Source organism: Lonchura striata, chromosome 1 (assembly GCF_046129695.1).
Source record: "Lonchura striata isolate bLonStr1 chromosome 1, bLonStr1.mat, whole genome shotgun sequence".
Classification (NCBI taxonomy): domain Eukaryota; kingdom Metazoa; phylum Chordata; class Aves; order Passeriformes; family Estrildidae; genus Lonchura; species Lonchura striata.
Window position 1 is genome coordinate 114,426,063 of NC_134603.1, and position 71,414 is coordinate 114,497,476.

At 42.3% G+C, this 71,414-nt stretch overlaps 3 protein-coding genes across 6 annotated transcripts in view; 2 read left to right on the forward strand and 1 right to left on the reverse strand.

Moving 5' to 3' along the window:
• Positions 1-14,676: 14,676 nt before the first annotated feature.
• METTL6 (methyltransferase 6, tRNA N3-cytidine) lies at positions 14,677-24,597 on the reverse strand. 4 transcript variants are annotated; one of them, XM_021543366.3, is made up of 6 exons: positions 24,208-24,298; positions 21,802-22,185; positions 20,967-21,101; positions 19,588-19,758; positions 17,768-17,909; positions 14,677-15,143 (listed from the first exon to the last, which is right to left on the reverse strand). In XM_021543366.3, the coding sequence occupies exons 2-6, from the start codon at positions 22,081-22,083 to the stop codon at positions 14,995-14,997; spliced, it is 879 nt and encodes a 292-aa protein (XP_021399041.1). In that variant the 5' UTR covers positions 22,084-22,185; positions 24,208-24,298; the 3' UTR covers positions 14,677-14,994. The 4 variants fall into 4 exon arrangements, with proteins under 4 accessions (XP_021399041.1, XP_077643045.1, XP_021399040.2 ...); XM_077786919.1 differs by lacking the exons at positions 14,677-15,143; positions 24,208-24,298 and adding an exon at positions 24,519-24,597 and having other exon boundaries at positions 16,839-17,909; XM_021543365.3 differs by lacking the exon at positions 14,677-15,143 and having other exon boundaries at positions 16,839-17,909.
• On the forward strand, positions 24,318-50,590 carry EAF1 (ELL associated factor 1). The gene is made up of 6 exons (XM_021548794.2): positions 24,318-24,425; positions 27,768-27,862; positions 31,185-31,321; positions 33,844-34,010; positions 46,851-47,081; positions 49,010-50,590. Exons 1-6 carry the CDS (start codon positions 24,323-24,325, stop codon positions 49,054-49,056), a joined length of 780 nt encoding a protein of 259 aa, XP_021404469.1. The 5' UTR covers positions 24,318-24,322; the 3' UTR covers positions 49,057-50,590.
• Positions 50,591-60,997: 10,407 nt separating this feature from the next.
• Positions 60,998-71,414, forward strand: part of MTURN (maturin, neural progenitor differentiation regulator homolog) — a 15,492-nt gene continuing 5,075 nt past the window's right edge. Inside the window, exons 1-2 of the mRNA XM_021548798.3 lie at positions 60,998-61,212; positions 66,942-67,064. Coding sequence (XP_021404473.1) covers positions 61,051-61,212; positions 66,942-67,064 — 285 coding nt within the window. The 5' untranslated portion in view covers positions 60,998-61,050. The remainder of the gene's footprint in view (positions 61,213-66,941; positions 67,065-71,414) is intronic.

Below are 71,414 nucleotides of genomic sequence, written 5' to 3' on the forward strand. Positions count from 1 at the left end.
GGCAAGTCAACTTACTTAAAGTAGGAGGATAATAAAGAAGGACATTGTGGAAAATGGGGAAAAGGGCTAGATAGGAGATGCCTTGTTGATGGGCTTGATGTCCTGGTTCAGAAATCACCCTGAGCCAAGCAGGCACAGAGGTCTGCCTTGTGCAGTCTGCTGGCTGCAACATGTACCCTGTGCAATGTGGGACTCTGCAGAGGAATATCCCAAAAAGGGCAGCACTGCTCCCTTCCCAAGTATGCACAGCCAGTGCTACTCAGGATCTACACACTGCACAGGCCTGATCATCCAGAGACTGCATCACTTAGTAGAATATCTGTCTCACCACTGCCTCTGAGAGAAGGAGACCCATGCACTGACCCAGGCTGCCAAAGCACTGCTGTGTAGAAACATTTGCTTCCCTTACCAGTTACTGTTATCTACATTTTCCGGTGAAAATGCTCAGGAGCCAAGAAATCCCAAGTGGCATCTTATGGCTAGCAGGATGAGTATACTCCATAATACAAGGGAATACCCATGGAGACCTTTCTGGCTTTCTCCCTGCCTGCAAAACTATTCTCCTTTTTAATAAAATCAAGGACTTCAAGAGAGAGAAAGGGAAATGGTGCACAAACAAGCCCATCCCAACATTCAGTCATTTGGGGGCCATGCTGCAGGTCCAAGTCCCACAGTTTATCTGAGAAAGCGGTATCCCAGCAATGCAGAAGGTTTAAATGCACATATGCACTCTTTTCAGGCTTTCAGAACTTTCCTGGTGCATCAAGCTTAAAAAAAAATGTTTGAATTCTTCAATCTAAATGCTTATTAAATTTCTTTGGGTTCATATATGAAGTGGATAATTCTGGATTTCTACCTTCTCTCAGAACGATAAGCAAATGAGTATCTATGCTGTTAACTGCCCTATTGATTTTATGATTCACAGTGTAATCAATTTGCCTGTCTCTCCCCAGTCTTCTGCCTCAGGGCAAGGAGAGCTGTACTAATGGTATGGGACAGTGGGGCTGTCTATGTTTCCTGCTGTTACAAATACTGCTGATCTGTGAACACACACTCTCATTTTTTTTCTTTTTTTTGGCCTCCTTCCTCTCTAATGGCACATTCACCTTAGGAGGTCAGCAAGTAGTTAAGTCCCAGATTCCCATAACAATTAGTCTGCATGTCTGCACCCAGCAAACTAATTGAGCCCACTCACAGCTTACCAAGATTGTCAATTTGCATCCCTTACCACCATCACTAAGGCTTTATCTTTTTCTCTTCGGTCATATCAGCACTGTTATGTTGATATTCCTACATTTGTGGATCATATCAGCTTGTGACTCACTGGCTAGCTCTTTGCTAACACAAATATGTGGTTTAGGAGAGATTTGCTTCAGTTGAACCAGTGTCCACTTTTTCTTTCTGCCTGAAGCTCACTATCCTCCAGCCCAACCTATACTCTTCGCATTCCACTAGCAAGTAATGCAACCCGTGGGTGTTTTTTCATCCTTCTTTCAAATGCTGCATTGTCTTGGCTAACAACGTTTGCCAAAGTCTCTAAATCAGCACATTTTGAGTTCTGGCATGTCTTTCTGCACTTCTTCTAATTTTTAGATTTCCTTTTCTAGTACCTCCACAGAACTGGACAGTTGCTCAACCTTCTTAAATTTTTTAAACCAGCCTGGGGGTTTCCCTCTACCTTGAAAATTATAATTGATCAATATAATTGGTCAGTTTTCTGTTGTCTAGTTAATAATGTTCTCTGACCCCACTCAGTGCATGGCAATTCATCATGGACCATGTTAACTCCCTTGATGGAAAAAGCTGGTGTCTCGGTTTGCATTTTCAGTTTCTACCAACATACTAAAAACAGAACAAGAGAATGCACTCTTCACCTCTTCTCTTTACTTGGTCACAATTCAAAAGTCTGAGACATATCAACTGATTCAGAATGGGAGGAAAGAAAAAGTCTTATGACTGTCTTCATCTTTTGCTGGTACCCACTGTCTGCATAAAAGGCTTTTTCAGTTGGCCTCTGCTTTTGCAGAGCCACGTCAGCTGTGGTGCCATTTTTAGCTGTGACATTTTCCCCACTCCGAATATTTTCTTAGTCCATTATACCCCATGTACCATCTGCCGTGCAATAGTCGCACAGTGCCAAGAAGCCTGGTCACAGTCTGCTTTATTCAGTGGACGAGCCCTAATTGCTTAGCCTGGCACAATATGAGCTGGCTCCACACAGCACAGCACCCCATTGCAACTGCTCGTGCCACGGCTTCTCCGGGGTACAACAATCCAGCCCAGCCCTGCAGACAGCTGTGACCACCGATTTGTTCCGACACGGAGCGGCCGTGCTTCCATCCACCTGCTGTGAGGACAGGAGGGAGCAGCTGTGCTGCAGGCCTCCAGATGCCCTTTGTTCCCAGTGTCACGCTGAGAACATGGCACACAGGGACACTGTGAGCCTGGGAGCTGAGGAGGGCACTGCACATCCCAGATGCAAATTGTCCGAGTGATTCTGCTGTCCTGCCTGGTGCTAAAGAGTGCTGGAGGGGTGGGGAACAGGAAGGCTGGGGTTGTAGTGGTTTCTCTAGCTTTGTATTGGATGCAGCCTCAGTATGTGAGCCAGGATCATCTAACCTGTTGATCAAAGGGCAGATGCCAGATTTAGTATCTCCCTTGCAGGCTGTACAGTTGCTGGCTCTGAAAACCTTGGTGCCAGCATTGTAGAGGGCAAACATCCAGTCTCATCCTTCTCCCCTGTGAGCTGGCCACAGCTCCTCAAATCCACAGGCAGTGACACAGACCAACCTGCCAAGAGAAACACCACAGGGTAACACTCAAAACCCTTGCTCCACCTCTGTTTCAGTGTGTAGTGAAAAAATATGCCAAGGCTGAACACAATCCTGTTGTAACTAGGGAAAGATCACAGTCCCACAGCAGTGACACCCCATCAGCCTGTGTTAACCATGGAGGGAAGACTTCTTGTCCTGCCCAAATACACCAGTACACTCTGAGCTGCTGCTCTCTCTGGGTCTGCTGCTCTCTCAACCTGTATTCAGACAAAGGAATGTTTGATAAGACAATGACACATTTTCTTTTCAATCACTGGGTATTTAGAGAAGAAGAGGTAGGCCAGGTGATATTTCTATATGGTAGAAATCAGGACAAGTTTGGTAGAAAGGGAAGGAAGAAGAATATAATGTACCAGGAGCCCAGTACCACAGTATTAATACTCACTTGTTAACCCCTACTGTAGTTCCCAATCAAAGTAACCTTTCCTTGAAATGTCTCAAGGCCCAGATCTGTGGTATGGTGTGGTCCCTCCATCAAAGTCAGTAGAAACTCAGTTTACTGCACAACGAATAATTTTGTAAGATCAGGACCTTGATAACAAGTAAGATGGCCCTAAGCAAAAGAGCCCACCAGATGCATTTGTAGATAGGCATAGTGCCTGTTCTCTCTCAGTCCTGGAGAGGGGCCAGGAAAGAACTGTGCCTGGAGAGGCTGCCTGTGGGAAGCAGGTCCTTTGTGGCACTTCTCCTGGGCTGAACATACCTGCTAGTGCCACTCACCGATGCTTTGGGAAGGAGGAAAAAGCAGCTCTCAGTCTGTTTCTGCCTATCATCCAGCTACTGGTAAGGAGCCATTTGGATACAGCCTCTGCACTTCACTTGCTGATAGGTTTCATTCATAGAAGCCTTTCCATGAAGTCATTTATTTTGGGGTTTGCAGATCCCACTCACTTGTACAAAAGGCAAGGAGAAGCCAGCTCTAAATAAAGAGAAGGGAAGACATAAGAAAGGCAAGGAGAGGAGCTATGTTCTTACAAATCAGTTTCTGCACTGCCAGCTAATTAGCATTTACACTACTTCAAATATTTAATATCCAAAAGAATTACTGTTCTTGAAATGAAGAATTGAAAAAGAATTACTGTTCATAAAATGCAGTTGAGGCAATTTTACATGTAGCTTATTAGCAGTAATGGATTATATTGAACACACCATGCTTAAAGTGAGATATAAAGCCAGCAATATGTAAATGTAATTTTATTCTATTCTTCTTTCCCTTGAAATGTGAAGGGCTTGCCAGAGACAAAATGGGGATTACTAAAGTAGGAGAAACTGTAAAATGGCAAACTAAACTGCAGCTGACTTCACACAGTAATTAATGAGAGACATACTCCCTCTCTGGTCTTGTGCATCCTATGCGTCTCTGCTTGAATGGCTGCTCAACTGGAGAGTAGCTCATCTGTAAAACAAAAGAAGTGGGAAAAATGGGAGCAGTTAATATAAACAGAGATTTGTCTAATATTTTTGTGGAATTAAAGAAATATCTTATTAAGGCACAGCATTTTGAAATTTGTGTAAAGCACTGCAGTTTCTAAGGATCAATACAGTGAGACACAAATGAAAAAGAAACAAACAGCAAGTTGTCAATACAACAAAATTTTTGCTTCATGGCTAGAGACAATTAGAATCTCAGCTGCCATTAACAATAATAGTATTTCACCATACCCTCCCTCGCATTGTGCTAAGAACATTCCCACTAAATAACAAGTATCTCTGAGATGTAACTATATTTTCTTTGGAAAAAAAAAAGTTTCCCTTTCTTTGATATCCAAGTGCTATTTAAATACACAAAAAAGAGGACTTGACTGAATGTAAGAAAACACTCCTAGTTGTCTGGTCTAGTTAATCATTTCCAGCTCTTCTACCCCCTGTTAAAGATTTAGAGAATTCAGCGCTGGGACTTAAAAGAAGGTAGCACTGGTTAGTGGCTAGTGCCACCTTGTGAACAAAATTCCAAACACCCTTCTTTCACCATTTTATCAAACTACTTATGCAGCAAAGAGTAAAAAAAAAAAAAAAAAAAAAAAATCCAACTTTTACACAAGTAAGTAACTTCATGATAAGAAGTTTATCCCATATTTAGGGATAAAACATGAGACTAAAACTCCAACCAGCCCAGACAAGAGCTTGACAAAATAGAGACAATCTGGAAAGAAGATAAATATTTTACAGATAGGTGATGGTAAAAGAAGCTTTTCACTTCATTTCACTTCATTTCAAACAACACAAACACAGGGATAACCAGCCCTCCAACTTCCTTACGGGAAGAGTGGGATTTGCAGTGTCCTGACCAGGAACAGATAGGAAAGACAGGAGAGATCAGGTGAAGAGCAGCACTGACACTTTTGTAACATACTAACACAAGGTGTGCGCCTGGCACTATTCTATTGTAATTGAAACTGTGCCACTAAAACCAAAACTGTGTTAATTAAGGCACTTTAGCACATTTTTCTCTTCCTCGCCCACCTCTCCTACACCACCACTCCGTCCCATGGACTTTGACTACCTACTTCATCAGGTTTTTTTAATCAGGTGTGTCTATATCAGTGGTTCCTCTTTTCCCAACATCAAGGGCCAGCAAGGAGGGGGATGCATTAGATCTCCCATCCTGAAGTGCAAGCCCCTTTGCCACCCTAGACGTAAAATCAGTTCTCAAGGAAGTCACATGAATTTTCCCCTCAGCTTTGACAGAAGGAGATGTTTACCATACCCATTCCTAATTTGGGAAAGTACTTCCAGTTTTCTCCTTTTACCTAATCCTTTGCTTTTCAAGGTTGCATCATGGTTAACTCTTCAATCTCCTACACTTTAAAAACTTGATGTTTATAGCAGTAGGAAAATATGAATTAGAACTCATACCAAATGTACCTCCTGGTTTCTTATGAACCATTTCTTGTGGGCAGATTTCAACTTACCAGGTGTCTGTTGGAAAGACAACACAGCAGATAGGAAGCAGTGTAGAAGGTACATGGAGTGTGTGGAAGGTAACTTCTGGACACTGGGAGCCAGCTAGGGAAGGCACTGGACCTGTTTGTGAGCAGAGAAGGATGGATGGGTGATATGATGATTGGAGTCCATCTTAGGTACAGTGATTACAAAAAAAATTGATAGTTTTCTATTCTCAGAGAGGGATGGGGATCAGCAGAATGACTAACTTGGATTTCCAGAGGGCAGACTGTGGCCTGTTTAGAAGACTGTTGATACAGTCCCTTGGGAAGCAGTCCTGAAGGGCAAAGGAGTCCAGGAAGACTGGACATGCTTCAATAAGGAAATTGTAAAATTGCAGGTGCAGACTATCACCTCATGCCTTAAGAAAAGCTGGAGTGATAGAAGAGAAACCTGGCTGAGCAGAGAGCTTTGGCTGGATCGCAAGGGGGAAAAAGAGGAGAGTTTATGAGCTTTGGAAGAAGGGGCAAGCTTCTCAGGCAGACTACAAGGATATCTTGAAGTTATACAGGGAGAAAATCAGAAGGGTCAAAGCCCAAGGAGAATTTATTTTGGACACTATTCTAAAAGACAATCAAAATGTTCCTATAAACACATTAGCAACAAAAGGAGAGCTAAAGAGAATCTCCATTCTTTACTGGATGCAGGAGGAAATGTAGTGACAAAAGATAAGGAAAAGGCTGACATACTTAATGCTGCCTTCGCTTCAGTCTTTAAGTTGGTCTCCAGGTACCCACTGAAGTGGAAGACAGAGGCAGGGAGCAGAATGAAGATCCCATAATGCATGGGCAAAGTGTCTGTGACCCACTACACCTGTGGAGCCAACAGGACTAGGCACGTGATCATACCCCTGTACTTGGCACTGATGAGGCCACATCTTAAAACCTGTGCTCAGTTTTGGGCCCCTGAGAAAGACACTGAAGTGCTGGAGCATGTCCAAAGAAGGGCAGCAAAGCTGGTGGAGGGTCTGGAGCACAAGTTTTATGAGGAGCACCTGGAGGAGCTGGGGGTATGTAGCCTGGAGAAAAGGAGGTTCAGGGGACACCTTATTACTCTCTACCATTACCTGAAAGGTTAGAGGTTGTAGGCAAGTGGGGACCAATCCCTTCTCCCAAGTAAAAAGTGATAGTACAAGAGGAATTGGCCTCAAGTTGCACCAGGGGATGTTTGGATATGAGGAAAAAATGTCTTCACCAGAAGGGTTGTCAGGCACTAGAGCATGCTGCTCAGGAGAGCAGTGGATTCACCATGCCTAGCAGTATTTTGGAGACTTCTAGAAATGACACTTAAGTATGTGGTTTAGTGGTAGGCTTGGCAGAGCTGGGTTAACAGTTGGACTGAATGATCTTAAGAGATTTTTTTCAACCTAAGCAATTTTATGATTCTTCAACTTTTCACTCCAATATGTTTCCTTTTTCTCTACAAGGCAGAAAGTGAGAGTAAAGGCTTGAAGTCACCCAGGGAACCAACAGCAGTGCTGAGAATGGTACTCGTCATTCAAATTGTAGTGAGAAGTCATTCAGGAAACAGGTTTTCCATCATCAGAACCAGTATCTCTCATTAATATAGGATCTGCTCTGCATCAAGATGGCTTGCTAGTTAGATACTGAACCAAGATATAGGAGATAATTTTTTCAGTTCCATTTTCACACTAACTTAAATTTTAAGTAGGGAAAATATCAATCTCTGTGTCTTACCACAAAGGGAATGTCCTTTCTTCCTCTTCTTACCCATCTTGCATAACTGAATGGTTACAATCTTTAGGACAGGGATTGTCTCTTACTCTTGGAGTCCGCAGCACCTAGAAAAATGCTGTCCCAATCAAGGGTTCCCAAACATCACCCCAACAAGCATGTAGTGAACGTTTTTAAAGGTGTTTGTTCAATAGAATCCTTGTTGGAAGATGGCAAGTGTTAAACTTGGCATTTGGGCTCCATTCGCCCTGGTTTCTTAGACTCTCCTGTTGTATTTTGCAATCTACAATTCCAGTAATTTATATTTTTTTCCACATCCGGTAATATTTAAGATAGGCACCATAAAAATCAATAGCAAGATAAAATTAGCTAAAGTAAGGACATGTGATATGAAAGGCTCCAGGAATTGGCAAATCAAGCCACAAAGGAAAATTTCTCATACTTTGCTTATATTTATGCCTCATACTTCACTCATATTTATGAATGTAATCGGCAGTAACATATTCACAGCTCTCTACAAGGCTACATGAAACAGAAACCATATCATCACAGTAACAGAGAGTTACACTACTGCTACCTATGCTGCAAAACCATTTGAGTGCCACAGGAGCAAAGTCTGGCATTGCACATCTTCAGCTTTGTTTGGTATTTAAATATGAATAATGCTACTGTTGTAGCTACAGTTTTAGTTGCATGCTGTTTGAACATGCCAGGCATATTCAAGCTCCTCTTTTGAAATTTTTGAAAAATGCTTTTTTTAATTAATTTTTATTTTTAAAGACAAGGATATTCATTTTTGGGGGGTTTTTTACAGTACAACATAATGCTGTCTGACACTGAATTTCCTGCCAAACAATAGGCTGACCTGGCACATGAACAAACTATGTTGCTGCTAGCATTAACAAAACAGTCTTGCTCTTTCATCAGTTCATTCACAGGTAACCTTTTTTTAAATTAATATTTCCTAAGATCTAACTGCAAAATGATTTTATTTCACTGATCTACTATTGGTGATTGAATCAGGAAAAGATCTCCCATAAAGAAGTCTGTGAAAATGAAGTACAAACTGTGCATTATGGAATTGAGGTTAAAGCTCTCAGTTAGTTGCTAAGTGTACCCTCTCTTCAGAGGGCTTTTGAGAACACCACTGCCCTACTTTAGGAGGTGATTGTGGTTAATACTGTAGAGTCTGTTTGTGGTATTTTCTCTTTCTTTAAGGTTTATGGGTTTCAGAGCTTGGAAAGTAGCTTGGAAAGGAACCCTTAAGCCTAGGGGCAGGTTAGTATTTTGTATAGAGGAAAATCTGTAAGAGGAAGATTTTTCACTATTTCTAAAATACATTCTTGGCTCTGTATTAGCTTGATTGCTTCAGTTTACTTAGAGGTGAGTTCTTGTCTCTCCTGAGTTTCATTTCTAATAGGCTTTTCCTTGGCCATTATTTCCCAGCCAAGTACAGGTCAAGACTACACAGATGATTGCTGATCCTTAATTTATTAGCTGCTTCCAAAAGCAAAACCAAAACCTCAAACTGTTACTTGAAGCTGATCCAAAGCCAGCAAAAGTCCTTAGTGGTATACACTGTACAGAGCAAAGAGGGAATCCTGCTGTATCAGGTAGCATGTCCAAACATCTGCATGTTCAACTTTCAGTGACTCAGATTCATCTGGTGAAGAGGTCACAAATGTGATGTTCCCTTAGGCCAGGTCCGAAAGGACTCAACCAAGCACTCTCAAATTCTAAATGTGAAATATGTGATTAGAGACTTCACCCAGATCATTACAGCCAAGTTTATGAAATTTTACAGAATTTCAGAACTATCTTTCTGAAGACAATGGTTTTGAGGCTTCTTCAAACAAGTTTCATGTTCCTGTGAAATTCAGTTTGCAAATAAAACAAACAGAACAGAACATTTCCTAGCTTTGTAATGAAAACAAGCCTCCTTTCCTCTCTCCTTATCTTCTTCCATCCTGCTTTTGAACACTTTGGTTTTAGCAAAATAGCAATAGGTCTGTTACATTTTAATGAAAAAAGCTTTTATTAGATGATAATTCCAATTAAGTGTCTTATTTCACACAGAAGTTTGAAGGCAAAGTTGGGGAAAAAAATCCCAGAAATGCTTATGAATATCCTTAAATTTCAGATGGACAACAATTCAACAATTCCGTATGTTTGAAGATATCATTATCCCATTGAACAGCAGCTTCTCTAGCATACCAAGTTTACAAAAGCAATCCAAGGGTCCAGAGAAATGGGCTGTGGAAAAATACTGAGTGGAACCTACAGTAAGCAGGCTTATCTACTTGTAATTTCCCTACTTTCTGACTTTTTCCTGTAGCTACCCTCATTTATTTCCATTTTAACTTCTTTGGATGCATCAGAAACCAGAGCTGCAGTTGATTGGTGCCATCTAACTTAAGACAGCACAGCACCTCAAAGTGGGAACTGTGAAAAAGCACTGAAGTGACAGTGAAGTATGCAGCTTCTTACAAGTCAAAGGAGGAAAACAGCTGGATTTGTATTCTCAGTCACACAGCTGCCTTTCTAAATATTTGGCATCATATATTTTTCAAGCATGCAAATTAAGCCTGTGTCCTTGGCAAAGACTTTCAAAAGCAATCTAATTTTCCAAGGATGAAACCTAAAATTTGCTGGGAAAGAGGGTAAATGGTGACAAACAGAATCATTTAAGTAGAAATACACAAAATCACTATTAATTTGGAAGAATCACCTAGTCTTTTCCTTGTGCCCTTGTCTTCCTTGATTTCACAGCACCCTGCTGCAAACACAATGAACAGTGCACATCAGCCTAGGAAGTGGGAATGAAAAAGGTTCCCTAATGGAACATCCTACCTGGCTAATAGCTTCTATCTTTGCAAACAATGCCTCTGTGTGCCTCCCCACAGTGCTGGCACACCATCTGCCTTTGCTCTAATAAATGAATTCACATTACAAACACAGAGCACAAACATTCTCATAACCTGAGCCTACTGCCCCCAAGGGTCAGATGTTTTTGCAGTGTGTATAACTAGCAAATGTTTGCTCCCAAATGTTTGAAATGGCTCACAATCTTTCCTAATAACAATTATAACCAGTGAAAAAAATAATCACAGCTATATTACAGTATGGTAAAACTCCTTTAAAAATACTTATCTATTTTCACTAATTGTATCTCAGCAATATCTTTCCAATATAAAATTCTGCTTCCCACAGAGTCTTGCTTGTATTACTAATATCACTCATAATCAGATGCCACCTTGCTGCCTCCCTGGAACATCAGTCTCATTTTGGAACCTGCAGGCTTCCATTCCAAAATTTCACTTTTTGGACGAAGAGATTATATGTCATCCCTGATCTGTGAAATTCAGTATTTTTTTTTCCCTAGAAATTAAAACAAAATCTTACCATTTTTCCCTCACACACTAATGCTCAACATTGATATCCTCTCCAAATATATATATATTTCAACTAACTCTTCTATAAATCACTTCCTAATTCATAATTTGTCTCTCTCAGTATATTCAGATGTATGAACTGTTCAACAGGCCAAAAAAAATTATAACAGGTGAGTATATAAAAAATGACCTTTTTTGATTTCATATACCAGTTTTCTCCTAGAAGACCAAGGCTATATGTTTTAGAGTTGACTGCTGCTGCTTACAGCTGCTGGAGTTTCAGGTCTGACTTTTATAGCACTTGGTTTCATAGAAGTGATGCACAATCAACCATGGCTCTACTATTACATTAATTACTTAAATATTCTGCCTTTGGAACCCAAGGAGTTTTCAGGAAAGATGCACAAGAAATAGCTTTTTAGCTACCAAATTAATCACATAAAACCTGCTGTTATACTATCACCTTAAAGTTCAAATGCTTTTATCTCAGTAGTGCGTATTTCCAAGGAAAGAAAGCTCACCCATCCATAGAGTATAGACACAATACCTGTGTGGATTTCTGTCTTGTCATAGTTTGTTGTCAGACATCAGACTACATCAACCAAATTTGACAGAAACTGTCCTTTGACAGAAAGGACACATAATGTTAGATAACTCAAAGACTTCACACTTCTGTAAATTTGATGAAAATAGATGACAGTCAGACCTTACCCATGTCCTCATTGCTCATTAACATCATTCCTTAATACACGCAGTTCAATTCCAGGAGGAGACATCAGAGAATCCCACACTGAAAAGTGGGATTTTAGGATTCCCTGACTTCAGGAAAAACCTTAATCCAAGTTCATACTTTATTAAACATCAGAGAATATAAGCTCAGGGCACCAAATCATTTAAAAAATTGGGTTTTCTCAGTCCCATTGCTCCAACAATTATTTCCTTCCATCCTAAATATTGCTCAGAACAGGGTGTTGGCATAAAGGAACTTACTACTTATGACTGCCAAGTGGAGCAGCTAGTTCATCTTAAGGGGAACAAAAAGCAGATCTACAGACAATGGAGTCATCTCAGCTACCTCCACTGACTGCAAAAAAATCAAAGAACAATCAGGACATTTATTACAATCACAGCATAGAGGCTTGCTTGTGCAAGGTGAGCATGACTCAGTGCATATATGCTTTTTTCAAGTCATTTTAACACCATTATCCCTGATTACTACATTTCCCAAGGACAGTTCTACACAGAATGGTTTGGGTTGGAAAGGACCTTCAAGATCATCTAATTCCAATCCCCCTGCCATGGTTGATCAGAGTCCCATCCAGCCCAGCCTTGAACACTGCCAGGGATGGAGCATCCCTAGCTTCTCTGGGCAATCTGCTCCAAGGCTTCACCACCCTCATGGTAAAGAATTTCTTCCATACATCTAACCTAAATTTTCCCCTCTCTCAGTCTGAACCAGTAACTCCTTGTCCCATCACTGCAGTTTGTTCAAGGATACAAGGTACAGGTATTGTTGGCATGTGCTGCTGGTGAACATACTTGAGCTGGGAAGGCTGAAGAGCTGGGGGAATGGATCCACTTTACTCAGCACTGCACCAACCACATGCACCCCATCAGTTACTATGTCTCACATGATGAGGCAAAGATTTCTTAAAGCTGACTCAACTTCCTCAAACTTTACCACAGTTACAAAAAATTGCCATGATTTAAAGTCCACAGAAGAAGAGTCATAGAAACTAAATTAGCATTTCTGACCATTCATGTCAAAATAACATCTGCTTTATGAGAACTATAGCAGAAGATCTTTCTGGCAGGGGCATTCATGCATGCTACTTTATTTTGCAGGTCTGACTGGAAATGAGACTGGATGAGATGTAATAAAAAAGTTAGAAAGACTGCTCTCCATTTAACATGCTGCTACAAAAAAAGTGTACACAGAAATACTGAAGCTATAGCCACACACAGAAACATGTATTATTGTTCTGGCAATAGTTCAGTGTAAAAAGGAACTAAGTGGCTGTCTGAATCTATTAGCTATATTTATTGGGCTGATTCAGGTCTTCTGATTAACATTTTTGATTCTTGCCTACATCACATTTCCTTTTGGGGAAAGAACAGTTCATTGCACTTGCCTTTCTATATGATGATAAGCACACAGCACCATGCAAGGCACCATGCAAGACATTCCTTCAGTCTGTGCTGTATTCTCCAAAAGCACCAAGCCTCCAGCCCTGAAAGGCACTTGGGAATTACAGGCTGCAAACACCACTAAATATCAACAGAGCTCAGATTACATGTGGTCATTGCAAAACTGCTATGCTAAAGATGAACATGTGCTGATGAAAGCCACCAAATAATGATATCTCAGATCAGGATAGTGCTGTCATCGTTATATCTCTTTTTAGCAATAATTTTTCATTTACTGTAAGTATTACTAGATATTTATTACTAGCATGGCAGAAAGAGCTAATGGGTTGCACAGCAGGGGCCAGCAATGCATAAATCTCTGGGATAATACTCTCCATAAAAAAAAGGAGATGACATGTAATAACCCTCCTCAAAGGGTCATTAGAAGAATTGTGAATGATTTAAGCATTTTTTTCTCTGAGGCCAAAGATTTGTGATCTGTTGCAAATTTATTTCTAACTATATCAACTGAATAAGACCTTTGGCAGCTCCAATATGTTAAAAAAAATTTTGACTGGTTAATTTTGTAGCTTTAAGCTTCAGGCTGGAAAATTATTATTTCTTTCATTTCATGCACAATACACCCAGTGTTAAGATCATGGGGAAAAAATCATTATTATATCCTATGTCATAAACAGAGGGAAAAAGTCACCTCTGGTCCAAATCAGATGTGTATAACTGGGTCATCTAACAGCACACAAGTCCAGTGGAATGACATCTTACATTAAGCAATCACATACTCATATATACAGCCAGAGATTAAATCCCTACTCGGAGCAGGGCCACCCTCAAAGTCACAGGATGCTCAAGGCCTTGGCTGATCTTATTCCAAGTATTCCCAAGAATGAAGGCTCCACAATTTCTCTGAGCACTGCCTCAGCATTTGATCTCCCCTTTAGTATTTCACTGGAATTTCCCCTGTTGCAAATTGTGTACATTACACATGATTAGCACAAGCCATTGCACAAGTCACCGGATACTGCTGGGCTTCCTCTGCTGCACTGCAGCTGCTCAAAATGCAGGTTAAAGACCTAGGCATGATTTTGAAACTACAACATCCAAGAACACAGAAAAGGTCCTGCAGTGCAAAGTGCCACAGGGCAAAGAGCTATAAGGAAAGGATGAAGCTCCTTCAAGCAGTTACATCTGCAGCAGCTTTTAGTGGCAGGAAGAGCAAAGACCAACATAACTTTCCTGGGAGTGATGGAAAAGACTTAAGACCTCTGCCCAGGCAAGAAGCAGCTGACTACACTTCATATCAAAGAAAGTACTCCTGACTTGCTGATTTCAGTTTCAAACAGGAAACCGACTTGCAAAACTTCAATTATTTCTGCACATTAAATGAAGAATATCTTAAATTAATTAGGGATAAATACAACCTGATCATGCTTCTTCAAGCATGAAATCAGATAAATTAGGAACTTACTCTGAATATAAACATTTGTTTACACATCTAAAGGCTGAGCATATTAAAAAGATACCACTATTAAAATATTAAGGCAGCTTACACTATACTGCTCACTGAGTCTGTTTCATTCCTGTATCTGAGAAAGTACACTCAGAAGTCATACAAGCACTGAAAGTAAATGAAATATTGTAAGTTTAACAAGCCTCAAAAATCACAAGTGACAGGAAACACAGGATATTTATTTAAAAATAGTTTTTAATAAAAATTGAAATTTATTTATATGCTTTACCTGATCCTCCATCAACGTTGCACAGGTTTTATTTTAGAAGCAGGAATACAGATGCTGAACAGGTTGCCTGCCTCACTAAACCATCTTAAAATTGAATTAGAAATAGCATTCTTATTTTGTATCCTACGATGGAAACCAACAAGAGGTACTGGATGCCAACATTTTTGGTTCACCAGAAAGATGAGCACACAGCTTATGTGCTAGCTTCCATTTCAAACAACCAATGCTGTTGCTAATCAGCAAGAACTTATGTCTCACTGAAAGGCTTTTGAAATTTGCTTTGAAGAAACACTCTTGGAACATGCAAGTCTTCTTTCCTATTCACAGTTTCTCGCTGCACATATTCATTGACCACTTGCTCATATCCCTCAGCCTTGAAAAGCTGAGATAAGAACTCTGAAAGAGAATTAAAAAAAAAAAGAAGATAAAATATTATGTTTAAGCTATTTTTAAAACACCAGACACCATTTATATAAGCATATGTTCTTATGTGTTACAGCATGAAAATCACACAGGCCTTTAGATTTCAAGCTGTTCTATGTGGACAGACTGCTGAATAAAAACCAATAAAGATCTCCTTTGGAAACAGCAGCCTAAGCAAAACAGCTTTTAAAACTGGGGCTTAAGCTAGTTACTCAGTTGAATTTCCAAAAATTGCCACATCTCTTATTTTTATTAAGATTTGTCATTCTCATTGTGATAGACACCAGTGCATTTTCCCTTTGTGCAGCTGACCTTCACTAGCTGAATACATCACTTACCACAAATATTTCAAAGGTAATCCAGCTGTGTAGATGCACCTCTGCTCAGCAAAGAGTAACACCTAATGTTACATGAAATTGCTCAACAGAAAAACTGGCAAAGAGGTACCAAGACTCCACTAAGTTGATCTGAAAGTATTTTCCTTAAACAAATTTTACTCAGAGCCTATCTCCCTTAAGGAAGGCAGAACCACCTCACAAGCAGAGTGATCTTTGCAGCATGAAGGTCTGCTCATGCTATTGACTTGTCATGTTAATTAAAAATCATCATTTTTCCTTTCTTGCACCTCAGTTCACCTACTCAGGCAGCAATTTCAGAGTAAATTTAAGCTGTTCTAAACTTGTGTTACTTGACGGAAAACAAAGACATTCCATTTTCACTGTTCAGGGGGATTAGCTCGATGAATCAGTGATCATGTGGGTACAGGAAGCACCACCAGAGATGGTGTGTTGAGGAAGATGAGACCACCCACTTTGGTGGCACTGCAGGATTATATCAACTCAAGCCCACCATGGCTGTAAACATTGTGTGTTCATGTAAAATGGGGGATCCTCACCAATGAAATACAAATAAACAGCACTCCATTGTGGACCTATTGAAATCTTATTGTAAGGAAGCTGCACATATTTCATAATACAAACCTACAACCATGTGTTCCTCCACAAATTTAGTATTATTTCAAACAGTAGAAGAATGGAATTTTTTTTCCCATGGAAGAAGTTCTGTGTTGCCATCTGAGGCCAGATATATTATAAATAAGTATAATTCAAATCACCCCATGCAACAATAATTTGGTGTACCAATGTAGTACTAAAGAAATAAAAAAATAGCAAGGGTTGCAGCCTCTGTGGAAATCATGGGAGTCATGTCTCCAGTAACAAAAGAATTCTCAAGTATTAAGCAATGTTTTTATGAAAATCTATGAAATGAACAAGATCATAATGATTAAAAATGGGAGTAGATGTGATCTGTGAGACAGCCACAGACCAGCCCAAGGAAAAACAATCGATGATGTGAGCAATATAAAATAAATTCTTTTTTCTCTTTCCTTCCTCTTCCTTATCCCTGCCTCAATTCTTCTCACAAGGGAAACATGCATACTAACAAGGAACTTCTCATTCAGAAACTATTCTAAAACACAATAAAAATGAGATTTAAAATTCCACAGATAGGTCAGTCTCTTATTTGCTCCCTTTAGCATCCCTTCCCTTTGTAAGAGCTAATTGTTTAAACAGAACTAAAATTCACTCAATAAATAACAGTTCTAGAAATGCTTCAATGAAGCTGTAGCACAGCCTGCATTATCTTAGATTTCATCATTGTCCCATGAAGAATGGGGGGAAGCTCAGACAAGATTAACAGTTTTTGTGTGTCAAAAGCAATTAGTTAATATGTTATGGCATAAAATATGAATAACATTTACTTGGCTACAAATCGGTCTATTCAGCAGCTGCATCTTGCTTTAGACTAAGAACAAAGAACCCCACAGAAATAAATTCACAGCTCTTGCTACACAATGCTCTACAAGTGATGGGGGAGTATAGCGAGTTTAGCATGAGGAATTGGGAGTTAGAAGGTATAGCCAAGCTATAATCCCAATTCATTGTGAGAGTTTAAGTAAATTCCTTCATGTCTCTGAGCTTCAAATTCCCCACCAGTGAACTGCAATAACTACCTTTCCTCCTAAACCATTATGAGCACTCAACAAAGACCTAATACTGTATCACATGGAAGTGATTTTTTCCATTGTCTTCACTAAAAAACAAACCCTAGAAGACAGAGTGACCACAGCTAGTCAGTGCTATCCCAGCAGGAATTGTGCACGAGCTTCTCAGTGCTGCAGTGGTGGTTCTGCTTCTAGAAACCAATAGACCTCATCCTGCTCACCAGAAATAGTCCTGCACAAAGAATGATGGCAAAAGAACTGCTTACTTGCTTCATGAATATGATCAATTCTCTTACTGAACATAGGTCTTTTCCCCTTAGGTAACAAATCTGAATGAAATACAGCAAATTCAGAAACAGCTGCTCTCGGAGAATTACAGCATATACAATAAGCTTATAAACAAGAAAGTACTCCACAAAGTTCTGCCAATCTGAATAACTGCTTCTTCCCAAAAAGGATGCTAAATGAAATAAACCACAATTTAACAGTTTGTCCACACGAAATAAAACTTCCATGGGCATGCTGGCAGTTTTCTGGAAAAAGTTTGAACAGAAGATGCACAGAAAAGAAAGCACTCTACAACATGCCTTACCTTCAGTAAAAAAATATGATCTTGTCCCATCTTGTCTGACATAAAAGTTTTCCCCAAGTTTGCTGCCTGATTTAAACCTGAGCATTGCATGATCATACAGGCCATAGTCTCGGAACAGGACACACTTGCCTGGTTTTAATACCTGTCACATAATACACACATGCTTTAAATAAGCTAACAAATTCAGTCATATATAGGTATATTTACTTGTGTACACATACAGACATAGCAGCACAGTAAATACAACAGTGAGATAGATATCTATATCTATAGATAGATGTAGCTAGATATAGATAAAATTAATTCCCCATGCAACAAAAAGGTTTTGTAAAAACTGGATTGACTCTTTAAAATGTTTCCCCATGAATAAAAGACTACAACTACTTTTAGAATACCTATTTGGGTGCTGATCAGCTAAATTAGCAACACTCTTCAAACACAGAGGAAAGAAGAAAATATACAGCTTAACAAAAATTCCCATCAGGACATTTTTTCTGTTGGCTAGTAACCTGTTTAGCACCTGATTTTGTTTAATGGTTAACAATAAACTTTAGAATATCATGACATTTCTTTTTTCACAGGAGAAAGAAAAAATGTTGCAATATGTTGTAAAATAAATAAGAAAACATTTTAGGAAAGTGCATAATGAATTTTTTAAATCTTGGTAAAGAAAACAAGCTATAAAGAGTTTAAAATTTATAAATACATGGTCATTGCCCATGCTGATTCTAGATATCTAGATATTTCTATGAGCTAAGAACCAATCCTGATATTGGAAAACAGCTGGAGATATAAAAAAACCCTCTAATATTCATTTTTCAAACTGCTGATAATAAGCCAAATAATATCAGAAAATACAAGAACTTTGGTACACACATATGCAAAAGTAAAAAAATATGTTGATTACTTTCCTCTGCAGTCAATATATGACAGAAAAATTCAGAACAATAACAATTCAGGCTGTTTAAACCACCCTTTGGATGGGCCTATCCCAGTCTATCAACTAACCAAGACAGCTTAGGGAGATGAGTCTCTCAAGATTGATGTTGACATCTGAAAACTCCACTTTTAAATCACCACAGGTCAAATATGTTTCATAATAACAGCAACATACTAACTGCAGGTCACTGGATCTCTGGAAGTTAATTTTGGCTCACTATGAGTCACACCTTATGAACACAGTCAGCCCTGCAATATATAAACATTATTCATAGCACACAACCCAAGTAATAGCTTTAAAATCATACAGTCATAGAGTGGCCTGGGATAGAAGGGGGCTGAAAGATCACCTGGTTCCAGCTGCCCTGCAATGGGCAGGGACAACTTCCACCAGACAAGGTTGCTCAAAGTCCCATTTCTCCTGGCCTTGAACACTTCCAAAAGTAGGGCATCCACAGCTTCTCTGAGCAATCTATACCAGCACCTCCCTAAAGAATTTCTTCCTACTATCTAATCTAAACCTACTGTCAGTTTGAATCCATTCCCCTTCCTTGTCACTACATGCTCGCTCTTGTAGAAATCTCTCTCCATCTTTCCTGTAAGCCCCTTTCAAGTGAAGGCCACATTTTAGATATCTTTTTGTTACACTGATGGCATGAATTAGGCCTCAATCCAAACAATCTCACAATACCAGCAGGAAAAAAAAGGTCATTGTAAAACATATTTTAGTCTTGTATTCTCAGTGCACTAACAAAATACACCCATGGAATATAATATGAAAAATGGCTATTGCGAGAGAGTAATTTTCTCAGGAATAAAATATACTTTTGAGCTAAAAAGAAGGGCAGTGCTTTAAAGGCTGTAAAATCAGCTGGTTTTACCTTATAAATGTTCCTCAGGACAAGATGCATTTTGTCAGGATGAATGGCAGAAAGCACAAATATAAGTGTGACAACATCCACAGAATCTGCTGGTATATTGTCTAGAAGATCATCTTTGGTAAGATCACACTGGAACACTTTACACCTTTCAGTACTATATAAGGCATTTTTCTAGGGAAATTAAAAGAGCAAACTTTCACTGAAAATGAACAGCATTTGTTGCTACAATAAAGAAGAAATCTTGTGAAATTAATCAGTAGAGACACACAAAACACAGTGGCAAGAGAATATTAACCTCCAACAGGCAGCTACTGCAATCAGAAATTCTTTGTTGCTGACTATAATAGTGAAACTACAACTAGTAAAATAGTCTGTTCCCATTAATTTGAGAAGGAATGTGCATTAAAACAATACAGAAAACATAATATTTCTGTTTTATTCCTTTTACTCCTTCTATTCTTAAAAGAAGACATAATTACTGTTGAAAGAAATTACATCCCACAGGGTGATGAAAGTAAAGCTCTTGAACTACAGGTAAACTCCAAACAGTTGGGGTTTGCACATAATCAATCTCTAGCTGGGCTGCTCTAGCCGACAGTTTTGCTGTGGAAAATAAAACCCGGTGTTGGCAAAAAATAAATTCAGCAAGAGCTGTGGAGGCAGATGCCATTAAGTCATCCAAAACCCAGGGTACACGCTCAGCCCAACCTCATCTTGGGGTGCAGCCACAGCATCCCAGGGAGCTGCTGTCCTCTTCTTTTTGCCACAGGTATTTCTTCCCATCTATCGCATGACAAATGCTGTCTGTGTCATGTAGTTCTTGGTCACAATGCTTTCAGTTAACAGATATATAGACATTTACCTGTGATTACAAACTTCATAAAGACTTTTAATGCCCAAAGTCCCCACCAGAAGTACTGCAAGGCTCGACTCTGGACTGCAGTACCCACAACTAAGTGTAAACACATCTACTCCTAAGCAGGTTACAAATTCCTTTAACAATAATTTTCCCAGCCTTGCTTTTAAGGTTCTCCTTGGACTCTGTCTATTAAGGGCAAGCTTCCACGACAACCAAAATTTTGCTTTTACTGCACAGTCAGCAGAGATATAGTAGGGCTACCAAAAAACACTATCTTCATAAATAATTAAAGTAATATACCATAATGCTCTAATATGACACTAAAAAGCCAAGTCTTGAACAATGATTTGCCTTCTTACACAGGATCTCCACAGAAACGAATCAGACTCAATTTTTTTGGCAAAGCATATTCTACCCTTCCTACAAAAAGGTAACCAAGAGAAGTCTGTTGTTACAGTCATTTGTAATTTTAGAAGCTTCTAAAAAACACTCTAAAAGAAGTTCCAAATATCACACCAACCTTCACATAGTCAACAGCTCTAGGAGAGAAATCACAGGCATATGCAAAAATATTCATATCTTCTTCTAAGAGTGGAAACAAGCAGTTTCCAACCCCGCAGCCTGCTTCCAGAATGGTCAGTTTTTGATCTGCAAACTGGAGATAAAGCAATAGAAGACAAAACATAACTTTTGTTTTCTCATCATATCAGCAGAAGCACTGTCCAACCACCATTTTAAAAGCTATAATCAATTTTAATTACAATTCTTAAAAAAAAAAAACAAAAAAAAAAACCAGACAGCCAGTGCATAATCTGACACCAAAACCCAGATATCCTGATTTCCACAAAATTAGAAATACTTTTAGAACATATTAATATTTCTTCAGTCATCTACCTCTTAAGTAATCAACAGACTTGTGCCATCTCTGTCTTGTCATTCATTCAGCTGTAAGGAACAACAGATGCATCTGGCTATTCCCCTTAACTGTGTCCAGCAATTAGCCTGCAATTCTGGATGCTTTTCTCTAAAGGAGTGTACTGAAGTGCACCAGCTTGCACACAGAGAGACAAGCTGTCTGCTTTAGGACTCAAAAACCAAATATTCCAGACTTCATTCTCAGCATCCAGGATGCTATGAACAGCATCCCCATCCAGTAAGGGCCAATTATAAACTGAAACTAAACTAATGCATATGATTCTGAGAAGTTATTTTTGATATTAAAATATACAGGGCACTGCAAACTTTATATGTGGCAGCTCTTACCCAAATGGCTTTCTTGTAAGTATTATTAACTCCCCTGGAAACAACTGATTGGAAACAATCAATCTTTTACAGCAGAACTGTATAGATCTCACCTCACGACATGCTTTTAACTCTTGAAACTCTCTAGTTGTCCAATGTCTGTCTTTGAAGAAGTTGGTGCTGTTTCTTTTGTAAAAGAGATCCCAGTTCTTCTGTGCCTCTTTCTCCAGTTTTAGTTGTTTGAACTCAGACACCAGAACCTGATCTTTTGCCAGTCTTTCAGCTTCTTCTGGGCTAAGGACTCGAGCACTATGGCCCTTTTTTTGGAAAGCACCATCTTCAGTAGATGTTGTTACTATATTTAAGCAATTCGCTGACGCCTTTTCTTGGAACATCCTAGATTCTTTCACACAAACATGAACACCAAGGACCCCAGGATGATTTTTTTTCTTCAGTATATGGTTCCATCACTTAACTTAAGTAAAACAAGTGAGGATCTAGAAGCAGAATTAAAGATGAGAGATAATTACAGTATGCACTTACTACAACTTTATTGATCTGTATAGTAAAAAAAGGCAACCCCAACAGGGAAGAAATGATGATGTCTGGCTCCAGATCAGAAGGCTGAAGGATATCTTTATTAAAACTATACTATATTACATTAATATCCAACTTAAAGAGAGACTATCCTAGTCTACATACATACTTCTTACTTACATACCAACTAACTAGCAAATTCGTGGCTGCCTGCTGAGCGTCCGAGACACAGCTGGATCGAATTGGTCATTGAACCCAAAAAACCTTCACCAGAATCCAATCAAGCAATCAATTCAGGTGAACAATCTCCATACCAAATTCCACATGGGGAAAACAAAGGAGCAGAGCTAAATATTGTTTTATCTTTTCTCTCTGTGCTTCTCCTGAGAGACAGAATTATGTCTCTCTGTCCAAAGAATGTGAATGCCACCAATCTGTCCTACTGATGGACTCGTATATCAAGATTTCTCTTGATTTTAGAAAATCTTCATCTAAACTAAGAACTGTATACAACATCACACTGATGTCAAAGTTAAAGAAGATACTTCAGTCTCCTAGTCTTCCCTCTACATTCCAGGGAGCTACCAAACAAGAAAAAGATGGTGCAACTCTATTTTCACTAAAAGAGACTTGAGAAGGAAAGCAAGGGCTTTGTTTCTCATTAACCTCATTAAGAACACTTCAGAAAAAAAAAAAAGGTAACTTAAGAAAAGATGACATTTAAGAGTCAATTAAAATTAATGAAACAAAGCATATTCATATTAGCATTTCTCCTTCCTGCTCTCAGCTCTGTGAGAAAACACTGGTGAAAACAACAGCATTTGTAACACCGTGTCACCTAAAGAAGAGAGAAAAACCAGCACTGTGGCCAAAATGCCCAGAGCTGGTCTGTGCCAGCATTCATCCCACTGTCTCCTCCTGAGGATTCACACTGGTTTTAATAATCACAGATGTTTTTATTTTCAGAAGTTAACAAAAAGAACTTCACATAGGCTGGGAAGGGAGTAAAATATTTTCTCTGATGTTAAACTGGTTATGACACCTGCCTTGTCATAAACAAGCAGATCCTGGATGATGGAACGTGGGAATTAAATCCTGCATGCCCCAGTAACTTCTAGGGAAGCCCAGGCAGCAAACACACTTGTATACATCAGTGCCCAGAGCCAGGCTATGGTGTCAATTTACCAAAAAAAAAAAGAGAAATCCACAACAATACACACCCTAAAACAAACAAATAAGCAAACAAGACCGGTACTTTAGTTGTGTATTTTACCTTATGATAAAATACATTCTATGATACATATAATGGATTGTATGCATATGTTATGTGTGATACATATGATGATATCATGATATATACATGTCATGAGACAAACACAAACATAAAATACGGAAGTGAGCAAATGAAGAAAAGAACAGTCAGAATTTCGTCCAGTGTCACAGACACACCCCCTTCTGCTCCATGAACAGCAGAAGCGGTCATGAAGAAGAGGCTCCTTTGAAAGGACGTCTCTTCAGGAAGAGCATATCCTCAAAACAAACAGACAAAAACTTAATCAGCAACATTTCTGCCGTCTTTCTACACCGGCCTCTAACGTAGGCACGCTCCGTTATTTCATCACAGACCGAGCGAGGGAAACAAACGCGCGCAGTCCTTTCAGTGACGCATCAGCGGCGCTGGGAAGGCAGCGCGATGATAAACTCAATCGCAGCAGCCCGTGCTTAGCTTAAAGAGCCTTTTAAAGGTGTTCAATCCAGAGCTAAGTGCACCAACATGTAACACCTCTGCATGACCCCCCGGTCCCCCAGACGGAACCGGCTACCCTCCAGCAGCTCGTACCCCGGCAGGGAAGGAAAGGAAAGCCCCTCCTGCCCTGCCCTGCCCTGCGAGGGCGGGGAGCGCCGGGCTCCCGCCTCCCCGGGGACCCTTCCCGGGCAGCAGCCCCAGCCCGGCCCCGGGCCCCCGCCGCGCCCCGCCGTACCCGCCGCCAGCCCCGGAGAGGGTTCCCGGAAGGGAAAGCCAAGAATTTCCGGGAGGACGCGGGGCGGCAGCGCACGGAGGAGAGGGAAGGGACGGGCCGGGCCGGGAGCGGGGCCATGAACGGCTCGGCGAACTCGTTGCTGGACAAGGAGGAGCACCCGCTGCAGCTGGGCGAGAGCTTCGAGCGGCGGCCCAAGGCCTCCTTCCACACCATCCGCTGTGAGCGCCTCCCCCGCGGCCGCCTCCTCCTCCCCGCTCGCGTCCCGTCCCCCGGCCGCGCTGCTGCGGCTGCCGCGCCCCGGCTCTGCTTGCCTGCTCCGCTCCGCCACCGCGGGGCTCCGTCCCCTCCAGCGCCCTGCGTGCCGCTCCCCCCCTGCCCCCTCACCGCCCGCCTCCCCCTTCCCTCCGATCCCCTCCAGCGCCCGCCTCCTCCCTTTGCCGCTCCCTCGGCCCGGCGTTCCTCTCCACGGGTGCTTTCCCCTCAGAGGGTCCAGCGGGGGGAGAAGGGGAAGCTGGATGCTGGCGGGGAGGGGGTTTGAGCGAGGCACGCCAAGGCGAAGGAGCAGCTTTAGAAAGTTTGTCATTAATCGCTAGGAAGCATGATGAGTTCCTACCGTAAGGCGGTGGCTTTGCCATCTTATTTTGATCTTTATGGCAATTAACTGCAGGACAGGTCCCACCGCAGGCCCGGCCCGGCAGGGCAGCCGGACCATCCAGAATTGGGTTTTTAACTGAGCGTTTTGCTGCAATGTGTAGCCCAGTAGACCTGTCCCTGGCTGTCCTGACTCCAGCCAGCTTTCCCTATCCCAGGAAAGCAAGCAGAAGGGACTCACACTTACAGTAATGCCTAAAAAGTGCAAGATAGATCCTGAGGTAGATTGTTTTGAAGAGGAACTCACTGTATTCCTGTAATTGAGTTCTGTGGGGTAAGAAATCTGAGCAAAACAAGTCCTGTTTTTATTACTAAAATGACTAGTAAACCATCAAAAGTAAATGTAAATAATATTAAACTTATAATTTAGTAGTTTTCTATGGAAGTGGGGGAATTTATACAGACAACAGTAGGATATTTTGGTTTATGATGCACAAATATAGGCCTGGTCTCCTTGTCCATATTCGTACACCACAAATAGTAGTTTCAGTGATACTGGTCACCCAAGTGCCTGATCCTGTGTGAATTAAACCCAAGCCAAATCCAGGTGGAAGTATACAGGATTTCTAGAATGGAAAGTGCTTTAATAACAGATTTCCTAAGGGATTGCTAAGCCAAAGCTCTTCAGACTACAACTGGAAGAATGCAGTTTTATTTCAAAAGATCTTTCTGAACGCTCTATTTTCCATCTGTGACTTTTAAATGAGATTTCTTCATTGTCCTGTTTTATTTTTTTCCCCTAACTGTTGTTCTGGAATGATTTATCTGGGATCCAAACATTATATTATTGCCATAATCCTCTTCACACAAACTACAATGAGAGGATTTTGTAGGCTACATTTGTTTCTACCTTCTTATTCGACCTTCGGCCTGGATTCATTCCTGTACTGAGAAACTGGATTATCCTTTAAAAACACACCTTGAAAACATTTGATTTTTGGGAAAAGAGCTGTGGGTATATTTGGAGGGAAATATGTGCTCTCGATCTACATGAGGGTTAGTCAGGCACGTGCTAACAAAATGAAAACAATTAGTTGAGTGTTTGTTTAAAATAACTCTGTATTGCTGTGCCTAAGAAAGAAGTCTGGTAGTGATATTCCTTTTAAGTTGGTGACTGTGCTGTTGAAACTCTTGATCCTGTTTTGGCAGACACTAGTTCTTGTACAGCTGGTTTATTTTATTTAGCAAGCTTGCACATAAAGTAGGTGGGAAACAATAGCTAGAAACAGATTGCTCAGATTAAATTGAAGTCTATGGTTTGATCAGGCAGTTAAGGCATGAGGATTAAGTCAAGTGTGTCTGATTCTGCTTGTTGTGCTGTCAAAGTAAAACTCAATTAAACATTAGCATCCTCTTAATGAGAATTTATTACAAGCCAGAGTTTGGAGTTTTTTCCCTGCAAATATGTTTTTCTTAGTGGAGTTATATTTTAAATTTGTTCTAAGGTATTAAGTTCATAACTAATGTGGTAATTAAAAGCCTTCATAGTGAATATAATTGCACCTCTTCAGATGCAGGGATGCTAGAGTTGGATGCAGGCTTCTTATAAAAACAAACACAAAGCAAACTAGCCTATATCTGTGTGATTTTATTTCAATTTGTTTAAATCCTCTCTCAAGATATTGGACGTTCTAATAGGGTTTTTTTTCTGGTTTTTTATGGCTCACCAGCACAACAGAATAATGAGGAGAAAATACTTTCAATTTAAAATTTCCTCAGTTCAAATGAATACATTAAACAGAAGTGCCTTGGTTGAGAGACAAAGCAGTGTACAACAGAGCAAAAATACTAAAATAAATGTTAGTTTAAATCCAGTACAATGCCTCCCCTTCCTGATGATTTCTATCCACAGTGGCTTTGGACCAGCATGAAGCTGCTGTAGTAAGATCAGCACCTCTTTTTTTCCTCATAAGTGAAAATTGAGATCTCCTCCACCCATGTGGAGCTTTTAACATTGTTGTGGAGGCAAGATGGATGTTAAGAGAGTGTGAAATATCAGTAAGACTAAATGAGTGAGTGTCTGTTGGGGTGGGCAGAGGTGGTAGAGCCATGACCTTCCCAGAGAAGTGTGTTTAAAAAGACGTCCTGGTGCACAGGCACAACTCACTCTTGCCGAGTGATTTCAGCTCTCGGGTGACTTCAGCCACAAGTGATGCAGAAGGAAGGGACAGAAATCTTTGTATGGGATTCCACAGAGGGTCTTTAGGCTCTTACTGCAAAGGGGTCCAGGCACAAAGAACTCCTTCAGGCAGGGAGAGCAGGGCTTTATACAGGGATAGCGAGGGATGGGGCAGAACATCAGAAGGAATGAGATGAGGACGCAGGGATGGAACAAAGGGGAAGGGCCAGTGGGATACACAGAATTATCTTGCATTCTGGGGTAAGCTTTTTCCTTGCTGTGACCAGAGGTTGTTGCTTAAGGGTTGTCCCTCCACAGGACTATAGTTAGTCACTTTCTCCTTAGCTGGTTTACCGGCCTCCACAAGTGTCATTAAATTAGTGTTTGTCCCAGAGGAGTCCTCAGGCTTGCAATTGGCAACAGCTAAGCAGAGCCCAGGGTTTTAGAAGTTGTTGCTCCCTTGAGTTTGGTGCAGTTTTGCACTTGCCTCTAAAACTGAGTGCCACTCAAAGTCTGGGTTTGGAGAAGTCTGCTTTTGGTGTTCAAACATAAAATCTAGAACATTATTTCCATTTTGAAAAGGAAGTTCAGAATATGGTACCACCACATGACTGGGTTGCTACATGTAGACACAATGTACTGATGTGTTATTCCATCCACCCTTGCTGTAAACAATATATACCATTCCCTATAATTACAGTAAACATATGGTGGCTGGTGGCTCTTTGCAGGGCACGTTGATGCTTCTGGACACTCTAACAAATGTAATCACAATTGTTTTCCTCTTTAGATGATTTTAAGCCAGCATCAATTGATACGTCTTGCGAGGGGGACCTCCAAGTGGGTAAAGGAGATGATGTTACCATCACTTTGCCACATATTCCAGTAAGTCTGTTCTCTATGTGTCCCTCTTTACTCTCCAACAAATTTGCAGTGTTGTTACAGTCTAATGTAAATGCTATTTTCACTTTCTATATTAACACCGTGGGTTCAGTATTTAAGCAGCTGGACTTGTAGTTTTTGCCTTAGGAAACGACTGTACAGTTGGATCTTTGTAAAGGGTTATATTTGTAAGGTTGCCAAATTGTTCTTTACTTTTGATTCCTTCCTTCCTACTCTTCCTTGAGAGACAAAGAGACTTTTACTATTAGCTGAAGCTGTACACTTGGTTCCCATCCATTTTTAGTGCTATGTCTTGCTGAAGAAAGGCAATGTGATTTGGGCTTCAGTCAAGGCTGGATGTTCAGAACCCACAGGCAGACCTGTAAGCATGTTCCTGCCCTTACTCAAACATTTACAGATAGGGCATAGAGGGTTCCCTGCCTTTAGCTTTAGCAGTGGAAGCAAGAGGACAGTCCTGGTGAGTGGCCATGAAGTAGTTTCCCATCCACTTCCTTCTCTAATGGTGCCATAAAGATCTACTGTGTGAGGATGATGATCAAACAGCAATAAAACAAATGATCAATCTGTTTATAGGTGCAGCTGGTTTGTTGAAGGTTCAGTGGTTTCCTTACCAAATCAAAAGAAAGTGCTCGTGTACTGGAACTGGATTTGTTTATTAGCTGAAGTTAATGCTATGTGTCAAGCCAATAAACCAGAATTCACAGACATCAATGGATCTGGTAGCTGCAGGGGGGCACAGTCAGTTTAGAAGCTATGTGTCAGATCCTTTTGGTATTGTTCTTCCCAGCATGCCTGTGGTTTTAATTGGTAGGTGATGGTGCTGTGATAATTCTCACTGAATGAAGCTGTAGTCTGCTTCACCCTGCTCCTGTTCATTATTTGGCTTTGGTCACCTTCAGTGCTGCAGGAGGTCACATACTGGTTTTTGTCTACAGAAATTATGAGCATGGTAGTGCTATTGGAGAGCAGGTAACAGCACAACTAACAGTAGCATTCATCTTGGATTAGTTGGAAATAGTGTTGCTTATTCATTTTTTTTGTGTTGAGCAGCATTGTAATGTTCCTTCCCAAATCTCTGTACTGAGGAGCTTAATTTGATTCTCTTGTCCTCTGTATGAACAGCCTTGACTTCACTATATGCTCCAAAGGCTGAGGCAGCCAGGCCACTCTATGTTGTTCCAAGTCAGTGCTGCCTAGAGAGCTGGAAAATACTTGGCATACTGAAAAAGAATTAGAGGTTTTGAGATTGTTTCATCCTGACAAGTTTCACTGAATTTCTTGGATGCTGCTTTGCTTCTCAGTTGTCCAACAATTGGATAGGATTCAAATTCTGAGTTGAAGTTTTCTTTTTGAAATTGCCTAATCCCTGAGAATATCTCTGGTAATTTGTTTGGTGTAAATATTTTGGTGTCTCTTGCAGCCTGGATAAATTGAATTACTACATGTGGATTTAGTGACTTTAATATTTGAAAAACAATCTGATTGGGGAAGGGAAAATTTCTGCTTGTTAGAGTACACAGAAGAAGATCATAGAATATCATGAGTTGGAAGGGTCCCCAAAGGATCATCAAAGTCCAGCTCCTAACCCTGCACAGAACAGTCCCAAGGATTACATCATGTACCTGAAAGTGTTATCCAAGTGCTTCTTGAACTTTGTCAGGCAAAAAATCCTCACAGGTGAAAACAATTCTGTGCTGTAATCAATAAAGTCTGTAAGCCACTGTTACTTAGGCACTAACATAAACCCTAAACATTTAGTTTTAAGTAGGAGAGTGGGACTTAATTTCCTTAAGCACTTATATTCCTACTTACTGTTTAGCCAAAATCACAGCCTTTGCTGCTTTAGGAGGCTTCTGGGTAGCAGAATGGTAGCCAACAAACTTTGATCAATTTTCATTATGTTTGTGCGTTATACGTTTCCTGGCTTAGTTGTCAACAGCAAGCAGGATTTGACTTTAAGCTTTCTTTTTACTCTCTTAAATGTTGCTTTCCTCTCTTAAATGTAGGAATGATAAAAATGTAACATGCCTTTGAAGAGACTTTATTGAGACAGTCTTTCTGAATCGTATTTCTGAATCTCTCTTACTGTGTCTTTGTTAGGAACTCAGATTTTTCACACTTACTGTTCAGAACCCATTTTAAATTCAAATATATTCTATCTGTTAGCAGCATGGAGAATAGGAATTGCTTTCAGAGTAGTTAAATTGTGATTGTTCATTTTTGCTACTGAGAATTATATACAGGAGAGTGCAGGGTTTTTTCATTTGCTCCCTGATTTTGGTTGCTTTCCTAAAGTATGTGCAAAGACGCATATGAATAAATATTTATTTTTTAAAACAAATTCTTTTATATATTATCTACACATTACAGAGAAGCCTGAGAATGTTTCATAGCTGAGAACATAACCCCTTGAGTAACAGCTTTTTGACATGGCCAGGTGTGTATCCATGCTATTACATGCAGATAGATCATGGATTCCACTGGCTGTAACATCAAAACCAGGTGTATGAGCCAGGCTGTGCATGCATGCAGTACAGCTGAGCATAATCTCAGCATTATCAGTTAGCCAGTGTGCACCACCACATGAGATTTTTAGGGTTCTTGCTTCTCAGTCTAAGCCTTTAGATTTTTAAGGCTCTGTGTAGCATTGTGTGGACTTGGGGACTTTCTGGAAAGCATCAAAATATCCCATTTGCCTTTGAGAAGACATTTCAGTATAATTTCATGGGCATATGCATGCTAATCTGACTTTGAAGAAGGCAGCTGCTCTTACATAGTTTGTAAGTGACAGTTGATTGTAATCCACTGTGAAAATACTGCCGTATATATTTATGTAAAATATATGGTGCAGTTTAAATTATTTTTCAATTGACCACATATTACCTTGGGCAATAGTTCTGCTACACAAATAATTAGAACTTTATTTTTTATCCAAACACATGATTTCCAGGGCAGAAACATCAAGAAGATTTCTGATACTTGTCAGGGACAGCTATGCAAATTTAGTTACACTGCCATTTTGGGAATGAGAACTGTAAATAAAGGCAGCCACAGCGAAGATGTTTTGTCACTACAGAGACACTTAAAATGATGAAAGGCATAATATTGCTGTGAGGAAATGTCTGATCTACTGCATATTTTCTCTGTATTTCTTTCTTCATGAATGAATATTTTCTGTAGGAACTAAACATTAAGTGCTTAGCCTCTTTTTCAGAACAATGCATATATTCTTTCCTCTTAGTATTCATAAATTGTTGGACAGAGTAATATAACCAAACAAATATGTGCTCTTTCTTTGTACCAGGGTTCAACTCCACCAATGACTGTCTTTAAAGGAAATAAAAGGCCGTATCAGAAGGATTGTGTGCTTATTATCAATCATGACACTGGGGAATATGTGCTGGAAAAACTTAGTAGCAGCATTCAAGTCAAGAAAACAAGGTAAAGCTGGGGACAGGGTTCTTGATAGGATTAATTATTGTTGAAATTTCTTACTAAGACTGGATTTTGAAATAGAACTCTTGTATTTTGTAGTGATGTTTTATTACTAAGCATTAGCTTTACATGGCAAATTATCATGCCTAAAAATGCGAATAGGAGTGTGAATCCAAGAGTAAAGAGTTTCTAAATGCTCCACAGCTGAAATGACATAATTATAGTTTGCAGTGAAACACCTGTGATGATTTGAGGCTTTAGATGCTGGCTGAAGGATGGGATGTGTTTCAAGAATCTCTAGTTAGCAAAAAAAAAAAAAAAACTAAAATATTAGACTGTCAGAAGGATTATTGGACTTTCTAGGTTTGTTCCCTGCAGCTTCCTGTGGGATACATGATGTTTCAATAACATAATCCTAGGGAACAAGAAACACTCATTCCCATACTGGATAAGCAATATATTAAGTGGAACACAAGTACAAAGCCTCCAGCTGGTGAAGGTGGGCAGAGCTGTAAAAATAATGGGTATGGTGTTTTACGTAGAAGAATTGATGAAGCCAGAAATCCTTTCTGACCCAGTGCTCTGCTGTACAAATGCTACAAAGTATGCAGCTCGAAAGTTTTTAGCAGTCCTACTGCTCTACAGGTACCTGAAGTGTCTGGATCTTTTCAGCATCACTGAATCACAGGTTGAGACCTAAAGAGAATGTAGTCATTAAAATGTCTTGTGAAGAAGAAACTGTTAAATAAGTTTAGAAGTTTTACATTAAAAAACATTTGTTGCAGTATAGAACCCTTAGCTGCTAAAACTACTAGAAAAGTGTGTTGCAGCTCATCAGTAGTTGGCTGGGTGTTTGCCAGGAACACCTTGATTTCAAGGTAAATGGACTGTAACCCTCCTCTGAGTCAGTGATGTGAAAATTCATCCATTTAGCATTCATCTTGTCCAGTGGATATGAGCACATCAAAGATGAGATTTGAATTCCCAGTTTCAGTTCTGCTGGACTTTGTCCAGGTGAAGCTTAAGTCAGAAGGGAGCAAGTAAGTGCAAGAGGGCCTGAGTTCTGTGAGATGTTTGGTTACACTGAGTTCTGAGTCTGGTGTGGGGAAAAATACTTCAATTTTTCTTTGGCAGAGGGAGGGTAGTAAAAAGTTTGGGGACCCCTGTTTTGATGAATAGTGCTTTGCAAAGTCACTAATTTTCTATATCAGAGGTGCCTTATATTTGCCATGGCTGCTCTGATCTTTAATGACCTGAGATACTCTGTGGGAATAGGGCTTTTAGTGTTAATGCCTTGATGACATTCACAAGGGAGTAAGTAAACTAACTCTACATAAAACCATCTGTAGTTCCAAGAGCATAATTAATACTAGAAATCTTTGACTTTTACTTTCCACTTGATACAGTGAGTATCTTGCCAACTCCTCATTTCTGCTGTAGATAGAGTGCAAGCTGCATTAATGTGGTACACACAGCTGTGTGTCACTGCTGAATGAAGAGGGGGTTCTATGTGAGGCTGAATCTAGAGTTCACTGAGGCACAAGGATAGCCCAGTAAATGCTCCATGTATCAGCTCTGGTACCACAGGTGGTTTAGGTGAATTCCCAGGAAGTTCAACGTGAGCTAGTTTAACTTATCTTACGGTGGGATTCATTTCCAGACACAAAGTGTAACCCTGCTGAGCTGGGACCCTCCTAGAACAGAAACTGAGCTCTAATACCCACAAGCTGCTTCTGTGCTGCACTGCACAAAGCCATAACCCCAAAGGCTTTGCTGCTATGTAATAAATAAACCACACCCTTTAACCCTATTATGGTGTACTGTAAAGGAACCTACTTTGGGTTTGTGGTTGGTTTTTTGGGTTTCTTTTTCTTCCAAGGGTATTATTCTGCAATCTCAGTCACATCATGAGTTCAGTAAAAGGCAGAAATACCTGGTTTGAACTGAACAGGATGGCATAGTGTTATTCTAGAAACTATTTTCCACTAAGGAAACAGCTTAAACTGTTTTGAAGGGCTAACAGCAAATGGATAAAACCCAGGAATTAAATGCTTGTATGCTGTATTTAGCAGTAAGAATGATTATTCTAGCAAAGTTGACCTCTAAGAGAGTTCAGTATGAGATTATTTAATTGCAAGTGAGAAAATTGTTTATTTCGCTGTGATTATTTTAAGCAGGATTTTGTTGTGAATGGATTTGTAGTTACTTTAAATTACTATGATTGATTATTCTTTTTTAAAAATACAAATACTAATTGCTAAATTAAAGCGTTCATTGTTGTTCAAGTAGAGAATTTGGCATCACTGAACCACATCTGGATTTGAAAATACATTTTATAAGGATGTTGCAGTATAGCTGTATATGATTCTTTGTTATTGAAAGTAAGTGTTGCATACAGAAAGCTGTAATTCAGTCTTCATCTTTGTAAAACAAATTAGAGATCTGTACAAAAAGAAGTCACAGATGATGCATTAGCACACAGCTAATAGTTGCACAGTACCACTAAATGTGTCTGGTTGTTTCTTCAGAGCAGAGGGCAGCAGTAAGATCCAAGCCCGAATAGAGCAACAGTCTGCCCGAGCATCTCAGCCTCCTTCACAGTTCAGAGCCCCAACCAAGCCAGCAGTTGGACCTAAAACTTCTCCTTTGAAGGATAATCCTTCGCCAGAGCCCCAGCTGGACGATATTAAGAGAGGTAAAGAAGGGTTTGTAGTTGCTTTTTCTTTCCTCTTTATAATAAAAACTATGGCTGTGCAATTTCTAAAAACATTCAGGTATTAAAAGATGGTACTTGACAGCTGTGTTGACTTCTTTATATATTGTTTCTTTATTCATCTTAGTAAAGTGATTGATTATTCTCTTCTACTAGAATAGGTATTTATACTGCCGTCTTCTCTGGCATGAGAAAACTTCTTCTTTCTGGATTATTTTCTTTCTTCCAAACTATTTCTCTGTTTGGAAAAGAAGAAAAAAAAATAATGTGAATTCAGAAACCTGTAGCTCAGTCCTGGACCAATTGCATGGGTGTCCTAGGCCACCATAGCAGCAGTGACAAAGCATAATGGTCCAAGGTCTCCTTATGCAGTCAAGTCACATGGAGAAAGTTACCCTGCACTGAGTAAGGTTGGTGGGATGGAAGGGCTAGGCAGCTGTGTTCCCAGTACAAGACAAGCACACATCATGCAATGCTAGTATTGAGGAATGAGAGAGTGAACAAACCTGCAGGTTACCCTCTTCCACAACCACTCCTTTGCAGCACATGCCATATGGCTGCTAAACTTCTATTAAAAAAGTACCTTAAAGGAATGATTGGCTCAACTCACTCTTCTGCTCAGGCAATGCTTTGTCTTAGGGTTCTGCTGTGTGTAGGATGTGCTTTCTTTGCCTGTGCCCTTTTCCTACTGATGTGATACCTGTTTTTGCTGTGGATAATATGGTCAGGAAAAGGAAGACTTTAAATTTTTGTTTGGTTCTTCTCTGGCACCAACACCAGACACAATTATTTTATTTTAAGCTTGTTCTTTCTGTCTGCTTTTTTTTTTCTAGATTTCTTTCTCTTTTTTCTCTGTCCCATATAGCTATTTTTGTCTGTAGACTTAGCCTGTGTTAATTGCCCAGATGAAGTTAATTACTCAGCAGGGTATTTTTTCAGTTCATGGTAATCACTAGGTGACATTTTTGCTGTAAGCTGTGTGTTTGCATAGGTGCTGACTGGTCTCACTTTTCTGCAGTAGTAGTGTTTTCAATACTTGGATGATGGTCAGCAGCCAGAATCAACGTCTGAGAGATTCTGTTAGCTACAGTTTCCTTAGCTGCATTGTTATTTTTGTTTTCTGTATAATAGGTAAGGAGAAGGATAATAGGTGATATATAAATTTTTTCAACTGAATCAGTTGTGGATTTTAAATATCTTTTCCTGTAGAGTGTAATAAGCTACTTAACCTTTGGGGCACTCTTTTATATACATATAGCAATTTATAAAGGTTGTATTACAGTAAAACAGTCACATTTGTCTGGGTTGACACCTCTTCTAAAAGATCATTTACTAGTGGTCTAAAGTATAAGTCACATGGTTCAGAGCTATTATAATATTTTTTTGCCACCTGATAATATTTTATATGAAAGGGCCTCCAGATAAATAACCTGTGGAATTTGTTTCCAAAATCAAGGTTAGAGCACATGACTTGTACTAAAAATAGGACTTTAATTTGGTGCTTTATAAGGGGGAGTTGTACAAAGCCCCAGAAGAGTCAAAAGCCTGGGTTGGGGTGTTTTTTGCTTACAATCTGTAACTTTTTCTGGCACTGATGATCTAGACTGTCAGCATTGCTAAACCATTTATATCATAAGAACCTGCTTAAAAAAGGTAGAATTAAAATGGCACCATTCCACAATGAAATGTAGGCAATGACCTGTAAAAGCTGTAAGGTCGTCTGCAATCCTGTTATCTTCCCTTAATGTGTGTTTTTATGGACACAGACTTGTAAGCTCTGGAGAGCCTATGTTCTTTCCATTCAAGTAGTAGCTTTTGTTTTGGTTGAAGTACTTCCTCTGTACCAAAGAAAGATAAAAAGAAAGCTGAAACTCTGTGGGTTTTGTTTAATGAACACAGCACAGAACTTAAACTTCCCAAAGGAACTTCTTGAAAGGATCTCTGGCACTTTGATGCTCTCTTGCTTCCAGTATGCCCTGCTTAAGGGTGTGGTGAGACACGCAGTCCTCATGAAGTTTCACAATAGTTTTAAGGTAACCTCAGTGCAGTTTTCTGCTTTCCCTGGTACCCTCAACTATGCATTTTCAACTCTCCCTTACAGATGAGCTGGAAATTAGCTTTCTGGTAGGTTAGTTCTGTCCCAGTACACAGCTGTCCAAACAGTGTCTGAGGACAGAGTCAGAGCATCTGGGAATTGAACCAGTCCCTTCCTTCATGGACAGAGGCTTTTGGGAGGCTGTGTCGAGGGTTTTGCATGAGTGGAATCCTTTCCTCTTCAAGCTTCTGTATTGTCCTCGTGCCTGAAGGGAGCATAGGAGGGGGTAGGAGCTTATTCTTTTGAACACTCAGCTGCATCTGATAATGTCTCATTAAGATGTGGACATTTGCAGACATATGCCACAATATAGCCATTTATTTGCATAAAATAATTGACATTTTTCAGACCTATTTGACCACAGCAGAAATGCTTTCAACAGCATTGACATAATTACAGCATGCAATAATATTGACATGATTACATTTGAGGAAAAAACTCACAGAATCATATTTCAGGTTTGAAGACTCAGTGCTTAAAAATCTGAGCAGATTTTATTTACCTGGAATGTAGCTGTGGTGTGTGAAGCTTATGCCATAGCACTGTGTTTGTCTCTCAAGAACAACTCAATCAAATTTTCTGCACATCAGTATAAAATACTGCCTCTTCTAGCTACCATCTCCACATGCTCAGGGTAACAGTATCAAGTTGATTTCTCCACCTTGCATTCTATTATTTACAGTAAGTGTTCTGATACAGGCATTCAAACTTAACCCTCCCTAAAGCTGAATGACTGTTTTCTGGAAGTCCTTGGTGTTCTTGCAGCCTAAGGTGAAGGCTTCAGTTAAAAAAATCTGTGTAATGTATTGGAATTGAGAGAAGTAGGAACACTCTTAGGGTATTTGATAGTGAATATATACAGAAGGCAGCCCTGTTGAGAAAGGCTGTTCTGTTTGGATAATGATTTCTGACCTTGACTTTTTTTTTTTACTCTAAAACTTTCATTGCCTGCCAGTGTAAAACAGTCATTTTGTCTTGAAAGAAATTTTACAGCTGTAAGATGAAATGTAGATAAGGTTCCCAAACCAGTGTCAGCCTTTTCAGATGATGTAGACTCAGTTAATGCAAGTATTTGAAACTGTACTATATGGAAAGCTTTTTTAAAAGTAACTGCTGCACATCCTGACTCTTGTCATCTTTTAAACTACAAAGGCGTGTCGACATGAGGTGTTTGATCTTACAGCACAGAAAGATCGAGGAAAGGTCAAATTCTTTTGCTGTTCAGCTTAGAATATATGTACACATACACATACAACTATTTTAATTGGAAGCACCATAAGGAAATGTTTAACCCAGAACCTAGAACTGTACTAAACATAGCAATCAAATGGGAAAATGCAAAATCGAGCCATCGTAAAGCAGCAGTGTTTTTCCTATAAGGCTTTGATGTCATCATTGGCCTAGTCACTGACAGTATGAGACAAAGAGTGTTTTGAATAGAATTCCTTAGTGGTCCTACTGAACTTCTCTTGACAGACCTCTAGTGGTGCAGCAGCCACCAGAACATTAGTGAAAACAATTGCTTTTGTCTCATTTGCTTGGATAAGATGTTTAAAATTCTGGGCTCAAGGAACAAGAGACAACAGAGATCTGAGGGGAAGCTGTCAGCCTGTGAGGCAAAAGTTGACTAGAAGATGGTCTCTGACCAAGTTTTTACCTGTGACCAGTGTCACTGGTAACAGCCTTAACTTCCCAGTTCTTGAAGCTTGTGGTACTGCTTCTGTTTTGCCTTTTCTTGCCTCTGTTTAGTATAGTGGGCTTTAGCACTACTTCCAAGGCATTCTCTCGTTCCTTTCTCATAACCAAATCTCTTTTGTGGGTTCTTAGTTTTCTGCTTCCCCAGCAGAAGTCTCCCATTCTTCGTTCTCACACTAATCTGCAATTGTTTAAAATTGGCCAGGCTAGTCTTCCTTTCCCATTGGTCAGACAGCATCACTGCCTTCAGTGATCTCCTCACCTACTGTATCGAGTCCACACTTCTTGTGTAGGTTTTTTTTTCCTAGTTCTTAGGGTTTTACCCCTAGTTCCTATTTCTGTGTGGTTTTATTTTAACTTTTCCTCTCACCACCAATGCCTAAGATCACTTCGCCTTCTTCATTCTATTTTACATGTGGGCTCTATGTTCTCAGTTCCTGTGCCAACATTCTTCCATTTCAGCCACAGACTCCAGCTCTGTAGGCATACATGTGTAATTCTCAGGCACTTGTCCTGTGTTAGACTTGTCTGTTGTATCTTTTTGCAGTATGGACTGTGATAGGTGATTGTGCTTGCTGCAATCCAGGATATTCTAACAATGTATCATAATCACTATAATTTGCAGCTAACAACCACATTACTAGAAGAATGTAGAAATTTTTCATCATTAAGCCAGGGGAAAAAAGTTTAAACCTGGGCATTTTAAAGAGAAAATACCCTTATTCCTGGTTACCTTTTCTTTAGCTTTCCCCTATTAATTTCCTAGCCTTAAATACAAGGAACATTTATAATTTGAAATATGAGTAGGCTGAGAACAGTGATTCACAGGTGCTCATTTGTTTGTGTATCAGACTCCAGGCCTGAAAAGTATTTTTTAAAGCCTGCAAGACTGTGTTGTGAGGCAATAAGGGAGAAAGATATTACAGTACAAAGCAGTATCTGCTGTTGACCTGTTGAATCATATTTTCTTTCTCTTCCAAAGGTCTCTTATGCTAAGTCTTCAAGCTGAAAGAATAGGTTTTACCTGGCGTACTGGTAAACTACAGAGAGCACATATGGTATAGGCAGGGATCTGGATTTAGGAGATAAATTGGAGAAACAACACCACTATGCTTAAATACCCAGCTCAGAGTATAACCACAGCCCTTGAAATTGAGCTCTAAACCTTGAAAGTGAAAAATAGTGATTTTAAATCTGGCAGAAGAAAACACAATTTTTCAAACTCATACATGCTAAGCTAGAGGAATTGTCTCCAGCGAGTATTGTGGAGGCTGAAAACTTAGCTGTTACTCTTTATTTTAGGCAGCCCAAGGAAATGAGTCTTATTAAAAAAGGGACTCTTGACACACATCTGACCTAACATGAATTACTCCCAGCATCACTTCACCACTTGTTTAGTAGGGGTGGTAATACCTCATCTTTTCATTCTTGTCCCTTTAGTCTGTGAGTTTCCAGGGCAAGCACTGAGTTCTAACCCTGTGGGTATAGTACTGCTAGCACAACAAAAGCCTAAATTTTAGGGTTTTACATACCATACTTAATTTATGTGTGGATGTTGTTCTTTCATGGAAACCTGCCAAGATTAACTGAGTCACAGTGGTCTTGGACTTGGATATTTTAGGAATGTAAGGTTTAACCCACTTGGAGGGGACCCACTTCAAACCTGAGGGATGAACACACAGGCATATCCCCTTCCCCAGGTTATAATTTCATAGGGTCCCTCCCTCTCTCAAGTTTCTGCATTTTTTACTAAGACTGGTGGACGAGCTTTCAGGTAGGTTGAGTACTTTCTACGAAATGCCTGGTAATAGGTGGATTTAAGTTTTCATATGTGCAATTTAAGAAATTGATGGTAAACAGTGCTTTGGATTACCATACTTGAGGGGATTCTACCTTCATTGCCTGTTGCTGTTGATGAAGAACCATTTTTAGGCTCTGGTGGGTACTCACAGCTTGGCCTGTTGGGGAATAGGGGATGCTGGTTTTGTGCTCTATTCCCCATTGTTGCAGGAAGCTCTGGAACTCCTTGGATTTGTATGCTGGGCCATTGTCTGTTTTAATGATTTTGGGGATGCCCAGCATGGAGAAGGCCTGCATCAGGTGTTTTTTGGTGTCAGAAACCTTTTCTCCTGTGTGGGCCGAAGCATAGACTGCACTGGAGGAAGTGTCTACAAATACATGGACATATTTGAATTTGCCAAATGACTGGATGTGTGTCACATCCATCTGCCACACCTCACAGCTTTTCAAACCCCTTGGGTTAGCGCCTGAGCTTAGGGAAAAGAGAGCATTCTGTTGGCAGCTGGGACAGGTGGCTACAATGGCCCTGGCCTGTTCACGAGCCAGATGGAACTGGCAAACCAGGCCAGGCACATTTTGATGGAAGAGCTGGTGGCTGATCTTAGCCTGACCGAACACATCTGGGAGTGGGGCCAGCTGGGTGCAGCGAGGGCATCAGCTTTTCGATTGCCCTCGGCAATGAACCCTGGCAGGTCGGTGTGTGACCTAACATGCATCACATAAAATGGCTGCTCTTGGTGGGAGACTAATTTTACCAATTTTGAGAGCAGCTCATACAGTGCAATGTTGGAGACTTCCTGCAAAATTGCATTTTTTGCTCTGGACACTACACCTGCTACATAGGCTGAATCGGTGACCAAATTAAATGGTTCAGAGAACCTCTCAAAAACTGACGACAGTGGCCAACTCAGCTACTTGAGGTGATCCTTCCACCTCGGCAACATCTAACTCCCACCGCTGAATCTGAAGATCTCTCCAAGTCACAACTTGTGAGATGCTCTGGACATGTCTGTAAACACTGTCAGTGTCTTTAGAGGTGTTTTGCTCTGAATAAATTTTAGTGACAATGTAAATTGGACATCTAAATTGAAAAGTTTGTGGGCTGGTCGGTGAATTGAAATTTGGCCGGTGTAGCTGTCCCATGCAAATTGCAGAGCTTTGTTTTCCTGAAGCAGATGTTCCAACATTGCTTTGGATAGATGGCCCGATTCTAATTTTAGTGGAATGTGGATACAGTCGAAGTCACACCCTGCCAACTCCCTGATCCAGGCCCTTGCTTTCCAGATCAGTTCTGCCACCAGCTCTTGTGGCCGTGTCATCCTCTTGGACCTGTTGTGACTAAGGAAGACCCACTCTATGATTAAGAGGGGATCCCTCTGGTCCTGGTTCTTCTTCTTTACTTGGGTGACCTCCCATTGGAAGATCACCCTGTGGAGGTGTGACAGCTTACCGAGAATGATGAATTTGAAGGGTAGGCCCAGTTGGTATCAGTGGGCCTGCCTGTCAGACATCATGTCCTGTACCTTCTCCAGTGCGGCCCTCGCTTCCTGGGTAAGGGCCCTAGGAGAACTAGACTCCTCTCCCCCTTTCAATAAATTGAAAAGGGGGGCTAGGTCTTCAGTGGAAATACCTAGCCAAGGCCTTACCCAGTTTAAAGAGCCACACAGTTGCTGAACATCGGCTAAAGTCTTGATGTTATTCTTGATGGTAAATTTTTGCGAAGCAATGGTCCGCTTCCCGATCTCCAGGCCCAGGTACTTCCAAGGTGGCATCTTCTGAACCTTGTCTTCCTGGAGCTCAAACCCTGCAACAACTAAAGAATTGATTGTCAGGTCAAGCGCATGTGTAAGCATGTCATCATTTGGGACATACACTAGAGTGTCGTCCATATAATGAAGGATGATGGCATCCTTCACGGCTGCATGGACAGGGGGCAGCAAGGAAGAGATGTACCGCTGGCAAATACAAGGGCTGTTTTTCGTTCCCTCTGGAAGTACTTTCCAGTGGTATCTCTTCCTGGGGAATTCTCAGTTAATGGTGGGAACCAAGAAGGCGAAACATGGGGCATTGTCAGGGTAAAGGGGAATTTGAAAGAAGCAGTTTTTTATATCAATCACAGCTAAATTGCAATTTTGGGAGAGCATCATTGGGGACAGCATCCCTGGCTGGAGAGAGCCCATGTCTTCTATTACGTTGTTGATTTGGTGGAGGTCGTGGAGGAGCCAGCATTCATCTTTGCCTGGTTTTTTAATTACAAAGACTGGGGAATTCCAGGGAGATGTTGTTTCCTGGATATTTCCCTTTTTTAGCTGCTCGGCCACAAGCTCCTCAAGTGCCTTCAATTTTTGTTTATTGAGTGGCCACTGCTTGACCCAGACTGGTAAATCTGTTTTCCAATTGAGTTTCTGGGTAGGGCGCTGTTCAGTGACCGCTGCCTGAAAAGCCTGGAGGGTCTCTGGGATGTCAGTTCTGACCCCCCACTGCACTATCAGGTCTCTCCCCTACAAGGGTTCTGTAAAGTCTAAAACGAATGGGTGTACAGAGGCCAATTTCCCATTTGGACCCTCAATTTGGTTGACACTCTTTGACTGTTTCGCTAATTGAATGCCCCCAACACTTTGTATGTGTCCAGCTACGTTTTGCAACTCCTAGTGTGACAGCCATTTCTGGAAGGGAATGATTGTTACATCTGTCCCTGTGTCTAGGAGTTCAACTAAGGCTTTATACTCCTCCCCCCAGTGCAACTTGCATGAGATTTTTGGTTTTTCAGTCCCCAGTACCTGAGTCCAGGTGATGGTCCACAAAGGCTCAGGCACTGGGATGGCCTGGGCGAGGACTTGGCCTTTAGGCAGGTACACTGGTGGGTGAGTACAATGCAGCCAAAGGACAAGTTTCCCTGGGTCTGATGACACGAGACTGGGAGGATGTGAATGTCTACAGGTGTGTATTTGGTGTCCCCAAGGACGACGTACTTATTATGGGTGTCTCTCCAATTACCAAGTTCCTTGGGGTTCACAGACACAAAATGCCACTGGGTGTTGCGAAGGTGCAGGGGCTCTGTCAGAGCCAACCTGAAAGGCACATTATGAGAGTTAGTGGTTAAAATAGGTCTTCATTGGTATGGATGAGTCAAATCTGGTGAAGAAGTAATGTTAGGTGAAGTCCAAAGTGGCACAGGCAGGCCTTGCCTGTGGATGTTTGGTTTTCCATCCCCCGCCACAGATGTTTTTGGCCCTGCTTTATTTCTTTCATCGCGCAGGGAGGGACTGCGCTTGGTTTCTAGTTTTTTGATGGCTCTCCTTTGGAGGCAACCTTTTGTTTTTGTTGGTTTTTCTTAAAACTGTTACCTCAATGGGCAGTTGGGCATCCAATGCCCTAGCTCCCTGCAAAGATGACACAGCTGTTTTGCTGGGGGAGGTCTGTTAGATGATCGTGGAATGCATGGTGGCTGGCTGGTGAATGGCAGGTCAGGGACCTCGACGGCTGCCACCCTCCTCAGTTCCCTCTGTGGCTTTGATCAGTGGATGAGATTGTGACCTTCCTCAAGCACACTTCAAGCATGTACTGCAGGGTTGGTGGTGGGCTGAGGGGCAGGCTCAGGATTGAGGCTTTAAACTTTTCATTGGCATTTTGCCGAGTGATTTCTGTTAGGATTCTCTGCCGCACACCCAGGTCCTGTACCTGAAGGTCCACTGCCCTGCAAAGTTGCTCAACAAACTTAAGGAAGGGCTCAGAGGGAAACTGAGTTATAGACAGATAGTTATCAATGGGGATATCCAGGCGCAACCCAAAAAATGCTTTTCCAGCAGCCTTTACGCTTTCCTGGAGAGCCTCTCTAGGTATTTTCGAAGCCTGTTTTTCCCCCTCTACCCAATCCCTCTCCCTGCAAAGATGATCAACGGACAACATCATTTTGTCATCATCTACTCCTATGTCCAGGTCAGCCCATAGTGTTGGTAAAGTGGACCGTACTTCTTTTCTCCATGCTGCTTCCCATATTAAAAACTCTGTTGAGGACAGCAAGCATGAGAAAAGTGTACGGAGATCATCAGGAGTTAAAACATTTCCTGAAAGAGTGGCTCTCAACAGTCCCTTGAAATATTCGCTGTCCCTACCAAATTCATTTTGAGCTTTGCAGATCTCTTTGTTGGTCTGTAGGCAAGTGGGGACCACTGGGGCATGGGTGCTCCCTCCTGCCTAGGGATATAGGTGATTGGAGCAGCGGTGAGAGTGGGGATAGAATTGGTTCTGGTTCCCAGGCACCCCCCTCCCCCTGGAGCCCGAGCGTGGGAACTGGAGGAGGGGGTGTGAGACCCAGGAGAGTAGATGATGTCAGAGGGGGTGTGGCTAGGACACAGGGAGGAGAGACATGACTGACAAATTTCAAAGTGGCCAGAACTGGTGTTGTGGTTTAGTGAGGAGCTGGATGGGAAGGTGGGTTGCGGGAAAGGGAGGAGTTTAGGGAGGAGTCAGGAGACCGACATGGGTTGATTGATGGGCAGAAAGGGTTTAGGGGAGGAGTGGGAAATTTTAGGGAGGAGTCAGGAGACTGACATGGGTTGATTGATGGGCAGAAAGGGTTTAGGGGAGGAGTGGGAAATGGATTATGGGGAGAAGAAGGGCACATGGCAGGAACGACCACATGGCATCCTCCATCTTGCGCCTCATGGGGAGAAGAAGGGCACATGGCCGGAAACACCACATGGTGTCTGCCATTTTACGCACCCCAGGGGACATTTTGAGGGGAGTCAAGTTCAGGGAGATTAACAAAGGGATTTTGGGACGGGGCCATACAATGCGGAGAAGTTGGGGGACAGGAAAGATCCCGAGAAGTCTGGCCAGACTGCTTGGGCAGCGGTCTCGGGGATTCTGTGGGGACCTAGGGAAACAAAGGCAGCCCTGCAGCTCTTGCCGGTCTGATCCCTTTAGAATCCCTGGTTTGGGGCAGGCAGGGGAGGGAAGAGGGCTAGGACGAGGAGGGATGGGGTTGAGTTTGCTCCTGGGTGGCTGTTCTTGCATTTTAGAAGAGGATTTTAAAGCATTTCCAATTTTCGTGGCCAGGAAAACACATTTAGAAAGGGAGGAATTCCCTAATTGTAAAAACTCATTACTTACTAGATCCCAAAACTCTAAATTATTAATTTGGTCAACTGAAACATTAGTAAAATGTAGGAACAACCACTGAACAAAGTCTTTAACTTCTCTTTTATGAAACAAAATTCCACCACCAGATAGGACACTTGCAACTTGGAAATAGACTCCCTTTTGAGAGACAAGACAACTGGACACCCATTTTGGCTGAGGTAGAATCTAGCTCTTAAAACACACTACCCAGGAAAAAGCAAAAGAAAAGAGAAACCCCCGCTGCTGGCCACCTGCTAAAAGGTCCTGCGCAGCAAAGTAACTGCTACAATAGTAGAAAAATCTCAAACAGCTATAATAGCAGCAAAATCCTCCAGAGAGGGAGAAAAGTTGACCCTTTTCCCAGAAACAATCAGGGAAAGAGAGTACAAAAGCAGGGCAGATAAAGAAAGCTCTCCACGCACTGGGAGAGAGGACAAAAGAGGGAGAGAAAAAGATACTTGCCACTCCAAGTCCTGCAGCAGGAAAAGAAAGGTCCTGAGTAGTGTCCTCCTCGTGGAACTGACCACCGTGATGCCCCAGTGGCTACCAGTTCCTTCCCCCGAGCACTACCCACCAAAAAGGGGTCTGCTACTACTGGTGTGGCTTGCCGGCCAGCGATGGAGTCTAAGCACTGCCGCAGAATAAATCCATCCATCTCCTCTGTGGGGCCTGGCGATGTCCTGGGCCCCACGTTGGGTGCCAAACTGTGCTAATCTGTGCTAATCTGAAGCTCCCTGGCTTCCCCTGCCTGGCAGAGGCACAGTCAGCTGTGGGGGTCACTCCCCTGGATCTCCAGGAGAGTCAGGGAGCGGCTGAGGCAGAAAGTCACACTGTCTGCCTTGCATGGAGGGGAGGCAGCATCCGAAGAGGTCATAAGGGAATCGAATCAAGGCTGGGAAAACAGTTTCAGTTTTAATCCAGGCTCGGGGGAGCTTGGAGTTACAGAGTATCCAGCAGCCAAAAGTGTCATCGATGCTTTTGCAACATCTTAAATACTGGGGTGGTAACAAGGGGAAGGGAACGCCCATTGACCAATGGGGAGATTTGGGGGTGTGGAAGGTGAAAGGATAGACAGATATAAAAACCAATGGGGGAATCAAATCCCTTGATGGCCAGCGTAGAAGATTCTGGAAGAATGGGAAGGGGAGCCGAGTGATGGACGAGGTACCAGGGAGGGGAGGGGGAAGTGCCTAAGCATTGTCAGGGACATTGGCACTGAGGGAACAGCAGGAAAACTCAGGGTGGAACAGTTGGGAGAAAATGGGGTGTGGAGGGGCAAACCATTACAGAACTGTTACAGAAATATAAAAACACAATTCAACAGTAACCAGTCATTAAGCCAGCACTAGCTGTTGCTGATGAGGCTGTTGTGATGCTGTCATGGTGTTCCAGTGTTTCTTTGCACTGGAAATCCTAAAATGGGCCTTGTCTTGAGTTGTATTACTTCCTAGTTTCCGAGTAGTTTTCTTATTTCCTGGCTACTTGTAAGCTCTACAGAAGGTTATGGTATTTTTGCCACTTCCCAGTATGTGAAAATTCTCAGCTATTCTCATCTATCCTACTGCAGTTATTTGATGTCATCCATCTGCTTCTGAAGTTTGTTTACAGTGGGCTGTGTGGCAGTGCTGAAGCAGTTTCACACATTATCTGAAGTAAAGGCAGTTTCTGTTGTGATCATTTGCCCATGTCCATGTACCCACCCTCCCACAAACCATTTTTTGTGTTTTCCAAAAGCCTGAATATCACCAGCATCTAACAATACAGATTTCCTCAATCAGCTAATGTGCTTACTTTGTATGTAGACCATAACCTGTCAGAAATAATGAAGCTGAAAGTGCTTTCAGGAATGTGAAGTATATGAAGAATAATTGTGGAAGTGAAGGTTTTATGATAGTAATCTATGCTGTTGCTTCTTTAAATTTAGGTACAGCAATAAGTAAAATAATTTTCAGGATTTTTTTGTTTTCCATCCTGTCTTGATCTTTCATGTGAGATATTTTGGTGCAATAAACCATACTTGACAAAACCATTGCTTTTGCACATTCTTTTCCAAAATTCCATGGGGCCCTGTTTATGGTGTCAACCAGATGAATTCCTTTTTATTTCAGAGCTGAGAGCAGAGGTTGAAATTATTGAGCAGATGAGCAGCAGCAGTGGAAGTAGCTCATCGGATTCAGAGAGCTCATCTGGGAGCGAAGATGAAAGCTCCAGCAGTGAGGGGGAAGAGCCAGCACATGTTTCCCCTTCCCAGCCACCACACCAGCAGTATAACAACAGGAGTGCTGTTGCTAATGGCACCAGCAGGCCACAAGGAAGCAATCAGCTCATGAACACACTCCGTAAGTAAATGCTTGTGTCTTACCACTGGTGAAAGCTGATTATGGCCACTCATTTACTTAGCATGTTAGGCTAACTTCATGAAATGCCTTTTGCCAAATAGTAGTTCCAGGGAGTTGCAGTGGCTGAAGTACATGGGCAGATTTTATGAACAGGGGGCTTAGACTTGTCTAAAGGTGTGGAGATCCCGTGGGCCTCAGCGCAGTGGCCCCCATTGTCCCTGTTGGGTCTTGATTCAGGCCTCCAAGTAGCCACTGGTGTGGGAGGATCTGGTGCACTGGAGGATGGGAATTATTTTCATGTGAATACACAGATTAAATGGAAATAGTGGGGTTGACACGTGCCAGTTAAAGGTCCATAAAGAACTGTGAATGGCTCAAGGCTGTCCTGGGTTCCTAAGTACAGTCTCTGTGGTCTTCAGAGGATTGCTGTGTCAACATATTTATTGTGTGGGTCTCAGCTGTATTTTCACAAATACCACATTTTGAAGGGAAATTTAAATTAAAGTTATGTTAAAATATTGCAGCTATGGTGTTGCAAGCATTGAATCACTACAAGCCCACTTCACCCTTTAAAAAGTGTCAGGAACATTTTTAAAGCATAGTTCTGTCCCATGAGACTCTCTCTGAGGACATGGTGTGCATCTGTGTTGCTCTTTCCTTACGCTACACCAGGTGTATTCTAACTCTGGAGTTAAAATATTGCATTTGCAATTGCCATAAATTGTTTTTAATTCCTCCTGAGGCATGTTTGCACACATCTCTTGGCACCCTTTCATCGGGAACTGGTGGAGTCTGAATACAGATATGTGTAGGGTTTCCAGATTTGAGAAGATAAGTATATTGTACAGACCACACAAAAAAGCCCTGCTGGAAATGTTAGAGGCCTGTCAGTCTTCCTGCCAGTAATGAAGGACTAAGTGAAATCCAAAGTTCAGCAAAGTCATTAGGACTGTGTCCATTTTCCTGTTTCTAGTTGTGAGCAGCCTCCTCCCTGTTTCTCCACAATAACAATACTGCACGGGTTTAATGATCTGAAGCCTCTGATTGCAGGAGAAATCTGGGAACTACTAGGGTAGCTCCTCTCTTCATACAATGCTTTTCGCCTTTGGGTTTAAAATACTTTTACTGTGGGGATACTCACCCCTAATCCAAGTTCTTGTTTTGTAAAAGGGAAGAGGAGATGAAGAAATCCAGGGCATAGCTGTTGCATAGATGCCCTGCAGCTGTTTTTAGGGGAGGCCCCTAGGATATTGCTGGGTTAGGTTCAATTATCAGAACACAAGCATAATTCTTGCTGCTTTTTATCCCCTTCCATCTCACCAAATCACAAGTGCTCTGCAAAACAGGATCAGAGCCAGTAGATTTGATCCATATCTGGCCTTTCATCCAATCTCTGCACTTTGGAGGACAGCTTTCACCTTCACAGCATGTGTCAGCTTCGTTCAGCCTTGAGTTGTGATGGCTTTAACAGTCCTTTTGGTTTATTGACATGTGGAGGCCTTGTCTTGGCTACCCAAATGGCCTTAAACTGAAAAAAAAATCTGTTTTTAAAGGGTAAAGAAAGCCAAGGAATTCCCCAATGCCTTGTCCTAGAGTCATATATTGGAGCTTTGGTGGGTGGAGGCTGTGGAATGCTTTCTGCAGCTACTAGTGTAGAGAGGGCTGTTGTCCCACCAGGGAGCCCCTTTGGTGGCTCTGGAGACAAGGATGTTTGGTTTGGCCTGAATCCAGCTCTGTATTAGCCCCATGCAGCTCTTGATGTTCTTGGGCAGTTTCATTAAATCACAGATGATGTTTGCAATCATTTCATGTGTTATTCTTATTTAAATCTTCCAGTGTAAATATGACTGTTCTTTGGTTTGATTGCCATGAAATGTGAATTAACACCTACTCACTTGTTGTGTTTTGCTGGTTTTTGTTTTCCATAGGAAACGACTTGCAGTTGAGTGAATCTGGGAGTGACAGTGATGACTAGAGGCTGAGCTTTTGCTGCTTCTGTTACATATACATGAAGAACTAATTTACCTTGAAGTGATCCTATTGCTTATGGAAAGGAGCTGGCACAGAGATGGTTTCATGTTTGGAATTTTAATAGAAGAAATGTATAGCCCTACAAAATAGCAGAAGTTGAGGACTGTTTTACTGTGTGAATTACGTGTATATATTGTGTATATTCTTCTTCTGCTAAAGCTTTGAGTAGATATGTACAGTGAGTGAGCCAATGTATGTTCCTGTCCACCATCTGTAAGTTTAACATGTAATTATGTGAGGTCATCTAAAAATTTCTTGTTTGTAGGATAGCTTCAGCACATCATGACTTTGTTGGGGGACTTTTGTATATATGGTGAGCATGTGCCTACAATGAGTATGAAAAACCATGCAGGAACTAGTGTGTGCACTGAAGTGGGACTGCCATCAATTAAGTTTCAATACTAAATTGATTTCTTTGGTTTGAAACTTTTCTAATGCCTTTTTATTGCTGTTTATGGTTGATTTAATAGACTGACTTTTAAACAGTTGGAAAATAGGAATGATTAAACCATGTTTGTCACAAACCTTGCTGCATCAGTGCCTTATAAGCAGGTTTTTTAAATAGTGCTTCAATTCCTACCACCTTCCCTATAGAGAGTAACACTGAAACCTCCTCAGATTGCTTCTGCATACAAGAGCTGTGTCTCATACAGCCTGCTGTGCTCTGAGGGCAGTGACTAGCAAGATAAAGGATACACATCAATCACCTAAACTCATCCAAGTAAGAATCAGATAAGCATTCTCTTTACAAACTGAAGGGTCTCGTTTAACTCAGACATTTAGACCTAGTCTTCAGAAATACTTACAAGCCCAACTACTAGAGACATTGCAATGACACAAATGCAAAATATTTGACTTTCTGAAATTCTAAGACTGGAGCCCTCTGCAGTTTCCTAGAGAATGCAAAACTGCATCTCTCCCACCACAGTTGTAAAGGTAGACTTTAGTCCATATTGTTTATTGGACAAGACCTCTTCGTGCTTGGCAGGAGTACACAGAACATGAAATATTTGCCAAGGGTGAAATTCACCCCTGTTTAAAGGGTGCTTAGTTGGATTATTGTTAACTTTTTTGCTCACATGGAAAATGAGTGCCATAGGCAGCCTCTTGTAACTTTTTAAAATCAAAATTCTGCTGACATAGGACAAGTTGCACCTTAGTTGTGGTGTAACCCTGGGGAATGGGAAGCTTAATCAGATGCCTCTCCATTCTCATGTGTCTGCTCTCATCTGTCAGTTTGTGTTTTACCTCCTGTTTGTTTACTGAGCTCTGTCCTTTTTTTAAATATGTTGAAGAGCAAGGGGACATTTCAAGGGATATTTTATTAAATGGTTTATTTTTTTGCATTAGATACATATTTAGGCATATTTTTGCATTATTGTACATACATTAAAAATACTTGTTTTTTTAAAGTGTTTTGTGATGTAGGTATGTATTTTAATGGACAGTTATGAAATATACTTGATGAAAAGCCACAATTGCTCTTCTTCTTTTTTTTTTTTTTTTCCTGTTCTCTTCCTTTTTCCCTGTTCTCCCTCTAACAATAAAAATGGTCTGTTTCACAAGCTTGTACCAATTTGGGATTTCACACTTTGGTACAGGAGATCTGCATGGTATGGTTTGCAGTCTAATAAATGTTAATGCTACTCCTGACTCTCCCCCAGCCAAAGATCTGAATAAGCAGGAAGACATTTTTCTGATGCCATTTCTCCATTACTGGAGTGAATGCCTGAGTTCTGTTGATATTATTTGCACTCAAATGGAGAAGCAGCAGAGTGCAGCATTTTCATTCCTTACCATCCACTACCTTCTCATGTACTCTAAAATCCAGGACATGTCATAGGAAGTTTATTAATTATGTCTAAATAAAAGATATGAAACTGTAGAGGCTAAGATAGCACCAGGCCACATTGATTTGAATCTCTGCTTTAATTGCTGATTAGATCAGCAGTTGGGAAAGCTTCATTCAGATAATCGATTTCTGCCTTGTTTTTGTACTTTAGGCTGTGTTTTCCTGCTCACCCCTCCCTGACAGATTTTTTTCCACTTCTCTATTTGTTGGTAACCAAATTAACATATTTTCACACAGCTGCACCAATTTTAAACTCCCTTTGGCCATGCTTTGCATCCCCCTCAGATGCATCATATTAAGGGTGGCCTGTTCTTCATGAGCTGTTTATGTGCCCTTGTCTGCAAACAGGTGAGCAACCACAGCCTGCTGGAGGGTTTGAGCCAGCCAGTCCCTGTGAGTGAGTGACCAGCTCCTCCTTCCCTGCCATTGTCCCAAGCAGCTCCTGGCATCTCCTGCCTGAGGAGCTCTCTAGCATCTCCACCCTTCCCACAGTTCTCAGGTACTTGGAATATATTTTGTGTAGGTGAACCACGCATAGGCAACTTCTGAGATCAGAAGAGGTGGCTGCCACCACCAGCAGCAATATGTTGACTTTTTTCTGAATACACCTGTGTGTTTTAAAGGCATTGCCAGCCTGACATTCTGATTGAGGTCCTTGAAATTTTATGTTTCTTGTATTAAGAGACACTAAATGTTATCTGTTCATATTAGATGCCTGTTCACTGATTCAGAAGTTGCAGTAAGTTTCATTTGGATGGAAAAGTGGAATCCAATTAATTATTTAGAGTTGTCTTAATTACTTAGCAATATATTTAATGTGCTGGAGAAATAAGTTGACTAAAATGTTTTGATTAAGCCTGTTAATGAAATGGTAGATTCTAATCCTGCAGGATTTTAGCTCTAGCACGTTTTATCACCACACAGTAATTTTTCCACATAAAGCAGGAATGTCTTTTATATGCCAGTTGGTTAAAATGTGGATTAACAGTGTATGTGGAGTACAATTATGAGAATTAATTGAAACTAAGGATTTCTTTGCTTTCACGGAGGGCTGCCTGCTGGCCATGGCAGGGTGAGCAGTTCAAGGCAGCTTTGGTTTCTGATGGTTTCTTCTCTTCGTTGACTTCATTCATTTCAGTGGTTTGGCTTTCCTTAAACTTCACCAGCAAACATGGCCTTCTTCTGACTTCTCATAACTAGAATTGCTGTAGGAATAATAAACAATAATGATTTAAGTAGATTGTCACAATTTCAAATATTGGGTTTTTGGGGGTTTTTTTCATAAAAATGCTTGTTTTCCAAAGGGACAAATTCAGTCATCTGCTTGTCGGGGTGGGATGTCTTAAAACACAATTCCAGCAATGCCTAAGCTCATGTTTCAGATTTTACTCATGTGCAGAAAAAAAAAATTCACCCATCTCTGTCCTTGTTCCAACCCAAAGGGCTGACCAGCCCTGCCAGCAGGCATGGCTTGAATCACTCCAGCTAAACCAGAGGAACAGCCACCTCTGGGCAAAAGGTGTCCCAGTCCCCTGATGAGAGTCACATGTGTAAAAGTGGTTGGCACTGCACTTTCTTGTTCTGCTGAAGCATCTCCCTCCTCTCACAAGTCTTGGCTGAACTGATTTTGTGGGGAAGGCAGCCTGATGGAAAAAGGTTTTTCTTCAGCATGTCTTGGAATAGCTCTGCATTTGACTGGGGGTAGCACATCTATTTTGAAGATGCTCTGCCTTAGTTGATTTGCAGTTTCCTGTATTACAGACTCGATATAGGCCTGTTTATGTATAGAAAGAGTTGGATGTGCCAAGCTTTACAGTTTTTTTTTCCTCCTTTGAAGTCCATTTACTTGAGTTGTCAAAAAACCCCAAAAAGTTCAACAATCTGTGCATGTCTACTTTTTTTTTTTTCATTTGAAAACTAAGAGAAGCATGGGCTGGAAATGCATGTATTGGAGAATACTTATTTTCAGTAATTGCCTATGCTTCATTATTCAGTGTGCTGGCTGCTGAGTCAGAGGGACCCTGTGGAAAACACAGCTGCCCAGGAATGGGCATCTTGATGGGATGAAGGCTTCTGATGATAACTGTGGATTCAGCTGCTGATGATGAATGACAACATCTTGGGTCTGTCTGGTTATTTACAGCTTGTTATACCCACACAAATACGTCTGCTATCAAAAGGAAAAGAGTATTGCTGATGCTTGCCTCACAAACAGAAGCTGCCACACTGGGGACAGACATGTGAACTAAAAGTTGTTGATCCTACACCCAAACCCTGTTCTCAGAAGATAAGGGATCAACAAAACTAACAGTCAGGCAATAGCTGCCTCTGGTTTATGTGAGAAGGGTGTGTATATAAATGGAAAAGTCTCTGTTTAGCTATTACTTCCTATTCCCACTGCTTACACTCCCTTCCTTTCTTTCTTTTGTAATTCCATTACTTCTAGCATAGTTATGCTTTCTGCTGCCAAAAAGTCCTCCAGGAATTTACAAGAAAGGGGATAGGTGTTGAAACGTTATAAATGCACTGGCTGTATTCATCCTTGCTCTAAACTTACTGTAAATACTGTAAATTACAAAGACCTTGTGAATGGACCCATCTTCCTCTCCCTCCTTGTTTTTGCCTTTGTTAGGACTAAAAAGTATTCCTTTGGACAAGATAAAGAAAGGGCAAGATAACAGAAAGACATGAAGCTGATGCTGCATATGTTGAGGATGCTGTCATGGAGCCATGGCCTGAGCTAGCCTGACTTGATTTCAAAGCATTGCTGTAAATTTGACAGTTTTCTTCCATGCTACTGAGGCTGGACTCAGCATCATGATCAAAATGGTGTAAACTAGAAAATAATGCCCCTGATTAACCATTAGCCAGTCAAAATACCAGGCTTGGTGGTTAATTAATCCTGCCAGTGAACTCGTCTCCCAAATGCCATCAAGAGATTTTAAGGTGCAATAAATATATTGCAGCTGTGTCTGTGCTAGCAAGTAGTACAGCCCAGGAGTGGATCTATATTGCAGGAGAGTGCTGAGATTGCAATGTGCACACTGTCCGCCTTTCATCCGAGAGGAAGCCACCTCTTGTGCCCTCTTCATGATGCAAACCACAGCAGGATAAGTAGATGATTGGGGCATTCACTTTGTAAGTGCTCTCCTGACCTGGGCTAACTACTAATGTGTATGCACATTGTATGAACTGGCCTCATTCCAGCTTCTCTGCAAAAATACTGGGATTAGAAGCACATTAAGAAATACTGCTTAATCCCAGAAGCATAATATTAGGCCTTACGGAGACATTCTTGGTATTGCATTAATATATGAATCATACTGAATAATAATAACACAGGATCAAAAACCTCAGACAAACATAAAAAAAATCTTCTACATGAGAAACTCATCTTTAAGGCATAAACAGTATTACTAATTAATACAAAATTAATACAAATCTCCATCTTATAAGGTGCTATGCCAAATCAGAAGGAAGGCTGTCAGCAGCACAGCTAGGACCAAGCTCCAGACTTTCCCATCTAATCCTATCAGCAGCCTCATGCCCACAACATCAGCACAGGGCTTGTCTGTGCAGGAAGGCATCCCAAGAGACTTAGGCTGTTTGCTTTTAGGAGCTTAGGCTAACCTTGGAAAGGAGGGCAGCTTTCTTTTCCATGGGGCGTTGACTGGGCCAATGTCATTGCTGTCACTACCTGTGCTCGGTTTTTCACTGCTCTTCCCCTAAAGCAAGTGACTGTGTCAGAAATAAGGGATGCTTCCAACATCAGTGTGGACTTACAGAGTAATTGCAGCAGAAGTTAGGGCAGAGTCTGGGCCAGTGCTGTGCTTGGGGAAAGACCCTCAGGGTAATAATGTGCCAGACACTGCACTATCTGTGTCAGTTCTCACCAGTGCTTGTACCAGTATCTTTTTTTTCCCTCGTACACAATACAGTCAGTTTTCCTCTGTTTCTCCCCCCCTTTAGAAGGAAAGTAAATTGCTGCAGTTAAAATCATAAGTCCTCGTAAAAACCTGCTTGTGCCCAGAAAGCTAAGTATCAGAGCTTGCCTAAAGCTTATGAAGTGGCATCATTTTCAATAAATTTACATCTCTAAATAGATGGTAAGTGTTGAATCAATTTCCATATGTTAAAATAGCAGAGCATTAAGGATTCTGGCACTTCAAGCAATCAACTAATTTGCGACTATTATGAGAATATCTTTTGTACTAGCAGACCAATTCATCTGAAAATCAGGGACAGTCTGCAGCTCTGTGCCCTCTCAATATCATAAAGGATCACAAATTAACAAAAAAATCCTGTTTGTTTGCCTGAAGAGATTATGGCATTATGACATTCAGATCTTTGCAAAGTCACCTTTCAGCTCTTAATAAGCCAATTCATAATGTCTCCCCCACCTGGCTTTCCTGGCTACATGGTCTGCTCATGGATACACAGATCCAGCAATAAACAAGAGTGCTGGCAGATACTTCCTGGTGAAAAAGGCAGGAACTGTGATGTAACAACTTCTGTGTCCAAAAAATATGCAAGGGCAGAAGGCATTTGCTCCCAGTGCTTTGCTCCCAGTTTCTCCCACCCCTGTATCCAGTCTGGGCTCACTAAGCCTCATGTCTGGCCATATCGGCTGGCTGCTTGCTGAGGATCAGCTGACAGGCTCTAAACAAAGTTCACAGCTCTTCATTCCTACCATTGTGTCTGTGTCTGAAACATACTGTTTCCAAAAGGAGACAGAATGTTAGGTGTGTATGCAGCCTGAGCTTCAGAAAGCTTCAAGGAAAATCAACTTCTTTCAACATCAGCTGGTGTTGGTTTTACCAGCATGTGGCAGGATGAGGGCTTTGTACCAGGCTTTGAGAGTCAGAATAAAGGTAAAATGGATTAAAAGTTTCAGGTGAAGGGATCCACAGTTAACCCAGCCTCGTATCACCCTCAGCTTGCTGATTGATCAAATATTTCCATCATGTTTGCACTGTTCACAAATGTAACATGCCATTGCTAATAAGTGCATGGCAGTGGAGGGACCCTGTGCTGCCCCTGCACAGCACCCAGCAATGTGGTGTGATACTGCTGGCCTGGATGTCAACAGCAACACAGACTTCAAAAGTGCCTGCCGAAAGAGCAGGAAGGTGACAGCCTATCTCCCTCACATTTAATACATGAACTTCCTTATCCTAAAAAGCAGGGACTAAGAAGAGGACTGATGCAGAGGTTGTTTGATGCCTTTTTAAAATTTAAGTTCATATTTTGGAGCTGGCAATGCCCCCAGGGAAAGCTGCTAATTAAGCCAGTGGATTTTTCATAGCCCAGATCTTCATCACTATTTATTTGTTTAATTTCTTACTGCCAAAGCAATAGGATGTTGAACCATTGACTTCAAAAGGAGGATTTGTGGGAGCAGCAGGATCTTTATTCTATATAGGTTTCTAACTAACGCTTTAATTTAATTGAGAAACTGTGCATTTCTAACTCACTTTCCCTTTACAACATGTTCTTGGCTTGGATGATTCCTCAAAGTTTTCTTGCTATTTCCTCAACTCCATTTACCATTGGAGTTAAAAAAAATTTAAAAAGAAAAGGAACCCAAAGCAAAGAGGAGAGCCACAGCTGTGTTCCTCATTAGAGGCAAGATAAACACAGACTGCTGTCTGGAAAGCTGAGTATCTTCAGGAGCAGGGAAGTAAGGTGTGGGAACAATTTGCAAGATACCAACATGCTGGCTCCTGGACTCCAGCCTAGAACTGATCTGTTGGCCAACAGTCACTCAGTTGGAGTCTCTGGAACAACACCCTCCTGCTGTGCTGCAGCAGGACATGTAATAGGGTTAAAGGCTCAGTGGAAATGCTGTGAGGGTGCAAACATCACTGGAAGCCCTGCACAGACCAGGCTTTTGCAGGACCTCTCTCAAGCAAGTGCAAGTGTCAAGGACACTGGATGTGTGAAAAGCATGTTGTGAATGAACCAGTACTGATAACAATAAGAAATATTTTCTTTTTAAAGATCCGTAGCATAAAGGTCTATGAGGGGTTGTCCATGAAGGGATCAACCCCACTCACCTATTTTATTTCCTCTATGATTTCTTGATGCTTTTGTTTTCTGGAAGAAGGGAACCAGTCTTTCCTTAGGAGACCAAGCTGTGGATACAGTGTAGAGATGCGAGAGAACAAGCTGACACAGCACAGCAGCTAAGGGTGTATCTCTTATAATTTACTGGAGCTCACCCTCCTGACCTTTCTGTATTTGGATCAGCAGGGAGGGTGCTTAATGAGGGCTGCAGGAGGGCAATCGGGTTCTTACAGCTGGTCAGGCGAATTAATGCAAATCACTTGGCAGTTCACCAAAAGCAGACCAATGAGGGCACTTCATCAGAAAAAAAAAGCAAAAAAGAAATCTTGAAGATGGCCAGTCCATGAGTGGAATTTGTCAGATTTCTAACCCACTGTAGAGGAGAACAGTGGCTCGGTGTTTCAGAGAGACACCACAGCTGCGGGCAAGTTGTGTTTGTCTGACACATTTCAGAAACCCTTCTGCTCCTCCACCTTCCGCAGCTTCTCGCTTTGCCTTCCCTAACATGTCTTTTCCCAGTCTCATGGTGTCCAGGGGAAGCAGAGAAATAGAAAACACCTAGCAAGGTACTCTGCCCCTCTTTAGCCTTCTAGACCACACTCACCACCAGGCATTGCAGAGGTAAGGATTTTTGTAAAAGTAACTCCTGGGGCCCAGCTACTGTGAAAACCTTCCCATCCACACCTCCTCCAATCCTTGTAAAAGGCAGAAAATAGGTTTATTCCACTCAGCCCTCATATTGACACTCCCCTCTCACCTGACTCTCTATTTTCTGTGGAGGTGTAGAACATGCAAAAACCAGAAGTCATCTGAAAAATGCTGGTATTTGTATTTTTGTTCAAACTAACATGGCTATGGTAGTGCATGTGCTCTCCCTTCCTAAGGCTCTCCAGATGCTTTTCAAAGTGAAATGCCTTTTCTGGCTGGTCATAGTTACTGGTTACTGGCATCCCTCTGAAATGATCTGGCAACGTTTCCCTGCCCTCTCTATGGCCTGGATCAGGGCAACGGAAAGCATCAGAGCTGTTGTGTTCCAGAAGGAGATGGAAACAGAAGTGCATCCCCTCAGGATAGAGGAACCTACTTTCTCTCTGGTTTCTCTTCTGTAAACCATCTTTGCCATAGCAGACAGCTCCTTGACCCCCCTCCTCTCTCCCAAGAAGTTACTTGCTCCCCTTTGGAGCATGGATGCTCATGGGTATTTGAAGCAAGTAGGAAGAAAAACCATGTGTGTGATTTCAGTATACACTGTTCCAGAGAAGCTCAGGCATTGTACAGCACTGTTGGCCATCTCCTCATCTTGGAAAAGAAGCAGCAGGTACTTCTGATTTTGACTTGCAGAGAGGCTTAAGGGTGTTGTGAGCATTGCACCTGCCTCACATCCAGATGTCCATCCCTCAGCCCCTGCATCAGTACAACGGTCAGAGCCACTGAGCCTGGCTTGATCTGCAAGCAGCGCTTCTGCATTGCCAAAATCACTATCCTTTACCAGACTGTTTTTATAATCTGCTTTTGGGGTAGAGCTGTTAGAGCAAAGAGACTCATCATATGTAAATAAACACATAATCACATCTGTCTGATTTGAATGGCTGCACCCTCAAATGTCACAAAGGATTTTGCAGTGCATGCTGCAATAAGATATTTAAAATCTCGTTTAAAACCTGTCAGCTTCCCTACTCCACAGAAGGGAGCTAACGAACACCACATACTTCAAAGTGATATTTTAAGGACTAAAAAGGTGTTCATGTGGGGCTTTGAAAATGACATAAATCATAGGTGTTAACACTGTGACCCATTTATTTGAAACTGTGCCTGTTTACAACACAGCATTGACTTCCCCTTGCTGCTATGGGCCAGGGCGCTGCCGGACAGGAGGACACAGTGCCTGGGTGCCCACCTTGGGCGGCCCCAAACCCAATGGCTCCAACAGTGACAGGAAAGGCCAAGGCTTCACTCCCACCACCATGTCCTCACCCAAAGCCAGCATGGTCTATGAGGAGAATAGGAAACAAAGCCAGAACTCTGGGAAGCACAAAGGGACACTGGGATTGGGATTGACCTTGGTGGTCAATCTGAGCCTAGTGGCAGGGGAGATACCTGCCCGAGTGGTGGCTCCCTGCCCACTGGTTGCAGGCAAGCTGTAAATGTCACATACTAGGAGAAAAGATTTTTCCATGTCCTATTTTCATGCTAACTACTTAAATGTATTTGTAAAGGAAAACACCAAATACCCAATGATGAGAGAGTATTAAAGTTGAGAAGTCCTGTATGGGAGTCACAGCTGTGCTAATACCTGGAACCCCAACAACCTGCAGTAACATTTGGTTTTCTGCAGGACCCCTGGCTCCTTCAGGAAGTGGCAAGAGGTTTCCAGCTACTCAGGACTCACTGCTCCAGCCCCAGGGAGTTTGCAGAACCACAGGTCTTCCACAGGTACCCCACAGAGCAAGTGTTTTGCAGGTATTACTGCACTCACCTCCTCAGGTAGGAGACTGATGTTGCCTCATTTGCCAGGATCAGGATAAGTACCTACAAGAGCACACCCAGACCAGGCACCTAGAGGCACCTAGACCAGGAGTTTTGGAACACTGGTAATTTTTACCATGTTTTGCACATTCAGAACACAGCTCTAAGTGTAATGAGGAGTGTTCAGCACTTGCCACTCTAAGCACCCCAGGAATGAGGGCATTATCCAAAATATCTGTGCAGAATAAGTGAAAAATCCTTTTGGTGGAAAAAACAGCAAGTACTCCCATCCCACCATGCATAAAGGAGCTGAGTTACAGTTGCACAAGCAGTCATGTCGTTGGCATTTCCTGATACCTCAGTGGTCAGCTGCAATGCCAGTGGAGGATTTTCTCTGTGGTATCATCAGCACCGAGGTGTGTTTCACCCACCCCTACATCTGTGACAAGCCAGTGGCAGCAGACAGTGACTGTGGGGCTGAGCACAGCAGTGTGGGTGCTCAGAGCGTGCCCCAGCTCAGCCGGAGGCAGTGGGAATGTGTCCTTGCCACAGCTTTGCTGGTGCTGCCCTGCTCAGTCACATTCCCTCCGCAGTTTGGAATAATGGAATTGTTACCGTCACCGTGCTGTAACCAAGCCAACTTCAGGGTCATTAATGTTGGAAAAGACCTCTAGTGACCTCACCATTACATCGAATGATTTATGCACTGACTGATACATATGATGGGAGTGGTCAATGTGTGACACCGATCCAGTCAGCTGGGCTTTTGGTACCTGCCAATTGGGAATGCAGAGGAACACCACTCAAGAGACTGGGCTGTTTCAGAGGCCAGCGTTCCCTTTGTCCATGCAAACTTTCCTGCCCACTGCCATGTATGGGCTCTGTGCTTCTTGTTCACCTTGATGAATTCCTGGGCTTCCCGCTGAAAACCCACACAGGCCTGTGAGGATTTGTTTTCCTTTGCAGCACAGTGCACACCAATGCAAATCTAAGGCCCTGTATAAATGCAGATCAGCTCTGGTATCTCTTATGCTTTGGCTTGACATATAGATAATCCCTTGGGATAAGCTTGGAAGAGTAATGTGAGCCTCACTGTAAACCCACAGATCCACGGTAACAGGACAGTGGGTCAGGAGGGACCTCCGTAAAGCTTTCCAATGTCACGGGGTGATTCTGCCTGCATTTGGACAGCCCAACAGCCCACACGTGGGTGGCTCCCACGGACCCCAGTGCAGGGGGTACCCGTGTGCCCAGCACAATGGGCGCTGCCGAGATTCCGGCCCCGTTCAGGGAAGAGGGATGAGAAGCGGCCGGGCGAGGCACGGTCTCGCCGACAGCGCCTTCATGCGTGGGGCTTGTTTTTTTTTTTTTCCCCTGTCCCCCAAGTTGCCAGGAGGCGTCGAGTCAATTGTCTGCGGCGGATTCCAGCGGGGCCGGTGCCGGGAGCCGCGCGGGGCGGGAGGGGCGGGCGCGGGGCGGGCGCGGGGCGGCGCGAGTCCCGGGCAGCGCGGGGGACGCGGGCGGGAGGCGGCGGCGGCGGCGGCGGGGTCGGCGATGGCTTTCGAGGCGCTGGCGGAGGCGGCGGAGCGATGGTGCGCCCGCACGCCCTTCCAGCTCATCGCCGCCGAGGAGACGGAGCGGCGCATGGACTTCTACGCCGAGCCCGGTGTCTCCTTCTACGTGCTCTGCCCGGAGGCCGCCTGCGGCGACAATTTCGTGAGTGCCCCGTGAGGGGATCGGGGGTCGCGGGCGTGCGGGGCGCCCTCCGCGCGTGTGCGCGGACGGGCGGGGAGCCCTGGCGCCGCTCCGGGACTCTCAGTCCGTGCGGATTCCCGGAGCCCGGCGGGAGCATCCGAGGGGGAGCGCCAGGGGGGCGGAGGACGGGGCCGTGGCCGGGAGGGAGGGATGCGGTGATGGAGGGCGGCGGGGCCGGGGGGATCCTCCCACGGTCTGCAAAATGGAGTCCGCTGCCGGTGGGGGGCGGCCCCGCGGGCAGGGACACCGCACCCCCGCTTCCCCATCGCCCGGCCCGGGGTGGCTGCGGGCTCCGGGCGGGCGGGGGGAGCGGTGCGGGCCCCCGCCCTGCCCCGCGCCCCGCGGGCTTGCAGCTGCCGCTTCCCCCCGCGGCCCCTCCATCCTCCCGGGGTGCCGGGGCTGGGGCACGGCGCGGGGACGGGAGGACTGGCAGGGCTGTCACGGCAAATGGAGAATGGGCAGGAATAAAATGGAGTCAGGATGACAGGAGGGCCGCGCCCCCCCCGCCGCCGCTCCCCGGGGCCACGGCGGGATCCGTGCAGGTGGTGCCGGCCGGGCGCCCCCGCCCCGCCGCCCCTCACGGAGCGCAGCGCCGAGTTCGTGCGGAAAAGGCTCCGGCACCGCAAGCCCTGTCTTTGAGAAGGGTCGGGGGGTGCTCTTCCCCTCGGCCAGACCCTCCCGGTGGCGAGCACAAGTGCGGGAAGTGTCACGGAAAAGCGGCACTTCGCCGCGGGGTTTGTAAGCGACCAAGTGCCAGTTAACTTCAATGAAAGGATTTTGCTTTGCTTATTTTAACAAAACAGCTTCTAGCACCGTTATTATAGGAATGCTGTAGGTTCTTTCATTCACAGAGCAAGTTTCATCCCTCCACTTGCTTGACAAATGTTCGCTAATTCCCTTTCCAACAGGTAAGTGCAGATTGAGCCCATCTGACAGATGGGTCCATGGGAACAAAGAGCACTGGAGTGACTTCTCCAGGACCACAGATCCCAGCGAGCAGGACATGTATTTATTGTGTTGAGTAGATGGTCATGCTGAATTATGAAAGAAGTTGTCTGGAGTTTAGTTATGCATCTATCCAGGGATTCATGAGACCTTCAGGTGTAGCAGTGGGGTATTTCAGTGTGTGGATTCTCTCAGTCCTATGTGGGAATAGATCTGCACATCTGTCTTCCCAGCACCTCTGAGCCTGCTAGACCCCAGTGCTCATTGCTTTCTGGAGATGCCCGTGCCCAGAAAGGGCCATGCCTACTGCACTCGTAAACAGGAATGTGTATGAATCCAGTGCAGCACTAGGCTAAAACTGAGGTTGGACACTAATGATATTGGAAATTGCAAAGAAAGTCCATTTATTTTTCTTAGACACGTACTGTTTCTTTATACGCTGCTCAATTAATGAGTGAACTCTTTCATACAAAGTATTGTCAACTTCAAAAAAATCTTAAGCAGCTTCAGACCCTGTTCCAATGCTGGCTTTTTTTTTTTTGCGTGTATGTTTGAAATCACATTTTCCCTTTGTTTTTTTTTGAAAATATTTTCATTCCAGGGTTGGTGTGGGAAGAACTCCCTGCCCAGAGTTACCACTAGTAAAATGGAACAAAGGGCCAACTCCTGTCAAATTTGGAGCATAAGCAGTGGAAAACTAAAAGTGATGTTTTCTTCTCTCTTTTCTAGCCTTATTGGTTGCAGCACTTTTTCTAATGCTAATACTTTTAAGACAGACAGATAGCTGTCATTCTTAATTATTTCTGTAATATGATTAAGACCCACTAATGACTAGATTCTTCAGCATCCTGTTTCCTTCTTCTAGTGCACTGTGGGACTTAATTTATGCTCCCAGCTTGATTATCTTGGTTTTTTGCAGTCACTTTCCTTTTTTTTTTTTGTTTTATGTTCCAGATTATAACTTTTCTTTCTGTGTGCAATCACAGGCCAAATTTTATTTTAAGGAGACTTAATACAAGCCAAGGGACTGATTATCCTTTGCACTTTAAAGCCTTGTTGCACGGCTCCTTTAACACAGTGTGAAGTGTGAAAGGGAGTAAATATAAACAGAATTCACAGTGACACACTTCACAGCCTTCTTGCACCCTGTACCTCTTATAAAGGAGCCTCACATTTAATAAGCATCTGATGCTTGGTATTCTTGTTCTGTCTTTACGTCGTCATTTCATAATGATGCGACTTAAAAAGCTATGTAGGAGGTGCCAGAGAATTCCATGATAACCCACTTGTGAGGAGGAAATGATGAGCGTGATGAACTTAAAAGGAAACAGGAGAAGAGAAAAACTTGGAAAGATTGCCAAGATGCAATGTGGGGGAGAAAACCACTGAATTTTGTCTAACATCAGTGATCCCAGATCATAACAATCTGATAGTTTTCATTTCCTGAAGATATCTTTAGGCTAGGCTTTTAACATGCTAGAGATGCAGGAGACCCATGTAGATGCTTATTGGCATTTTCAGTACCACCTGGACACTGAAACTCCTAATCAGCATTTTAGACAGCTGAACAATGTACTGTTCAGTTCCTGATGATCCTGAGGTTCTCGAGAAATTAATTGGACTTGTGAAGCCATAATCAAGGAGAGTGAGAGTTGTGACGCTATTCCTTACAGTCTGTTATTTGTTTTGTCACCATGTTATTCAAAGTAAATGAAAAAATAAATAAAAATATGATGCCATCTTGCTGCAAGATTTCCTGAAAATATTTCAGAACAGAGTCGGCGGGTCTGAATATTTTATGCAAGTTAAATTATCCACATAAATAAGAAGTTTTACTGTCATGCACAACAAGTGGGCTGCTTAGAAAAAAGTGGGCCAGCAAGTGATTCTGTCATCCAGCTACACTGAGTCATCTAAAGGCGTGAGGGAAAGCAAACCCCTCCAGATGCAACCCTATTGATTTCCTCAGCTATGTGCTGTGTGTAGATGCTGAACTAAACAATTCAACCATGATCTTAGGTCAGCTGAGGTGGAAATTAGTGGATGTGTGCTTTTGTAGTGACACAAAACAACTGTGAGCAAAACTGGACAATCTTGGAAAACACATACTCTGATGATGAGGTTAATATTTTTTTTATTGCACAGCCACAGCCAAGCACTGTGGTCCATGAGTTTGCCAGCACTCACCTTCTCCCACTGGAGAGAGATCCTCAGGCATCAGGTTTTCCAAGAAAAGCATCTCTGTATATGCAGCCTTACTGAGCTTTCTAAGCAGGAGTTGAATCCTGAAATTATGTTTGTTTTTATTTTGAAAGGCCGAAATTCCTTTTGCAGGTTCCTCTGGAGATGAGTGAGTCAGTGCTCAGAGAGTTCCTGCGCTGCCTGGGTGCAGCACTGAACCAACACAGAGAGCTGTATATGCAGCTGAACCTACAGGCATTACGGCCCTGCTCTTTATTGTGGTTGAGGTTTTTGAGGGAGAAGATTAAATCAACTCATTTCCAAATGAGATGTGTGCACTAATGACACATGAAACTTTTTGTAGTGCGTTTGTTGCTACAGTCAACGTTTTAAATCCTCTGCAGATGGGGAGATTTTGGAATTGTTACTTGATATCATGTTACTTGTTACTTGTCATATGCTGCTATGCAAAAAAATCTCAAAAACTCAGTGATCAGGTTATTCTCTTAGGTTTTCCCCTTGTGTTAGATCATCTTCCTCTGCCTACTGCTGATAAATTCACATGAGTATCTTAAATGTGGTGCAGCTTGAAAAGAGATTGTAGAAACACATTAGGACAACATGGGGTTAACTTGCCCTGGGGAAAAATCCAGTAATGATTTATTAAAGGGCAGGGCCTGATTTTCATTTATGTGGAAGCTCCTGTGTATAGCTCTGGTAGTCAGAAGAAGCCACAATTTAAACAAGAATGAGGATCTCAGCAGTCATAATTGTTTTATATATATAAACAATTGCAACAGGTTTGGCTCGAGTCAGGAATTGCCAAGCTGCAACATTCAGCTCTGAAGTTTAGGAGTTACTAAACAGTTATTGCTAACCCTAAGTATGAAGAAATCATGGGCCAGACCTCCAAAACCTCCAAAGGCTGTTTTTAAAATGTGATTTGGAAGTGTTCATTTGATATTTTGAGGAGGGCTCATTTCAGTTGTCTTCATGTACGTTCTGCCGTTTTAGGCCACAGAAATCACAAAATTCTGCCTTTTTTTTTTGTTGTAACAGAAGCTGAGATTTAGTTGTATATTTATAGGATTACAAGGCCCATGACTCTTAAGATGGCATGAAGTATCATGAGACTTGTGGTATGTGTGTTTGAGAGTTGGCAAGACTGTAAAGAACTTATTTTTATTGCCGGAATGATTAAGACATGACTCTGATTATATGGAAAGAGCAGAACCTACTCAGTAATGCGGGGCTCTTTCCATAACAAAACATTTCACTATGTTTATGCTTGTAAAGTGCAACAAGTAGCAAAGAAAATGCAGGTCAAGTGAGGTTCATAGTAAAGCAGTTACAGGTTTTATCTTAAAGGTGCAGTTTAGATTATGTTAATTACTGTTTTCTTTCGTTAAGTGCAAAATTGCATCCCTGGTAGGTACTCACTACTGAAGAGGAAGGCAACATGCAAGTCTTATGCTAGGGATTGAAACATCTGTCGTTTTGAGTCTTACCCTGAATGTTAGTTAAGCTTTGGAGAAATCCTTCTCTTTCCTTAAGTATAACCTGCTGTTTATAGCAAGTAAAAAGGGACTCTGGGGAAAAGAGCTGCTGTGCAAAAAGAGAGGTACAAGAGTCTCAAGCCAATTTGGCAGCTCTGCACTTCTCTGTGTGACAGGCTGCCTAAGACAGTCCCATGCACCAAGTTGTCAAACAGAAGGTGTTTAAGATGATGCATTAGCTTGTGCCCTTGGGCACAGGAAGCATTGTTGCCTGGGTGCTCTCTCCATCGCTTGCCAGCTCTGTTTCAAGCAACCTCCTAGCAGCAGAATAAACATCAGTTTTGAGAGAGGCTTTGAGTGTAAGGCTGGGGAACCAGCATCTCCAGAGCAGAAGTAAGGCAGGAGGATCTCAAGTGGGTTTAAATGTGTCTGCCTGGGAAGAGAAGATTGTGTTCCAGGAGGAGTAAATCTCAAAACAGGGTAGGAGGCTCAAAGTGTCAGGATGCTGTGAGTGCCCAAACATCTCTTCTTGGCTCTGTGTCTAGCCTGCAGGCAGATTTTGCATCTTTTCTTCTGCATCGTCAAGAGAATTACACATCAAATTCCACCTCCAGGGTTGCATTATATTTGCACTAACGCCAGAAGACAAAGAGATGCTTCAGCTCTTCCTGAGGGCTTTGCTGCAGCAGATGATGCAGAAAAAGAGAAAACCTAACATGACTTCCAGGTCTGAGCAGGGCAGATGTCAAACAAAACACCTTTATAGGTAAAATATGTATGCGCCAAGTGCATGTATCCTTCATGGCTGGTGCAACCATGAGGCATTTCTGCTTCGGGATCGATTTCCCTGTTTTCTGATGCATCCTGTTAATAAAATTTAGGTTCCTTCTCAGAAACATGGCTTCTGAAAGAGTCTGCAGTGCCTGTCCCCAGGGCAGGTCTGAACTGCAGGAGGCTCAGTGTACTTTGGCAGATGTTTACAACATGTCACCTTATAAAATCACATGGAAAGGTTGGCGTGAATTCTTGTTAATGCCTTTCCTTTCTTGTGTTGCTGTTGGCTTTCAGCATGTGTGGAGCGAAAGTGAGGACTGCTTACCTTTTCTGCAGCTCGCACAGGACTACATCTCCTCCTGTGGGAAGAAGACACTCCATGAAATATTGGAAAAAGTCTTCAAATCCTTCAGACCCGTAAGTGCTTTTTTTCCCCTTCTAAACGTTGATAGTTAGCTATGACTTTTAATAGGACAGCACTGGATAGAACAAGCTGGATTTTCTTCTCCAGAAATTTGCATCTCCAGTTAGCTGCCTGGGTACAGGAGTGTTAGCACATAAGCTAGCATCAGGCAATTGGAAATTGTTTCTTGAAAGTCAGCTGCCTTTTTATTTCCATCTCTGTGTTTGAGAGGATGAGATTCCTGTGTGGGATGGGAGGCCAGCTGATGTGTCAGCCGGTGGCAGCGGCAGAGGCTTGTGTCCTGCTGATGCAGCACTGAGTCCAAGGAACAGGATACAAGTCAGCGCCACGGGACTTTGTGGCAGAGCTGTTTCCTGGCACTGGAACTGGGGAGTTTTGCAAGGATTTGAACAGCAAGAGTAAACCTCTGGGAAATGAAGTACGGTCTCTCCTCAGGGTGGTTTATTTTATTTTATGGTTGTTTTTTTTTTTTAGTGACTGGTTTGGCCACTGCTTGAGAAGAAGTTGGAAGAGAAGCCAGGTTTTGTGGCGAGGGGGCCCGTATTTTTCTGTTTTGCTGCTACTCAGCTTTCTCCATCCTAGTTTGACAAACTAAGATTTGTGCCAAAGCCAGGATTTCATCAGGGTAAACTGTCTTAGGCTGGCTGTTGTCCTTCATTTTGCCAAATACTCCTTTTGGATGTTTTGGGGCTGGCTAAGGGCTTGGTGCAAAGCAGGGGAAGGTTTGTAGCCAGAGCCATTCTCCTGTCATGTCCATGAGAAAGTTCACCAATGCACATTTTTATACTCAACTTTCCCCTCCTGTCTTTTTCTGGCTGACTAATTGAGAAGACTGGAAATGTATCCCAAGTATTTAGTATGAAAACACTGACCCTCCCTGTGTCACACCCTTGCACAGATCACCACAGCTGATCGACATAAAATAACATAGTTTAAAGAATCCTTTGAGAGGCTAGAAATAAATAGAACAGATGCACACTTTTCTTAGAAAGGGCTGGAAATCTGATCTGTCACTACAGCTGCTTGTAATTGTGAAAACATGCAAAAAATACAAGTATGTTTCCCGGAACAATATTGGGCTCTAAGATCTTCATAGCTGTCTTCTCCTGCTCAGGGAAGCTGTGTCTTTGATGAGAAACTTCCATTGGTTTAACTAAGGAGGACTTAAAAAGACTTAATTAAATTGGTGCAGATTATGTATTTCATTTAAACCACATTTATTCCAGTTTAATTTAAGTTACTGAGAAATTGACTTCAGTCAAACCAAGTTGAGCTACTCTTCAGAATAAAAAGGTTGAAAGCAAGGGGAACCATTATCCTGAGCCCTTCATTAATACATCACATTTCACCTCATGATTCTCACGGCTGACCATATAAAATGACATTGAACTAGAATGTGTCTTTTCCAAAGACACACACTCTTGATGTAGTCTTCAGGTGACTTAAAGGATACAACACTGCTGGGCACTTTTTCTTCTCATGGCTAGTTACGGTGCTCTGAATAACTCTTTTGTTTACAATCTGCATTTTTCTAGTTTTGCTCCTTAGCTGTTGAATTTCATTTTGCTTTTGTTTGCTCAAAAATGGTGTCCTCAGTTGCCAAAAATCTCTTTCAGACTGGAATCAAGTACCTCTTCATTTTCTCGTGGTTGTACCACAGATAATTAAGTTTCTCAGGTTCTCCTTTCACCCAGTATTGAGAGATTTGCATCAGCATAGCAAAACGGAGTTTATCATTTGAGGTATGGCTGTGTGTAGATAAGTTTAATTAAGGAATGTATTGACATTTTTTTCCTCAGAGTAACTATTAAAAATAGCACATACATGGGAGGAAAGATTTTAAAAATTGAATGGTGTTACAGTAAATGTATGGAAACGGTTATTTTGCACCCTCAGGCCTTTCCCAGAAGAAATCTGAACAAAAACCTCTTTTCTCTGAGATGGGGAAATTATTTCCTTGGCATCACTTTATACTGTCTCCTGTCCTTTCTGAACTGGACCCATTTTACTAATGAGACCACCTTGCTGTCAGCTTCAAGGCAACTGCATTTGCAGGGCATTTCTTCTCCTCTATCCCAGCAAATCATCTGACAGAGACCAGTCTGGCAAACTCCAGTGTGAAAAATGGCAGTTCAGGAAAAAACTGCAACTGAAGGTCAGACTGGGCTTTTCTGAAGTATCTGGTAGCTCTGCCTTTCACTGGGGGCTCTGGGACACTGGGGACCAGGTTTTTAGCAGGTGCTTGCTAAGCACTGTAAAGCACCTTCTGAAAGTCTTCTCCATTTTGGTATTCCCAGTAGACATCTGTCATTATTAGACAGTTCTGAATTTCTTTGTTGGGGTCCTTTGAAAGGAAATATTTAGAAGAAAACAGTGGCAGTGCATCTGCAGCTTTCCATGCCGTTTTGCACAGCATGAGCATCTGCCTTCCCATAACTGAGGGCTCCAAAAACAACTTTTTCCAGTAACTCAGCTCAGCCCTGCTCTGCATGTTCATGATAACAGCCCAGCCATGTCTCCATGACCTTGCCCTGGGGCTGTGGAGTGGGAAGGGACTGCCTTCTCATGCTGCTGGGCCCTGTGTTTTGGAGACAGTGAGAATATGAATGCCCAGCAGTTGGCATCCCTCTCAGTGAGAGTCAGAGAATTCCTTCTTTTCAGCAGTCTTCCGTGGGGCAATGGGAGTGGTCTAGGTCTGCCCCCTGTCCGTCACTGCTCTCAGGCATCTCTCCCCTAATGTTTTATGTGCCTAAACACAGTGCCAAGCAGGATATTTAATTAGATAGACTTTTTAAAAAGTGCCAGTTTGCCTGCAACAACTATCCACACTTCTCAAGGTGTTTCTTTATTGAAGGTAGTGAGGGGCATGTTGTCTGTACCCATTACTGCCTTCCTGGGTCAGTTTCCATAAAACTTTATGATTTGTCTTATTATCCACTTCTTCAGGGAGCATCTAGAAATGCCAGACACCACAAAGGTACATGATCTCAACCAATAGCACTGGGCTCAAATACTGTTATTTGCCTCAGAGCATAACATCTCCTCCTGTGTTTTAGTCTTTCTGGTGTCAGAGGTACCATACTCTGGTGCTAGGGGGTGCCCATGCTGGTGCTTTTAAGCATATCTGTCCGGAGACATAGTCCTTCCCACAGGGATTCAACAGAACTGTGTTATCTCTAGTGTAGCATCACACAGACTGCTAAAGCTCAGTCTTGTACATGGCTTATTTTTCAGTGTGCTTGTGTGCCAGCTTTTAGTAGGACGCAGTGTCACTCTGCTTCCGTGAGTTAGTAACTCTGAGGTTATTTGTAAAATCAGGGCACTTTGAAAGGGTTAAGAAAGACAAATATAAGAAATGCCTGAAGGACATCACACCAACTGGCAAAGTTTGCAGGAAACCAAGGCATGAGTTATACAATTCAGCAGCAGATTCCAGGGGTCCTATGCTGAGCTCATCTTCAGCCTGGAAAGCCTACATCTGAAGCGGGGAGTCTGCAGTGTAAAAGCCATTTATTCCATATTCACTGTATCCAGGCATGTCCCAGTGACCTCTCCTTTGCCTCCAGATGGATAGTTTGGCCAGCAGAAATAAATAGCTGTAGTTCAGGCAATGCTGCTGGTTGTTATCCTCCCTCCTTCCCTCCTCACCATGCCCTGACCTCCTCCTAGCCATGCATCCCTGCCTGGTAGTTTTTTTCCCTTGGCTTTTCTGCTGATGAATCAGCTCTCTCTTTCTACAACAGTTTTCTGTTTTACATATTTTCTTCTTGTTTTCCTCTGCAGTTAAGTCCTTTCAAGTCTGCTGCATAGCTGATACTTCAAAATACATAGCAGCTATGGACTAGAAGCAGAAACTAGTGTGTGGGAAAGAAGATAAGGTGGGAGTCAATCTAAGATCAGCCCAGGGCATCTTCATCATCTTATTTTGTCCTTACCTTTTGTATACCCTCCTTCTGTTTTGTCCCAATGTTTGTAGAGCTCCCTGCTCTTTAGATCCTGTTCCTCCCTTCATGTGTTGAAGGTGTGGGCTGATTTGTCATTGCAGTCCAGAGAGAAGTAAGGGGTTAACAGCTGCGAGGGACCACCCTAATCCTGTGTGAAGCAACAGGATATGACACCTAAAAGCAAGACGTGCATGGTTGAAGTCCTTGGTGGCTTGTAGAGTCATAAAGTGTCTGTGGGAGAATAAAACTGCATCTCCTTTGGAGCAGAATCTCATCCCATCCCATCCCACCCCACCCCCATTCTTCTGCTGTAAAACCACTAAAGTCTACAGCATCACTCTGTTTTACACTGCTCTCTCTGATTCACGCTGCTCCAGGGAATGAGGAGCTGGATTTCCT

Bases quoted from the DNA above. Each gene is read 5' to 3' on its own strand.
- EAF1 (XM_021548794.2), top strand. From the start codon at position 24,323: ATGAACGGCTCGGCGAACTCGTTGCTGGACAAGGAGGAGCACCCGCTG. The intron at 24,426-27,767 runs GTGAGCGCCTCC...TTTCCTCTTTAG, and splicing joins CTCCTTCCACACCATCCGCT to ATGATTTTAAGCCAGCATCA. The intron at 34,011-46,850 runs GTAAAGAAGGGT...TTTTTATTTCAG, and splicing joins GCTGGACGATATTAAGAGAG to AGCTGAGAGCAGAGGTTGAA.
- METTL6 (XM_077786919.1), bottom strand. From the start codon at position 22,083: ATGTTCCAAGAAAAGGCGTCAGCGAATTGCTTAAATATAGTAACAACA. The intron at 19,759-20,966 runs GTTGGTGTGATA...TAATTTCCCTAG, and splicing joins GAGCTGTTGACTATGTGAAG to AAAAATGCCTTATATAGTAC. The intron at 17,910-19,587 runs GTAAAACCAGCT...ATTATGTGACAG, and splicing joins TCCTGAGGAACATTTATAAG to GTATTAAAACCAGGCAAGTG.